Source organism: Dendropsophus ebraccatus, chromosome 3, assembly GCF_027789765.1.
Source record: "Dendropsophus ebraccatus isolate aDenEbr1 chromosome 3, aDenEbr1.pat, whole genome shotgun sequence".
NCBI lineage: Eukaryota > Metazoa > Chordata > Amphibia > Anura > Hylidae > Dendropsophus > Dendropsophus ebraccatus.
This window is the reverse complement of record NC_091456.1, coordinates 48,725,613-48,797,701: the sequence shown is the minus strand read 5'-3', so window position 1 is coordinate 48,797,701 and position 72,089 is coordinate 48,725,613. Positions and strand designations below refer to the sequence as shown.

At 43.1% G+C, this 72,089-nt stretch overlaps 1 protein-coding gene across 3 annotated transcripts; it reads right to left on the bottom strand.

Moving 5' to 3' along the window:
• Positions 1 to 14,667: 14,667 nt before the first annotated feature.
• SPIN1 (spindlin 1) lies at positions 14,668 to 53,717 on the bottom strand. Of its 3 annotated transcripts, none has more exons than XM_069961705.1 (7): positions 53,029 to 53,717; positions 26,848 to 27,060; positions 22,827 to 22,875; positions 20,395 to 20,648; positions 18,844 to 19,077; positions 17,473 to 17,505; positions 14,668 to 15,733 (listed from the first exon to the last, which is right to left on the bottom strand). In XM_069961705.1, exons 2-7 carry the CDS (start codon positions 26,897 to 26,899, stop codon positions 15,534 to 15,536), a joined length of 822 nt encoding a protein of 273 aa, XP_069817806.1. In that variant the 5' UTR covers positions 26,900 to 27,060; positions 53,029 to 53,717; the 3' UTR covers positions 14,668 to 15,533. The 3 variants fall into 3 exon arrangements, with proteins under 3 accessions (XP_069817806.1, XP_069817807.1, XP_069817808.1); XM_069961706.1 differs by lacking the exon at positions 53,029 to 53,717 and adding an exon at positions 52,631 to 52,869; XM_069961707.1 differs by lacking the exon at positions 17,473 to 17,505 and having other exon boundaries at positions 53,029 to 53,716.
• Between the last annotated feature and the right edge of the window lie 18,372 nt (positions 53,718 to 72,089).

The following is a 72,089-nucleotide window of genomic DNA, read 5'->3' as shown; positions in this document are numbered from 1 at the left end:
TTGCAGACTTATTTTTTGCCCAGCCAGTGATGTGAATTGCAGACATGTATATATTGCATATATTCTGTATATCCACTTTCAGTATTACGCCACTATCACAGACTATCAAATATAGACTGCAAACACAATATAACCGCTTTGTATAATGGAAAAAATACTCGGACAACTTATTTCCTCTACATTAGCGTGGACAGAAAGCCAAATATTGAGCAAAAGAAAATTTATCATGCAGCCATTTAAATCCCAAAAATCAAAGTTGGTGTGGGCATTACTTTAAACGCAACAGAGTTTCTCTCCCCATGCTGTTTAGTCAAACAGCAGTCCTTTTATGGAAAAGCCTGGAATACGTGGGAGCAGTCGTCCCACCCTTCCCTTTGACTGCTCCAGTAAAGCCAGATCCGGATCAGCTGTGGAAACAGCTGATGCATTTAATAAAAGTTAAAATAACAACCTAGTTACTGTCTAAAGCTACCGGTTCACTTCACCAAGGCCAGGCACCTTGGTGACACGTATCTGTCCTCTAAAACAGTGTTTCTCAACCTTTTCAAGCCAAGTACCCCCATGTGATGACATGCTGCAACCGAGTACCCCCAAGGATGCAATCGATTATAAACATTGCCTTAAAGGGGTTATCCAGCGCTACAAAAACATGGCCACTTTTCCCCCTACTGTTGTCTCCAGTTCAGGTGCAGTTTGCAATTTAATGGCCCTATTCCACGGAACGATTATCGTTCATTTTCGGACGATATCGACCGCTACGGACGATAATCGTTCCGTGGAATAGAGTGCAACGATCAGCCGACATCGTTCATGTCGGCTGATCGTTGCAGTCGCTTGTTTTTCAACATGTTGAAAAACAAGCGACTGATATAGCAGCGATCTGCTGCCGTCGCTCCGCTGAATAGGAGCATCGGCAGCAGATGCTGCTATATCCTATGGGCTACCCGGACGATCAGCGATCCTCCGAGCAGCCCCCCCGCAGCTCCCCGCCGCCCCTCCCGCACTCACCCGCTCGCTGCAGCCGCGTTGAATAGCGGCGGCAGCGAGCGGCGAACGAGGAGCAAACGAGCGCTAATAGCGCTCGTTTGCTCCTCTAAAACGGCCCGTGGAATAGGGCCATAACTCCATTTACTGCAATGGAACTGAGTTTCAGAACCCCACCGAAACTGGAGACAACAGTAGGGGGAAATTGGCCATGTTTTTGTAGCGCTGGATAACCCCTTTAATAAGGCTGAGATCATACTGCAGCCATAGGTTCTGTATAAAGTCTCTGTCAGCAGTCCCAGACTGACTGATCTGTAAGATGGTAAAGTTGGTTTAATCATAATTTACCCCTAAGTGAGGTGCCCTGAAGAGAAAGCAGTAGAAAATGGTCCAAACTACTGGTTGGCATAAAAATGGGCATTAAAGTGAAAATCAAAATTGTGGTTTTAAAAAAAATACTGACTTTGGGCAACTGATGTCACTTTGGCCCATTTTTAACTACATTTCTCTTAAGGGTAATACAAATTTTCTATCAGAAAAATGGCTAAAACATGAAAAAGAAAAACCTGTGAATAATAAGCTACTAAATAGAAAACCAACTTGAGCATCATCTGATCTGGGGGACCCAGTAATAATGCTTAAGTAGTGTCAAATATTGCCCCTTGTAGAAATAATAGTGCCCTCTTCCCCAATAATTACGCTCTCCTTGGCCAGTAATAATGCCCACCCTGTAGCTAGATGCACTGCCTCCTGTAGCCAGATATGCCAGTAGCTAAATATAAGTGAATAAAATAAAAAGGAATTGAGGTACTCACGGTCAGCGCTGTCCACATAGAGAAGTGGCCGAAAGCTTAAATAAATGCATTTAATATAGTGAAAAATATATTTAATATAGCACAAATATGACGCGTTTCGAAGACATACATCCTCTTCATCAGATAAAACAAAGTGCAACTAAGTAGCTAAATATGTCCCTTGCAACCAGATATGCCCCTGCAGCCAGGTATGACCCATACAACCTAGTATGCCCACTTCACCCACTTCAGATACCTGACCCATGTAGTCAGATACCTCCTCCCATGTAGTCAGATACCTCCCCATGTAGTCAGATACCTCCCCATGTAGTCAGATACCTCCCCATGTAGTCAGATACCTTCTCCCATGTAGCCAGTTACCTCCTCATGTAGCCAGTTACCTCCCCCATGTAGCCAGGTATGCCCTCATATAGCGAGCTATGGTCCTCCCATGCAGCTAGTTCCATGCTCTGCGTTCAGCCTCTGTGCACTGGGAACTGTGCCAGGACAAGGCTAGTGGGCAGAGTTGGGGGAAGGCGGGCTCAGAAGTCACTGAGGATTAATCAGTGATGCCCCCTCCTGCAGCACCCCTCCTGCATCACCAAGCCCTGCCCTAAGGAACGCTAGAGTCTGTTGGTGAGACAGAAGGTGATTGGTTGGGGTATTGCTGAATGATGGCAATGTCCTGGCGCCAAATTTTTGTTTATTTTTTTTTCTTGGTTAATTGCACTAAAGTTGCGATGGCTCCTCTTGTCACTGCATCCAGGGTACAGTCACCCCTCCTGTCATTACAACAAGGGTACAGTCACCCCTCCTGTCACTACGCCCAGGGTACAGTCACCCCTCCTGTCACTACGCCCAGGGTACAGTCACCCCTCCTGTCACTACAACAAGGGTACAGTCACCCCTCCTGTCACTACGCCCAGGGTACAGTCACCCCTCCTGTCACTACGCCCAGGGTACAGTCACCCCTCCTGTCACTACGCCCAGGGTACAGTCACCCCTCCTGTCACTACAACAAGGGTACAGTCACCCCTCCTGTCATTACGCCCAGGGTACAGTCACCCCTCCTGTCACTACACCCAGGGTACAGTCACCCCTCCTGTCACTACACCCAGGGTACAGTCACCCCTCCTGTCACTACGCCCAGGGTACAGTCACCCCTCCTGTCACTACGCCCAGGGTACAGTCACCCCTCCTGTCACTACGCCCAGGGTACAGTCACCCCTCCTGTCACTACAGCCAGGGTACAGTCACCCCTTCTGTCACTACGCCCAGGGTACAGTCACCCCTCCTGTCACTACGCCCAGGGTACAGTCACCCCTCCTGTCACTATGCCCAGGGTACAGTCACCCCTCCTGTCACTATAGCCAGGGTACAGTCATCCCTCCTGTCATTATGCCCAGGGTACAGTCACCCCTCCTGTCACTACACCCAGGGTACAGTCACCCCTCCTGTCACTACACCCAGGGTACAGTCACCCCTCCTGTCACTACAGCCAGGGTACAGTCACCCCTCCTGTCACTATGCCCAGGGTACAGTCACCCCTCCTGTCACTACAGCCAGGGTACAGTCACCCCTCCTGTCATTATGCCCAGGGTACAGTCACCCCTCCTGTCACTACAGCCAGGGTACAGTCACCCCTCCTGTCACTACAGCCAGGGTACTTCTACTGTTGTCTCCAGATTGGGTGGGGTTTTTAAACTCAGTTAAAGTGAATGGAGTTTATTTGCAAACCGCACCTGAACTGAAGACAAGAGAGGGGGGAAAGTGGCCATGTTTTTGTAGCGCTGGATAACCCCTTTAACGTTTTTTGGGGGGTTTTTTTGTCTTCCTTGGGGAACATCCATATCTCCCATTTAGAATCAAGACGAAAAGCACAAGTGTAAATGTGAGTGCATCACCTTTCCTGGGACTCTCCAGGTGGTGAAAAATTACAAATTCCATCTGTCTGGGAATGCTGGGAGTTGTTTCGATCCAGCTAGCATTACCAGGTCAGGACATTGGAAAGCTCGGTAACCCTCATCATACTGAGAACAGGACACTGGGAAAGCTGGGTGACCTCCATCATACTGAGAACAGGACACTGGGAAAGCTGGGTGACCTCCATCATATTGAGAACAGGACACTGGGAGAGCTGGGTGACCCCCATCATACTGAAAACAGGATACTGGGAAAGCTATGTGGCCACATCATACTGAGAACAGGATACTGGGAAAGCTGTGTGACCACATGATACTGACAACAGGATACTGGAAAAGCTGTGTGACCACATGATACTGAGAACAGGATACTGGAAAAGCTGTGTGACCACATGATACTGAGAACAGGATAGTGGGAAGCTGGGTTACCACATGATACTGAGAACAGGATACTGGGAAAGCTGGGTGACCACTTATACAATATATTGAATGGCTGGGTGACCTCTAAATTGCAGTGAGAGATAACATACCACCCGCGGGTGGCCTCGGGGGCGGGGCTTATCATCGGGGCGGAGCTTGTCGGGACATACCGGGGGACCGGCCGGGGGCAAGTAAATCCTCTATCAGTGAGCCCCCCCTTTTTGAGTAACCCAACAAATCACACTACCTACATCTGTAGTGGTGCTCCCAGGCCTCCAGCAGCTCTGCCAAGTCCAGATTCAGTCACCTCTATCCAGGAAGGCAGTTGTCGGCTGGATGCTTTTGCAGCCGCAGTGCCTCCTCGGCTCCTCCACTGACAGAGCCCGCAGTACATGTACTGCACGGTGACCGGAGCCCACAGGAAGCTACAGCAGCCCCGACACAGGACCACACAGCTTCCTCCTCCTCCTCCTTCCTGACAACCACCAGCCTCACACTGCTGCAGCAGACAGCTCAGGCACGGTGCAGACATGTGCGCCTTCAGCTCCTCACTGCCGCCTTCCTCACCAAGTCCAACACTTCTCCCAGCCCGGCTCCTGCGTACCCCCTCAACCTGTGCCGCGTACCCCAAGGGGTACGCGTACCGCAGGTTGAGAAACCCTGCTCTAAAATTACAAATAGTATCTTCTCACAAGGCCCATGAGGTGAGCCCTTGAAAAATTAGCTTGAGGCCCATGAGGTTAGCCCTCGAAAAATTAGCGTGAGGCCCATGAGGTGAGCCCTCAAAAAAAAATTGTAGAGAAGCCTATGAACTTTGGCCCATGAGGTGAGCCCTCAAAAACATTGTATAGAGGCCTATGAAGTAAGCCCTCAAAAAAATTGTATAGAGGTGTATGAAATTAGGCCTATGAAGTGAGCCCTCAAAAACATTGTATAGAGGCCTATGAAGTGAGCCCTCAAAAAAATTGTATAGAGGCGTATGAAATTAGGCCCATGAGGTGAGCCCTAAAAAAAATTGTGAACATGGCCCTTCAGGTGAGCCTTGTTAATTTTTTCTTTTTTAAAGGCCCATTTCTATGGTAGTGGAGGAGGAGGAAATGACCTAGAGCTGAAACATGCGATTTCACTTCTGAAGGCTTTCAACTGATGGAGAAGCAAAGTTTGGGTCTATCCACTGGGCTTTCATTTTGATGAGCGTCAGCCAGCCAGCACTGAGTTGACAGGCGGCTGCGCTTATCTGTGATGATGCCCCCAGCTGCGCTAAAGACTATTTCGGACAGAATGCTGGTGGCTGGGAGGCCAGCACCTCCAAGGCGTATAATGAGAGTTTCAGCCACGTGTCCAAGACCCAATACGTGTAGGGTGCCAAGGGATAGGGGAGGACAGGGTTGTGGTCGGCCAAGTACTCCCACAACATCCGCCGATACTTGTCCCTCCTGTTCGTACTAGGTACTGCAGTGATGTAGGGGGTGCCATGAACGTGTCCCATAATTTGGAGTGTTCCCCTAGCGGTCGTGGACCTGATGGATGTTGTCTGGCTTTGGGAGGAACTCTCTTCTCTGCCGCCAGCAATGGAAGATGGGAATATTTCCAACATATTCTGCAGCAGTTGCCTCTGGTACTCAAGTAGTCTAGTGGTCCTCTCCTCTACTAGAATGAACGAGGAGACAATATCTTTATACCCTGGATCCAGCATTGCGAAAACCCAGTATTTTTTGCTCCGCATTATGAGGACAACGTGTTTGTCCCTCGCAAAGCAGCCCAACATAAATTCAGCCGTGTGTGCCAGGCTGTGAATTGGCACTTTGCTACCCCCACCAGAAGGATCGCTCAATATTTCCTCCTCCTCTTCTCCCTATCCTCGCTGGACCAATGGGACGCACACAACTGGACCGCTAGTCTCACTGACAGTGTGGCCAATAGCCTCCTCCTTCTCCAGGAATCGACCCTGAGAAGCTGACAGGAGTGTAGTGTGACTGTCTAGCTCCATCGTCTCCTCCTATCCCGGCCTCTTGTGCGTGCAAGGCGTTGTCCCTGATGGCAATGATGGATTCTTTAACGACGCATAGGAGGGGGATGGTTACGCTCACTATGGCATCGTCGCAGCTGACCATCTTGGTGGACCCCTTGAATACCCTTAAAACTTCACATAAGTTTGCCATCCATGCACACTTATGGTTGGCAAACTGAGGGAGCTGGTATTTCATGAGAGCTCTCTGCTGCTCACACACCCTGGACAACATATGATATGTAGAATTCCAGCGAGTGGTGACATCACACAACAGCCGGTATTTGGGGCAAATGCAGATGTTTTTGTAGCTTTCGGTGGACTTCCGAAAGTGGGCGCACAGGCGACGCACTTTCACCAGTAGCTCTGGCCGGTCGGGGTAGGTCTTTAAAAAGCACTGCACCACCAAATTAAACACATGGGCCAGGCATGGAAAGTGTTGGAGTTTTCAAAGCTCCAGAGCTGCCACCAAGTTATGGCCATTGTCTCACACAACCATGCCTGGTCCCAGCTGCAGCGGTGACAGCCAAATTTCCGCCTGCTGCATCCTTGACCTCTGGGGCGCTATGCTTCTTATCACCCAGGCTGATAAGCTTGAGCATGGCCTGCTGACGTCTCCCCACGCCAGTGCTGCAGGAGGAAAGGGAGGGGCTATCAGAGCCCATGCAGGCAGTCTTAGGCAGGGGGAGGCTGTCCCTGAGATCCGATACCCGCCTCCACAACATTCACCCAGTGTGCAGTCAGTGATATGTAGCGTCCCTGGCCGCAAGCGCTTGTCCACGAGTCGGTGGTCAAGTGGACCTTCGCGCTAACAGCGTAACTCAGGGCCCGCCCAATGTAAGGCTTGGGCAGAGGGGTGAGTAGAGGCGTACTTACACCTGCAATCAAATGCCTTACTGATGGACAATTGCTGTGAAGAGGCGCTTGACGGTGACGACGGAGCAGGCACAGGCGAAGACGAAGGTACCAAAGTGGCTGAAGCACAGGCAGATGGCAAGGTGTCCTGGCTGGTGGTCTGGACTGTAGCGCTAGGAGAGAGAACATGGGAAGAGTCAGCACCAGGCGCAGGTTCTTCTGTGTTTTCTCTTTCCCACTGAGCCCAGTGCTTTGCTTCTAGGTGACAGCGCATGGCTGGGGTAGTCAAGTTGCTCTTCTCCAAGCCTCTACTTATTTTTGAGTGACATATCGTGCACACCACGCTCAGATTATCATCCGTGCAAACATTAAAAAACCTCCACACCAAAGAACTGCATGACCTCAAGGGGGGAGCTTGGCGTGACTGGCTGCTTCAGCCCGGCCTCCGCTGACTCATCTGTCCTCTACTTCTGTCTCTTTGCGCCTTTTTTGGTGCGACGTGGACTTCTACACCTACACTACTTTCCCCACTGAACATCACCCCTTGCCAGGTCAAGTTGTTTGCTTCCTCGTCCAGCCCCTCCTCTTCAATATCCTCACTCTGTTACTCCTCCTGCACACTGGGCATGTCCTGGGATTTATCAAGTATTTGAACACTGTCCAATTGGGGAAAAGGACCTGAAAAGAGCTTCTCAGAGTGGGCAAGGGTGGGATGACTATGATGGACTAATTGTGCAGGTTTGGAGACATGTCAGACTCTTGGCTAGCCTCAAGACTAGAGTGAGTGGATAAATGACTGGAAGCATTCTCCACCATCCATCATAATACTTGGTCACGCTGATAAGGCCTCAACAGTTATGTACCCCACCCCCTGCACAACTGTCCTATAAAGCCAGGGATGGTAGATGTATGCGATACTGAATGTCCCTCTGAAGCACGTGCTGTATCCCCAATCACTTAAGCGCGGCTTGAAACCCCAGCAGCATTTCCACAGCCCTGTCCTCTTCACTTTACCCTACGCATTCTAGCTGTTTAAAGGGGAAGTCCAGGCAAAATAATTTTAAGATGTTTTACACAACAAAAGGTTATGAAAATTACTAATAGACACTTATAGGAAACTCACCTATAGTGCATTTTCCCTGCATTTACTAGAGCATGGCATGTTCAGGTCTCTGTAAAGTTGGTGATGTCACGTCACATAAACTGCTGACACCTGCTGCAGCGGTGGGACAGACTGGAGCAGCAGGAGGCAGCAGTTTATGTAACGTGACATCACCAACTTTACAGAGACCTGAACACACCATGCTGTAGCAAATGCAGGGAAAATGCACTATAGGTGCATTTCCCATAATAAGTGTCTATTAGTAATTTTCATAACTTTTGTTGGGCAATAACATATCTTAAAATTATTTTGTCCAGACTTCCCCTTTAACTTCAATACAATTTAGCTGTACCAGATAGTTTTTAATTTATCCCACACGCAGCATACAGCCATTTACCGGATATAGAATTGTTTTTACAACAATAGAAATAAGGGATGGTCACCGCCTTTCCTGGACGCACGCTGCGCAAATCTGTAGTAGCAAGATAACAGATAGATTATCCCCCACACACTGTATACACTCAGTGGGAATACACACTGGGAGACATGTATGAAAGGCGTAAATGCCTTTTTTAGGCAAAAAATACTTTAGTCGTAAAAATATTCGCAAATGGTAACGAGGGTGCAGCCTCTGCAACATTTATTTTTTCTGTGAAAAAAATGATACTGAAACTTATGCCAGTTTTTTGCACGGAGCCAGTCCAGATCGGGATTTATGTAGAGGCAATGTGTCTCCACATAAATCCCCTGAGCTGCAAAGCCATTTGTAAGCCCGGCCTAAAAAAAAAAACAAAAAAAAAAAAAAACCCAGACTTCATAAATGTGCCCTACTGTGTATACACATTGCCTTTGTCACTACAGCTTGTAAATTATTATTTTTTTGTTTTAGCCCTAACAAGGGCTTTTGGGAGTCCCTTCCTACCTAACCACCTAAAAATGCTTTCACTGGAAGCAGACTGCACAAATCTGTAGTAGCAAGATAACAGCTAATATCCCACAGACACTGTATACACGATCAGTGGGTATACGCACTGTGTATACACACTGCCTGTGTCACAACAGCTTGTAAATCTGTTTTTCTTTAGTTTTAGCCCTAACAAGGGCTTTTGGGGGTCCCTTCCTACCTAACTTCACCTAAAACCTTCCTCTCCCTGCTTTACAGTCTGTCCCTCTCTAGCTCCAAACAGCAAGTAACACCAATCTCAAATCGCTATTCTTTTGTTCAGGAGGTCACATGGTTTAGCCAGCCAATCACAGTTTTGTTTTTTTTCATAAAGTTCTGCATATTCCTAGTGCCTGTCCCTCCCCCCTGCATGTTTATTGGCTGGAAAAAACAATGTCTGCTCGCAAATCTCTTTCCTACACCAGCGCTTTAACCACTTAGTTTTTTTCCCTAATCTCCTGCTGCCTCTCTGGCGTGGTACAGGTAGTATTTACAAAATTACTATTTTAGAGGTACTTGCCTTAATCTTACCACCCAAGTTACTGAAATAATTTTTAAGGCGCCTCCACCTACCTCTAACCTAGTCATTGGTGCCAAACTGCACCATGACCACTGGGTCTTTACCAGCCCCTCTGAAATCTGTAATCCCGATCCACAATGTGTCTAACGCACACACCAGGAAGACACACTAGTCAACAATCCCGGTCTTTGTGACCAATTGCTCTGTTCTCTAATTGTACTCCTATTCCCCTCTTTACTGGAGCAGAAACATCTCTGGATGTCAGAGGCAGTGTCTTGCTACAGTAATGCAATTCCTGAACTAACATCCACGTCATCTGCCAGTTTAGAAAACCAGATGGGGCATGCCAGATTATAACTAGCTTCCTTGGTGTTATTCCCACTAACCAGGCATTAATACATACTATATTCAGACTCCTTTAAGCCCGTTGGTATATATTGTAGTAATATGCTCCCAGCTTTGTAAGCTTGTTTTTTCTTCTTCCCAGGTTTCTATCAATATTAAACACATAAAACATATAAATGAGCTTTTTCTATATCCAACCTGTCACCACCTTAACGTAACACAAACAGCCCCCGACACCTGATAAAATCTGCATTTCTGATAAACTGTATTCTAATCAATAATATGTGAATATGCTTCTGCCATGCTCAAAAAAGCTATGTACCACCGAATCTATCTTTGTATATTGGTAGGAAGTTATAGAAGTTACATCTTCACCACTATCAAGCTTTGTACAGCAAGCTTAAAAATGCCCGGGTTCGGGTCAACCCGAACGCGAACGTTCGGTATTTGATTAGCTGGGGCTGCTGAACTTGGATAAAGCTCTAAGGTTGTCTGGAAAACATGGATACAGCCAATGACTATATCCATGTTTTCCACATAGCCTTAGGGCTTTATCCAAGTTCAGCAGCCACCACTAATAAGTTCGGTTTTGGATCGACTCGAGCATGCTAGAGGTTCGCTCATCTCTACTTGCTACATCTTGCTGGGCGGAGAAACAGTCCAGGACGGCCATCCACTGTCCACATGGTCCGCAAAATTTAATCAAAAAATACACTGTGGGAACGTGGCCCAACATAGCAAACCTAAAACATGAAAAGCTAACATCCAAAAGGAGAAAAGGAATAATACTAGAATATACTGAACAGTGTGTTAAAAGTTGCAAACAGCTGCCTTCCATTAACAAATATCCTTTAGAATAACAAAAACACAACACTAACACAACCCAGAACTGTATAAATAAAAATGAATGTCTCAGATGTTGAGGTCCACTAAAATACAAACACCTAACAAAAAGTGCTGTACAGGCAGGGTAAGTTTTTAATATATACCTGGGGAGGGGGCGATTTAAAGCAAAAAAAAAAACAAAAAACTACACTTTACCTCCCTGGCTCCTGCACCACCGCTGGTATTGCAACACTCTATCCCCACTGTGCAGACAGTTCCAGGTTGTGGCACTGTGACACTGCAGGCCAGTGTCTCATCAGTTAAGAGTGTTGACTAGGCAGGCCGCACAGTAGTTGAGCCTTTTTTTCTGTCTGAAAAGATCGCTAATGTGTATAATAAATTACAGATTTAGATTAACCCTTTAAGGACGGAGGACAAAATGGCCTCAACGACCGCGCCAATTTTCAGTTTTGCGTTTTTGTTTTTTCCCTCCCTAGTTTCTAAGTGCTATAACTCTTATTTTTCAATCTACAGGGCCATGTAAGGGCTTGCTTTTCTCAGGAACAGGTGTGCTTTGTAATGAGGTCTTTCAATCTACCATAACACGTATGATAAACCCCCAAAATATTTATAGAGTGAAATTGGGGGGGGGGGGGGGGGGGGACAAACAATTCTGCAAAAACATTATTTTTATTTATTTATTTTTTTTTTTGGGGGGGGGGGGGGGGGTGTTACATACTGCACTTTACGGTAAAACTGACATAACATTCTATAGGTCAGTCTAAATACAGCAATATGCAGTTTATTTAAATAAATTGTAATATATAAAAAATAAAAAAAAATCAACTTGACGTTTTACCGCTTTTGGTTTACGCTGTTCACCAAACAGGAATATTGTTTTAATTTTATAGATCGGACAATTACGCTTGCTACGGTATATAATGTTTTTTTGTTATCTTTTATTTATGAAATGGAAAAGTTGGGCAATTTAATTTATTGGGGAAGGGGCTATGGCATGTTTTTAAAAACTTATTTTTATTTTTTTATTTTACACTTATGTCCCCCTAGGGGACTATAACATACTTACATTATATACACTGATCATTGCTATGCCATAGCATGACTGCCAGGAGGACGGTAAGGGACCTCCAGCAGTCAGAAACCCCGCAGTCACAGTACCAATCGGGAAAGTAACAGGAGCCCAGATTCTGCCATTGATGTAGGTGCCGTACTACATCAGTGAGATGGAATTGCGGCACCGCAGGGGTTAATGGCACTTCCGGACTCACTGGTGTATCGGTACATCACGATCCTTGAGGGGTTAAAGGAATTTAAAAAGTAACAAACATTTATGAATAAGATACAGTGTGGTACCTATAAATTGTGACAAAACCTAAATAGACAGCTTAATGTGTTGACAGCAAATGCACAAGGTCAGTGCACTTTAAAATGACACTGTCGCCCCCTTTTTGCATTCTGACTTCTCTACACAGGTCTAATGGGAAAATTTTGCAGTTTTCATACATTACATCATACGTCATCGTCATGGTGCTTTTTCCAGTAAAAAGTGATCTTTTATTGTCTGCGGATTGGGATAAGTGGGCGGGGCTTCACTGTGAAGCACCACTTAGACCCGCCCCAGTGCCACTTAACCCTGCCCCCTCTGACATAATCATCACATAGGGTCGGCCTAAAGGTCTAGGCCCCACCCCCACTAGATTGGCCCACACCAAAGGCCACTGAGGGGGTGGGACCTATGTGGTGATGTCATGAAGGGGCGGGGCTAAGCGACACTTCACACATGAAGCCCCTCCCACTTATCCCAATCCGCAGATAATAAAAGATCACTTTTTACTGGAACAAGGACCATGACGTATGATGTAACATAAGGTATGAAAACTGCTAAATTTACCCTTTACATCTGTGTAGAGAAGTCAGAATGCAAAAAGGGGGTGACAGCGTTACTTTAAATTTACATTCACTCAAAGCAAGGCAAGCAAACTAGATACAGAACAAAAAAAAAAAAGGATATTTTGGGTGGCGGTGATAGTTAAAAAAAATATATATATTTATAAATAAAAACATTTCACACATGCACCTTTTATTTATAACCATAAGCATACTAACTAAGCATGCAAAAAAGAATGGACTGGTCAATCAAATTCTTCATATATATTTTATGTAGTATTACATGGCAGCCTGACATCACGCACACAAAATACAATTATACATCAGAAAAAAAGGCCGAAAATAGGATTACAAACAAAACACAGCTTGCAGTTCAGTCCTGTAAAATTTCTGGACAACTTCAAACCACTTTTATCCAGGTATCGAGATGTAAGGTAACAGTAAATGCAAGCACTGCATGCAGATCTAAATCGTGAGCCCTAACAAAAACCTGAAAAGAGATGAATGGTGAAACTTCTTTAATGTACATGCACCTGACTTAACAGGTGAAATCCAATGCAACAGAAGCATAAAAAAATGTACAGAAAAATGTATAAACAGTAAATATACATGTAACCTTAAGGACAAAAAGTTATATTGCATTAAAAAAAAAAAAAAAAAAAAAAAAAAAAAAAGGCCCAATTTGACAATACATACTGTGCGTTTCCAACTGCGCACACACGCACATTTACAATGTGTTACAAACTATAGTGGTGGGCTCACGGAGCCAGGCTCTGCTTTGAGATTTACATGCAGGACTCTTCAGAGTCAATAATAGTCACTTTAGAGATCTGCAGGATAGAAACACTGTTGCAAATCTATGTACTTTGCTGAATACACAAAAACATGATGATTCAAGACCTTTAGTGTGTAACACAAAAAGACAAAGCTGTTCACTCAATACCCTCTGTGTTTGCTTGCCCAAAAGAACATTCAATAAAGTACTGAAATAGCAATGGACAACTACACTGACATTAATTTTGAGCAGTAGGAAAAAAAAAAATAACATTACAAGGCATTCGCCATAAGGCTAAATATGAAACATGGCAGAAAGATTCTGTAAAAAGAACGCCACAAGGTTTTAAGTGAGTAACAGTTCAGCACTCTCGTGCAGTAACAGGAGGTAAGTGCTAAAACTTAGCAGCAAAAGGGGGACAAAATAAAAACCCTATAAAGTATCATGGTAACCTGCTCCCTTAAGAATTGTACAGAGAAAGTTATATTGGAGGACACATGCGGCTTTTCTGTATCCATTGAGCAAAAAACACACCTCGTCCAATACTGGCTTGAAATACATGGTACACAGGATTATTTGTCAAAGTATACCAAATGATATTCCAAATGAAAGAAATTTAAGTTTACAGAGAAAAAAAAAAGTTGGCACCAACACAGTAAGCTTAGTCAACATTATAAGATGGTTAGAATTAAGCACAACTGGGAAATAAACTCAGTTGCATGGCATTTTAGATGTTCAATACTTATTTGGGGAAGTGTAAGATCTTAAACATCTTCGGATTACTCTAGAAGTCAACATACAAAACTTTAAAAGAAAAAAATCTGTGCAAAACATAACGCTGAGGGGAGAAAACTGATGAAAAAGCCATCTGTAATATGAACACATTCTTACATACAAACTTATGTGGTAAGATCTTTACTTTTCTTCAGCAGACAACATTCTAAATGTCAGTGTGTAAGAACAATTTACCGCTTGTCATTTCCCCAAAGTGATGATGATTAGGATTTGTAAAATTATGTCACAACTTGGCATGGACAGATCTTTATTCAGCGTAGTCTGTATGTATTGTTTCTTTCCTGCTAGGTTTAAGAAACTTACATGCTTGTCTAAGGCTGTAGATTAAAATTCTGCTTCAGGAGTGGTAAAGGGCTGTCAAAACTTGAGAAGCGTAAATAGTTTCTCTTTATGGTAGTGGAATAATTAAAAAAAAATCAAACACAAATAAATAAAAGTTGACCAGCAGCAAATGACTGGGGGGGGGGGGGGGGGGGGGGGGGCAACCTAAAAAAACCTAGCTAAACACATAAAGGAGGAGAAATAATAGAAGAGGAACTTAAAAAGGAAAAATGCGGGAAGCATGGACACTCCTCACTAACAGGACAGACGTAACACTGGAAAGAAAGTTTTAATGCGGTTTAACTCGGTGCAGAATTGCCCCACAACCTAAGACATCATGTCCAGGGTAAAACCAAGAGTTAGGAAACGTTGTCTTTATTTTTTGTATCAATACATTGTCTTTCATTTACACAGCTGCACTAGTGTTACCATATATAATGTGGAGCATTAGGCCAATTCGAAGCCAATGAACATCAGACAGATATTCAACAGAATTTTGCCAAGGGTTTGGCAAACTATTGGTGTGAACCATAAGTCAATACTTCACAGTGCAATGTTTTTGCTGGAACTCACAGCGCAAGCATCATTTACCCCTACTGCCTTCAACAAAGACGTTGGAAGCAAAAATAATGGACACCTACTTTACGGAAGTTAGACATACCAAACAGTTCTCTGTAGAGTAAGGAATGAGTGCTTCAGAAATACAATTTCTATACCATTATTTCTCAATCTTGTCTTTGCGCTAAGACACCTCCTGCTTTAAAAACTCATGTTGAAAAACAGTGTCCCTAAATCCAAAACATGTCAATCTTTGAAAGTGGTTCTTTCCTTTATAAGAGAAAGACGGATAGGCATGTTGTTCAAACAAAATGACTTTTCCCTTTCTTTTGTACACAACACCAGGGATTGTGGGTTCGCAGGAATATCAGTTTCTGTAGTCAGAAAGCAATAAGTCTTTCTACAAATTTTACATATATTTAGATCCACAAGTTTGGCAAGGGTGTCCACAATCCCCCTTAGGATGTCTTCACCAAATCGTAGACATAAATATGGAAATCGTCATCAAACTTTATGAAGTAAACAGAGGGCTTGGCTTCCACTTGATGAATAACCATGCCAGTCCTTTTTGAGCCATCTTCTTTGGCATATTCCACTTGCTTCCCCACCAGGCTGTCAACAACTTCACCTGGTTCTCTTTCAGCTGGAGGAGAGTCATCTATTGGTAGTATAAAAAATAAAAAAAAAATAAAAAAAAAAATTAGAAGAATAAAAGTCTCACTTTTTTAATATAAATCCAAAATTAAAGCCTATAGAGGTCGTCACTAATGACATCTCTCCTTGAAAAATCAGCCAGGGCAATATAAAATGCTTTTTACATAAATACATTTTCTTTTCTATAGAATACATTCTATTTGACTAAAATTCTACAAAAAGGTGGATTTTTGTTAGTTTTTTTTTCTTCATGTAAACCCTGATTCTGTAGCACATGAAAAATCAACAAACTTGCATTAGTTGGGAAAAAAAAAATCAGTGACAGACGTGGAAGATCTTACGGTATTTGATATGAAAGGAAGATGTAAAAGGGGGTTATTTGAAAAGTACATGGAAACATGAAGACAATATAAAAGACTGCATTTTTAATGCATACCATCTGTGATAATATAAGGTATAATACCCCCTCAAAGAGTTATAGAAATATTAAAAAAATAAGATTACCGCCTGCTCTTTCATCCTAGTTGCAAAATCCTTAAAAGTGTCATGGTCATTTTTTTTTTTTTTTTGCAGAAAATCAATAGTACAGCCGATTTTATGAAACTGGGTTTATTAGGCAAATATGCCATTATCTACATTCAAAAAGACTTTCCCTCAGGTCCCCTTTTCCCTCTTCACTCTCATCCACTGCTCATTATGAGGAAATCTCGACTTTTTTACTCATTCGAACCCTGTCTGTTCTATGAAGAGGAGGGAGATTAGTCGCCAGCAGAGAACACAGGATTACACAGCGGGACCTGTGTGAAAGCCGGTATTCAGAGGTCAGTGCTGACTTCAGAGGAGATAGCCCGGTAATGTAGCTGTAAATTAACTCTTTGTTGTCCTGTGGTGCCTTATCTCCCTCAACTCCACCCCTCTCCATAAGAGAACCATGAAGACAGGGGGGAGAGCATTTTTCATGATAAAAATGCATTTTTCGACTAATAAACCCAAGTACAAAGTTTCTTAAAATTGCCTGTACTATTGATTTCTGCAAAAAAATTTTTTAAAAAGACAGTGACACTTTAAACTGCAACCATCATTAATGGAAAAAAAAAATAAATAAAGCTTGACATGTGAAAACTTTGATCAGTTGGGGGTCTGAGTGTTCAGACCCGACCCGGGAGAAGTCCGCATGCAGAGGGTTCTCTCCCAGCTTTGCGGCATGTGACCTGGTCAGCCACATAATGCAAGTCTATGGGGCCATCCCGGTCAGACAGCGCAATGAGAGGAATGAATGACAGTATGGATTTGTCCTGGCCGACTCTCCTGATCAGTCTCACTCAGAACATTTGGACCAACACCAACCAAAATTTTTGACATGTCTCTGACAGGTACTGCAAATGCAAAATTCCTTATAATACATGAGTAGTCGTTTTAGGACAAATAAATTAGTACTTAAATAGGGTCAATTGTGTTTTGTTTTAACTAATGTAGGATTTAATTTTATCACCCAGCTTTTCAGCAGAAGAAAGACTACTGAGTAAATTGGTGGATTTCTTAGTGTTATACAAATAGAGGAAATAGACCTTAAGGGTGCGTTCACACCTACAGGATCTGCAGCAGATTTGATGCTGTGTTCAGTTATTTAAATGAAATCTGCTGCAGAAAATCAGCTGCAGATCCTGTAGGTGTGAACGCACCATAAAAGAGTCCTTATACGGTATATGAAAAGATTATATGAACAAATGTAAAATGGATTACCTTTTTTATTCTTTGGCATGGATGAAGAATGTCCTAATAAGTATAATAATATGATTAATATAGATAATTTATAAATTAGAACAATAAAATAGAAGTGATAGTCACCATCTCTGGATGATAATCAATGAAGTTAAGAGGAGGAAGCAAGGGTACAGACCATAGAGGCTTATATTGTTTGCACCACTCATGTATTATACCAGGAATATAGTTATATACTAGTCATATCATTATATACCGCTGAAGCCATATGTTTACATACACTTAGGCTAAAGTCATTTTTTTTATCCCCTCCACAGACTGCATGTTTTTGAAAAACATTTAGGATCTGTTGGAAAAATAGCTTGTGTCACGTGCAAAGAGAATTTAAAAATTTTTCTAAAATATTATAACTCCATTGGGTCAGAAGTTCACATACACCGAAGTTAACTGCCCCTTTAAATAAATTAGTCTTTAGAAGCTTCTGTGATGCAAATTGCTATCACTGCACCTGCAGCAGTATGTCTAGCCCTAGTTGTAAGATTTCACAGAACAAAAAACTGGTCCACACGGCTGGTACATCCTTGGGAACAATTTCCAAATCCCTAGAGGTACCACATTAAAATGATATCCACTATGGGACCACATAGCATCCATACTGCTCGGGAAGGTCCCCAAGAGATGGTATTTTAGGTGCAAAATATATCAATCCAGGACTAGTAAATGTGAAATCAAATCAGAGTAAAAGGGTTTTCCAGTGTTAGAAAAACATGGCCACTTTCTTCCAGAGACAGCACAAATCTTGTCTCCAGTTTGGGTGTAGGTTTTGCAAGCTTATTTGCAAACCACACCTGAACTGGAGACCAGGAGCAATGTGGCCATGTTTTTCTAATGCTGGAAAACCCCTTTAAAGAGTCATCTATATCGACATTAAAATGTGTCCTGGGCTGTTCAACTAGAAAGCAGACACTGACTGAACCATAAAAAAAAAAAAAAGTTATAGGTAATACTCCAACCACTGGCCAGCTGAAGAGCCGACTATTGTGCCTCATAGAAAGTAATAAAGCAATTAGGTTGGATTTGATAGACAGCCAGGGAGAGACGTGCATTGTCATGAGCTATGAAAAACTCTGGGTTCTTTCGATTGTAAAAAAAAATTACTGATGTTCCCACAGGACAATCCATGCCACAATTACAGTCCATAGAGCTTAGAGTCAGTAATTTTTATGGAATGCAAACTGTAAATATACGCACAGTGTGAACAGCCCAAATGAATTCAACGGTCTGTAATTGTGGATTCGCAGTCACGGGCAAAACTACAGAACAGGTGAATACAGCCTAATACGGGAAGTATTTCCATTCATACGGTAAGCAAAAGATATTAGAATGTCCTACTTGAATCTGGCATAATGCGAAGATCTCCTTCTTTGTAGTCATCTAAAAGTTGATACATATATAAGACAGGGTCCTTTTCATAGGTTATATAAAACCAGGTGTTCATAATGGGTGCTCTTGCCAAAACCATCCCTCTCCATTCATCTTTGGAGCCATCTTCTGTTTCAAACATATGTTCTACAGCTTTACCAATCATTGTGTCCGCTAAATGGGCATCACTGATTCTGGAAGATGCTTCAAGAGAGAAATACAAAGATTTCACAAAAGTGTTTATTAATCAGATCACAAAAATTTTTACTGAGAAAACAAAAAAAAAAGTAAACTGAATTCATAAGTGAAGTTATTTTCTGTACAACAATTAGACCAGGCATTAGAGCCAAGACTCACATTCCCTGCACATTCTGGCTCAAAGGACTCCATGGTTTTTGGCAGAGAAAGAATCCGTGCTTCAGTGCACTTTATAGATTGAGAAACATCAGAGGTCAATGGAGAATCCCCAATTCATAACCGAGGTACATGCAGCCTCAACCTGCACAACATCTAGAACTGCTCACTTTAAAAGGTGATTAAAAGAGTAATGCTGCGTTTACACGGAATGATTATCGTTCGAATTTTCACAATAACGATCGCATTTGAGCGATAATTGGCTCGTGTAAACACAGCAAACGATCAAGTGACGAGAAAGAAATCGTTCATTGTGATCTTTCAAGTTCTCAAATTGTCGTTGGGAGTTCACCAAAAATTCGCAGATCGCTTCGTGTAAACAGTCTTTCAAAGATTCACCCTATTCGTGAGATGGGCTTAATCGATCTTAAAAAAAGATTGCAATAACGATTTTTTCGTCTAAACACTGATTGCTACAAAATCTTTAAACAATCGATTGGGTGAAATATCATTTTGTGTAAACGGACCATAACTCGAATTCTCAAATGATTGATCCTCTTGGCTCATAGATTTGGCACCATCTTTCCTTACGCCACTTCTTGGCTGGATTACTCTACTCCAATATTTTGCACCAGAATCATGGCACACACATCGTAAATAAATTTTATGACTCCTCTAAGCCACACCTCCTTTTTAGACACATTTTAAGACACATTTTAAGGCAGTCTGGTCTAGTGTGGCACAAACGTATAATAACCAACCGCTCTAATAACTTTTTGTTTACCACAAAGATGATTTCTGGCACACTTAACATGCTAAATTTCCCCCCATTATTACCGCAAAACAAAAAATGGATATGTGCACACTAAGGAATACGGGTGGATCACCCGCAACAGATTCCGCAGCTCGCACCCACGCGCATCTCCACCTGTGTCATAGACGCCATTCTATGCACAGGCAGATTCCGTCGTCCGCCTGATGAATGAACCATAGAATGGAGTCTACAGCATGAGCTGAGATGCACGTGGCCATGAGCTGTGGAGGCGGGTTATCTGTCTAGATTCCTTAGTGTGCACAGACCATAACACACACACACAAATAGTGCGAGTGTACATGGTCCCTTGTCCAGCAAATGCAATATACCACTGATAAATTTCATGCACTTACCAACTCTGTCTGGAAGAACTTCAAGAGCTGACACCCTTTCATCTTTGTGAAGCTCAAGTCCATATACACAATCAAATCCATCATATTTTATAAGATACAGTGAAGGGTTGACTGGTACTTGATCCAAAACAGTTCCTTTCCATTGAGTTATTGGCCCACTGCCCTCCTTCCAGCCATGCTGTATCCTACAACCTACAATGTTTCTTCTTGGTTGAGAGATTGGTTTACTTGGTCCCATATTGCTTCGATGTTTCCTGAAAAGGACAACCAAATAATCCTGAGGGACGGTATACAGCTTTACACACCACTTATTTAACCCACTTAATCTAATCAAGTTGATGCAGTAGTCAATAGCACTGAAAAACTGTCTTGTTGAAGTTACATAAATACTATATTTGACGATAGACGGACAACTATTACCTGGGGCCCACAATACCCACTTCTCATTGGTTGCTGCTGGATGTTTGACATTTGTGGCAGCACAGAATTTATGATTTTACACAATTTCTACTAGATTTTATTAGTATGAATAGACAACTGTGCATTTTAACAGCAGCTTCGCTTAACATACAATTTTAAGCTATGTTCACACAACATATTTTTTGACAAGAATGGCAATTTTCAATTAAAATGGCAGTTCTTGTCGTAAAGTGTCGCACTGAAGTCAATGCAAACAACGGCCGTTGTTCACACAATGTATTGAACGGATGTTCGCCATGGACGTGGAAATAGTTGACATGTCAATTATTTCTGGACATTCTATATGGATTTCAATGCAATTATCAGGACAACACCCGACACAATGCCTAATGTTTAACCCTTTCCCGACTGCGGCTATTAGCGGAGAGGAGATCCCTTCTATCGTGCCAGCCGGGGGCTCAGCATCGCACTGATGCTAATCCCGTCTCGGCAAATCGATTCATCTGGTCTGCTGCAGAGATCGATCAGAGTAATACAGCAATGATCTGATCGATCATTGCTCTATTAAGTATACTGCAGTGATCTCTTTGGGAGTCCTGCAGGGGGGACTAAAAGTTAAAGTACAGAGTGAAAAAAAAAAGAAAAAAATGTTTATTTATAAAAAAAATCCCCTCCCCTAATAAAAGTCTGAATCACCCCCCTTTTCCCATTTTATAAATCCAGAAAAATTGTAATAAAAAGTGATTGTAAAGTCGCATGTACGCAATCAAGGCACCGATAGAAAGTATTACGGCGCAAAAAAATGACACCTCACACAGCCCCATAGACCAAAGGATAAAAGCGCTATAAGCCTGGGAATAGAGCAATTTTAAACATTTAGTTTAAAAAAAATAAATAAAATAAAAAAAAATGATGAAATAAACTTTATATAAATTACATATCGTTGTAATTGTACCGACTTGGGGATGAGATAACATGTCAGTTTTACTATAAAATGAATGGCGTAAACACAAAACCTCCGAAAATGAAAAATTCTTTTAAATTTTTTTCTATTTCACTGCACAAATATTTTTTTGTTTTTGTTTCACAGCATACTCTATGGAAACATTAAGTCTGCCATTGTATAGTACAATTAGTGGGGCTCATGTGGGTCTGTAGGTTAAAAAAGGCAAGCGTTATGGCCATTAAAACACGAGAAGGAAGAAACGAAAACGCAAAAACGAAAACTAGACCAGTCCTGAATGGGTTAAGTGGCAAACAGCAGTTGTTGGTACGCTGTGTGCACATAGCCTTTGGTGCATTCACACAGAGGTCGCAGTGGAATACTCGGTAATATTAAAGTCTATGCCACCGCATTCTCGCAGTGGATTTTTATTCCACTGTGAGAATGTAGTGAAAGCCATATTTAATTAGATGCCGATAAAGATAATAAACAGCAAATGCTTACCAGGCCACCCTCCTGCTTCAGTCCCCGGGTACCTGCGCACCGACAGCCCACTCAGCTGTCTCACTCGAGTCAGTAATTGGCTCAGTGGGTTATCAGTGTGCAGGTACCCGGAGACTTAAGCAGGAGTGTGACGAGGGAGCGTGGGCAGGTAAGCATTTGTTGTTTATTATCTTTACCAGATAGTTAAATATGGCTTTCACTACATTCTCACAGCGGTATGAAAATACAGATTTGCTGTGAAACTTGCTATTTGTGAACGCACCCTGAAGGAACATTGTGCGACTGCATAAATAGCAACTGCTGAATATAATGCAATTTACAATCTATAGCATGGGATTAGTAGTAGTATAATATTGTGTCCATATGTCTCCATAGTCTATGCGAGTGTTTCTGAACTACCCTCCTCTAGTCCTGGAGATGGAAAACACTGGTATAAGCAACAGTAGTAACAAGCACAATAGAACATTCTAATAGTCACTCTGAACATCCTTGCAGAATTACCATCATGTGAAGACCCTAAAAAAACACCACATGAGCATTAAACCAGAGTTTTCTCTATACTCACTTGTGAGAGGTCCTTTTCTTCATCATATTTGCTGAAACACCTGCATGTGCTGGTAGATAAGAAAGACATAGTTGACATTTCAATCAACACAAATTAAATAAATAAGAACTGATCTGTGTGAATGTACCCAATAATAAAAGGAATAATAATAATAAATAAGAGTAATAGAAGGAATGTTGCGGGGAACCCAGTCAGTCAGTGACGGCAAAGGAAAGGCTAAAATTATAAAGTCAAGTATACAGAGAAAACTGCAGCATTTCCAATTATTCATAACAAGATCAGGGCTCACTGGGAGGAGTTACTGGGCTGAAACAAGCTGGCTGCTCTTCATCCTGCCAGTGATCCCTCTTTATTTGTGAAAAGGGAGGGATATCTCAATCAATAGTGATGTAGAGGGGAGAATCTTGTTAGGGACAGCTCCAGTGACTTGAAGCCTTGATCCCGGGCAGTATTATAACTTTGCAGCTTTTTAATGTGATTTATGCTGCCCGTGGTTTGGGTGGCACAAAACTGGATCACTGAGGGAGTCACTGAGTAAGCCCTTCCCCTGTCTTCCCATCCTACTGTTATTAGCAACAACATCTGAGAGATTAAAAACTGGATTAGAATGGTCTTCAATCCCAGTTGTTGCAGCATAATTAACTGTAAAACATGACAAACATGAGTAGCCTGATAATCTCGGGAGACAAATTCTATAGGAGATCACAGTCATTTCACTTGTCATCAACTTTTTATAAAGAAAAGTTATAAAAAAAATTAAACTATAGATATATTGGTGAATATTTTAAATATATATCATTAACAGCATAAATCTACATTATGCTAATAAATGTTAGTAATTTATTTCATTAAAGGGGTAGTGCAGCACTAAGAAATTATTCAAAAAATAACACACATTACAAAGTTATGTATGTGAATGGCCCCCTTCCCCGTGTTCCCGGAAGTGTAGTGCATTATACATACCTGATGCGTGTTGACCCCCGTCCACAGTCTTCTGACAGTGATGTAATCTTCGGGAGACCGGTCGACCCGCTCTTGCCGTCCTTCATGCCGGCCCCCCTCTGCCGCGTCATAACTATGTTATGCACACAGTTATGCTCAGCCAATCGCGGCTGAGCAGCTGAGGACGCGGCACACGTCATCAGCTGCTCAGCCGCGATTGGCTGAGCACAGTATGCTTAGCCAATCGCGGCTGAGCACAGTTATGACGCGGCAGAGTAGGCCGGCAGGAGGGACGGTAGGAGCGGGTCAGCCGGCCTCCTAAAGATTACATCACTGTCAGAAGACTGTGGACGGGGGTCGACACGTATCAGGTATGTATAATGCACTACACTTCCGGGTCCACGGGCGGGGGTTGGGGGAACAGGCAGAAGGGGGCCATTCACATACATAACATACATTACAAAGTTGTCTAACTTTGTAATGTGTGTTATTTTGTGAATAATTTCTTAGCGCCGCACTACCCCTTTAACTCTATCCTTAATGTAATGCAAATGATGCTACTATGAGTAGTACACTACACTAGTGTTGAAAAACTGCCTAGCAGGTCAACTTCATATAAGGTTTTCTTTGAGTGCATTGTAACATGAAAAGGATCAAGAGAAATGGTTATTTATTTTATACATGAACAATAAGATTTCAGCCTGTGTTCTTTACCCAAGCAACATTTTTTGCTGCAAAACCTTAACATTCTTGTCTTTTCTTTAATAAAAAAATGTTTTAAAAAATTGAGGGGTCTAAAATTTCTTTAAAATTTCTTTTTTGATTGGATTCAAGTGACTACAACAACTTGCACATGGGAAAACAAGTTATTACAGTGGGGAAAACCTCATTACTGAATGTGCAGACAAAATCTTAATGTGACTATGCACATTAGCCCAAAGTTGATAAAACTGGACAAGTTTGCAGTCTTTGAATTTTTTGCCCCAATGTTAGTAGTTGAGTATGATTATCCATGAAAAACCAAGGATGGGGAGTGGATGTGTGCATGTGTCATGTTTAACCCTTTGAGGACCAAGCCCAAAATGACCTAGTGGACCGCGCAAATTTTCATTTTTTTTGTTTTCGTCTTTTCCTCCTTTCCTTCAAAGAGCTCTAGCACTTTGTCTTCTATCTACAGGGCCATGTAAGTGCTTGTTTTTTACAGGAGTAGTTGTACTTTGTAATGGCGTCTTTCATTCTACCATAAAATGTATGATGGATATAAATTAGTGAAATAAAATAGAATGAAATATGGTAACTTTTGGGGGGTTCCTGTGTCTACGTAATGTACTATACGGTAAAAGCGACATGATACCATTATTCTATAGGTCAGCCTTTTTTCACCTACAGGGCTGTATGGGGTGTTTCTGCCATGATCTCTAGTTTTTATTAATACCATATTTGTGAAGATACATATAAACACACACACACATTATATATATATATATATATATATATATATATATATATATATATATATATATATATATATATATATATATATTTATATTGTAGGGATCTTCCCGGGGGATGGTGTGTTTGGACACAGTTCACGGCAGACTTGGACTTGTAAAATAACAACTTAGCGCTTATTTGCAGCATAAACAGTCCATCAAACAGAAATAAAGCAACACCGTGCTTTTAAGAACCAAACAAACAAAAAGGTCTTGCCCGTCTGGGCGCTTACTAACAGGTTTCTTCACCTATCTGACACTAGACAAACAGTGCGTCTTTCACCTGGATACCGCAGGGTATATATATGCTCCAGCAGCGTCTGTATTCACAGCTCCCACCAAACACACAGGCTGTTCACTCCTGGCTGAGAGCCACCATCTTCACACTGTGAGAGCTTTTACCTTCTCAGGCTGATTAGGGTCAGAGCTCACCTGATCCCAACACCTAAACTGGATCAAGGGGAGGGAATGGCAAGTCCCACTACCAAAACCTACCTGCCATTCCATGTAAATCCAGGCCCGGCAACAGTAAATAATAGCTCAGCAGCATATCACTGCTGAGCAACAGATCCCTCCTGGACTTACCATCTCACCATGCGTATCAACCTCGGTGAGATGTACACCCCCTCGAACATTTCTCCCGTGACATGTCTAATATAATATAATATAATATAATATTATAAATAAATATATATATATATATATATATATATATATATATATATATATATATATATTTATTACACACACATACATACATACACACATACATATACACACACACAAAAAAAATCTGTAATCCTGCCACTTTTTTCCCCCCTCTTTTCGGCTACGCTGTTTGCCGTTCGTGATCACGATTGTAATATTTTAGTAGATTGGACAATTACGCAAGCTACAGTATATTATGTTCATTTAATTATTTTTGTGTGTTTTATTTATATAATGGGAAAGTGAGATGATTTAAACTTTTATTGGGAAAGGTGTTTTTTTTTTTCCCCACACATTTTAAAGTCCCTTTGGAGGACTTTTACATACAATTACTAGATTTTACACACTGATCATTGCTATGCCATAGGCATAGCATTGATCAGTGTGATAGGGGTTCTGCTGATTAAGCCTACCTGTGGCAGACAAACATCAGAGCGCCGATCGGACCACACGGAGGAAGGTGAGAGACCTCCGGTGGTCCTTTAAAATGATCGGGACCCCCGCAGTCACAGATCGGTAAGTGACAGGGGACTGCCCGTCACTTACACTTAAATCCCTGCCACTAAGTGGTTAATGACACGCTGCAGTGCGATCGCTGCAGCCTTCCATTAACTGTGAGGGCCGGGCTGCTCATTGCACCGGTACACCCAGGGGCGTTTAGGGGTTAAAATCATCCTTTTATATTTCCGACAGTATTCCATCTGATAATATCACTTATGGCAAAATATTGGCTGCTGCTTACCAGATTTATATCGTACATGTATGGCAACTCTGAGCACAGACAGTTTGTTCAGCCATCAGCCAAAAATCTAATGTATATGGCAATCTTACTATAACCATCTTGGTAGCACTAACAATTTACAGCCAACAAAGTTTACCTGCATCAGCTCTTGATCGCTGAGCGGCTGCCTTTCCAAATGGAGTCTTCATTCATCTGTGTATGCACGGGCAGCAATGCTGCCAAACTAGGGTGAAAACAAGTCACTCCAAGTCTGATGTAGTAACTGCAGTCGACATGAAATAGACACCGTGTATCCACCTTGCAGACAAAGAGCGCTTCAATCGTGAAGTGCTCTCAGACGGTAAGTTATCTGCAAGACAAAAAAAAACTTTCATAAGTTGTCTGTGAATGTGTTTAATATATAAAACTACCAAAAGAAGAAGAAAAAAAGCCATAATTCTAAAATACAGTTGCATTTTTGCCTCCGAAACATTGTGTGAACATGGCCTAAAGCTGCAAATTCACACAGGGAAGCTCTGCTAAAAAGTGGTGGACAATACAGTGGTACCTCAGTTCTCAAACTGCTTGGAACTCACTGTATTTTCAAGAAATGTTTGCTTCGGTTCTCAAACTCTTGTTCAGTTCTCAAACACTTTTCGGACCCCCAGTCTTGATGTATACGGTATCTGAACGTTTTTGTGAGTGTGGATGGTGGGTTATACCTGTTGAGTTAAGCACTGGTGAGGCTTTACATACAGTACTGTATAAGACTGCTTGAGTACAGGAATAGTACAGTCAGTGCACCACCATCCCCTATACTTTATAGTGCTGATATGGGGGGGGGGGAAAGGGGGTACTCTATACAGTAAAGGATGAGTAAGGAGTTAGTGACTACTGTACTATAATTGTTGGCTTTGTTGAATGTTTGTGTATAATGTACTGTATAGTATAGTGCTGCTCTGTAATGTCCTGTACAGTATAGTGCTGCTCTGTACTGTAGAGATTAAACTGGACACTTTTCAAATGTAATAAATTAGTATTGTAGAAAATTATTGGTGGGTGCTGGAACCAATTAAACACATTTACATTATTTCCTATGGGAAGACACTGCTTGGTTCTCAAACTGCCTTACTGGAGGTACCACTGTATATGCCCAAGATCCTACAAATGGGGAACAGTGGTGCTGGTGTTTGGCTTAGGCAACAGACATCACCAGGTCACCCACTCATTGGCTGGCACGATAAATATATATCAGTTGCACAGTACCCATTATAGAATCAGTGAGGCCTCATGCATAGGAACAATGAAGCATATTGAGGCATTGTGGTGACTTTTGCCCATTTTTAGCTATTTAAATAGGCTTTCAGAATGCAAAACAAATAAGTGGTATGTGCCTACAAGTCATACATTTAAAAAGGGAAAGTGGGGAGCTGCAAAACAGATACACTGTACACAGAATAAAGTGATCAAGTTTCATTTTAATGAGCAACATGATACGGAGGAATATGGGATAATTCTCTTATCCATAGGGAAATAAGGATTATTCAAAAGACTACCATCTGTGACAACTGCTTGAAACGGCCACAAACCAGCAGCACAAAAGGTAATCTTCACACCTAGGCCATGTCACTGCATTACTCATACAATGCTTGTTAATAAAATAAATCCAATTTGCCTTTTAGGGTGCGTTCACATGTTGCAAAATTCACAGCGTGAAATCTGCTGTGAACGTGGGACATACCCTTACTATCCAGATTTCACCGAGGTTTACTGCTGCAAACAATTTGCAGTACAGTAAGGCTGTGTTTACACAGTTTTTTTTTTTTCATTTTTCCATTGACTTCCATTACAAAAAAATGGAACCCAGCCTAAGTGGGGGAAAAAAACTGCACAAACATCTTGGTCATAAGGTATCCCTTTTTGGGCATTACCACCATGAACACAAGAGTGTCATTTTTACAGGAAATCACCAATTTAAAAGCCATCGCTATCTAGTCAGAACTGTGAAGGGTTAAAGGGGTTTTGTTGGATTAAAGGGGTTGTGCCTTCCCTGGAAGAAAGTGGCCATATTTTTCAAATGCTGGATAACTCCTTTAATCCTCCATAGTGGTGGCAAGTTGATTTTAAAGCTAGGCTGTTTGCAATAGTACACAAGCAAGTATTTCTCCTACTCATCCAGGTGATCACATCACAGCACCCACATCTCAATGTCATAAACTAGTGTGGGTGAGTATACTTGAAGAAACAGGCTGGCACTGTGCTGTGAGATAGTTTACAGAACGACTATGTAGAGGGAGAAAGGGTTACTGAAGCACTGGCTTTGCTAGGTGTTGCGCAAGCAAAAAATATAGAAACAGCAGCACTGCAAGGAAGGTTACACTAGGTACTAAACCGCTGCTAATGATGACAAGCTGAACAGATGAGGAAGGATAGGCGATTCAGGAATCAGCACTTTGTACACAGTAACCGTGGTATTCTCACAACTGCCCAGAAACTTTTTATTCATTGTGGACTCTCCGAAGAAGACTGACAGGCTCCGTTTGCATGCACATACTCTCTCCTGTGCAAAGCACTAGCCAGATGTCCTAATACTTATTTGTATAGCGCCAACAGATTTAGCAGCACTTTATTTCTTTAAAGTGCCCTGGTGCAGCCCTTTCTGTCTTCCTCGTGACTAAGGGCTAAAGGGAAGAACAATAACAACCTTAACATTGTCCGTGTGTTTAAAAGGCCATAGTGCTTCCCTGGCAGCAGGAAACTCTTTGAATCGCCGCGGCTTTGTCACAGCGCCTCAGTGCCACACCAATTCAAAGAGTTTCCCCAATGCTGGCATGATATTGACACATCATGCTGGACGAGGAACCAATCGATTACTCCCCTTCCTAGTCCGTAATGTCCGCAAAATTGCGGAGCAGAGGAGATACTTGTGAGAGGCAGCCATGCAACTGTATGACCTTTATAATATTGTGCCAAGGTTACAGAAAAAACAAACCAAAAATAAAGTGCCCTAAAGGTAGGTAATCTGGATGGTTCAAATACCAAAACAAATTTATAAGGGCCAAAAGCCCAGATCACATCCAGTAAACCTACCACTAAGTAAAACGTAACTTTTAATAACTTTCAAATAGAAATAATAAGTATAAAGTTGTGCTCATTAAAATCACAGAGCTTCCATAACCTTCTACAGTGAATCAACCTATATCTGTATAGTCATAGTAGCTGCAGACTACTGACTACCTCGTAGTATATTACTATCTAACTGGGCTATGAAAGCAATGAATTTAAAATCAACCGCACAGCCCCTCAACTAGTTTCACCCACACATGGGCTTCATCAGGAGGAGGGCTTTCATAGCCCAGTTAGATAGTAATATACTACGAGGTAGTCAGTAGTCTGCAGCTACTATGACTATACAGATATAGGTTGATTCACTGTAGAAGGTTATGGAAGCTCTGTGATTTTAATGAGCACAACTTTATACTTATTATTTCTATTTGAAAGTTATTAAAAGTTACGTTTTACTTAGTGTAAGGTTACAGAACAAGCAGCTCTCCAATCTGTTTCATGATGGGCCACTCATCAGATCAGGCGTTAAAGCAAACTAGTGAGATGGGTCATTCATGTAATTACCTAGAGGTTGTCCAGGCAAAGCTAACTAGGTTAGTGGATAAGTAAGAGATCGCGGGGGTCCAACCTCTGTAACTCCGGCTTTTCTGTTATGAGTACAGCACGTGACCTGCGGCTCTATTCATTCCTACGGAGCCGCCAGAAAGAGCAGAGTGTTGTACATTGTGTTTTAGCAGTCGGTTTTTTTAACCCCTTGCCTCCTCAGCCTATTTTGGCCTTAATGACCAGGGCCTATTTTGCAAATCTGACCTGTCTCTCTTAACCCTTTAAGGACCGGGCTAACTTTCATTTTTGCGTTTTCGTTTTTTCCTCCTTGTGCTTAAAAGGCCATAGCACTTGCATTTTTACACCTACAGACCCACATGAGCCCTTTTTTTTGCGTCACTAATTGTACTTCGCAATGAAAGGCTGAATTTTTCCATAAAATATGCTGCGAAACCAGAAAAAAAATTATATACGCAGTGAAATTGAAAAAAAAAAAACGCAATTATTTTTCTTTGGGGGGGGGGCTTCATTTTTACGCCGTGTGTCCTATGGAAAAACTTACTTGTTATATATGTTCCTAAAGTCGGTACGATTAAAACGATATATAACATGTATAACTTATATTGTATCTGATGGCCTGTAAAAAATTAAAACCATTGTTAACAAATATATGTTCCTTAAAATTGCTCCATTCCCAGGCTTATAGCGCTTTTATCCTTTGGCCTATGGGGCTGAGTGAGGTGTCATTTTTTGCGCCATGGTGTGTTCTTTCTATCGGTACCTTGATTGCGCATATGCGACTTTTTGATCACTTTTTATTACAATTTTTCTGGATTTGATGCGACCGAAAATGCGCAATTTTGCACTTCGGGATTTTTTTGCGCTTACGCCATTTACCGTGCGAGATCAGTAATGTGATTAATAGTTTGTGCGATTACGCACGCGGCGATACCAAACATGTTTGTTTATTTATTTATTTTTATTTGTAAAATGGGAAAAGGGGGGTGATTCAGACTTATATTAGGGGAGGGAATTTTTTATTACTAAAAACACTTTTTTTTACTTTCACTTACAGTAATATGAAGGCCCCTGGGGGACTTCTATATACACAGAACTGATCTCCCATTGAGATCAATCCTCTGTATATAATAGAGCAATGATCCATCAGATCATGGCTCTATTATAATGGTCTGCTGCAGACCATCTAAATAGATTGCCGAGCCGGGAACAGCGTCGGAGCGACGCTGAGCCCCGGCCGGCTCAGTACAACGGATCTCCCTGCCGCGATCGCATCGCGGGGGGGGAGATCCCCCACTAGACACCAGGGAGAGGGGCCACATTCACTGTTCAAATGCAGCTGTCAGCTTTGACAGCGGCATTTGAATGGTTAATTAGCTAATACACGCGGTCCCTGGCTGCACATAGCAACCGGGGACTGCACGCTGCAGAGAGGGCTCACGCCGGGAGCCCTCTCTGTTTACCCTTAACGGCCGCATGACGGGTATACCAGTCGTCGTTAAGAGGTTAATGTAGTTATAACTCTGCGGTGCTTTTAACTATCGCATTTATTCTGAGTTTTTTCATGACATATTCCTCTTTATGTTTGTGGTATACTTTGGTTGATAACATGCAGTTTTTTGTAAAAATCACAATATTTGCGGAAAAATGTAAAAAATTTACAATCCTTTATATTCAAAATTCTATTTTTCTGAGAAAGATAGTCATGCCACATGAACTAATTATTACTGCACCATCTATGACATGTCTACTTTATAGTGACGTAATTTGGTGAACGTCTTTTTAATTGTTAGGATGTTAGAGGGCTTCAAAATTCCACAGCAATTTTTCAAATTTTTAGGAAAATTTCAAATTCAGACTTTTTTAGAGACCAGTCCAGTTCTGAAGTGGATTTGTGGGGCCTATATGTAAGTTATACCCATAAATCCCTCCACTGTAAAAACTGCACCCCTCGAAGTATTCAAAGTGACATTTCATAAGTTTATTAACCCTTTAGGTGTTTAGCAGAAATTTAAGCAAGTTGGAGGGGAAATTTAAAATGAATTTTTTGGGCAGATATTCTATTTGAATAAATTTTTTCCTCTAACACAGCAAATACTAACTGAGAAATATCACTCACTATTTATTCCCCTTATTCCAGTGTTTCAAGAAATCCCCCATATGTGGCCGCAGTGCGTCACCTGACTCAACCACAGGCCACAGACATGACAAAGACCTGGTGAATTTTGGGGCCTTTTTTTATTTCAGTTTTTTTTTTTAGCCATTATACCATGTCACAGAGGCCTTGCGGTGCCAAAATATTTGTGTAAGACAAGTTGACATTTCCATCGGTACCATTCTTAGGGACTTGTTACACCCTGATCATTATTTATCTTATTTTTTATGAGGTGGTATGAATAAAATACACAATTTAGCAGCTGTTTTTCACCTTTTTTTTTGTACGCCCTTTACTATACATTACTTATGACATGTTAACTTCATTCTTCAGGTCTGTACGATTACAGTGATATCCATTTTATACAGCTTTTGTTATACTTTATAACATTTTTATTATAAATACTGTTTGTGTCTTGCATAGTGTAAGAGCAGTAATATTTAAATTTTTTCGTCAATGAAGTTATGTGAGGGCTCTTTTTTGCGGCATAAGCTGACGTTCTTAGTGGTACACCTTTTCGGTACATGTGATGTTTTGATAGCTTTTTTCTATTTTTTTAGGGGGCAGGATTAACAAAAAAATCATCATTTTGGTTAGTTTTTTACTTATTTTTTGAATGGCGTTAATCAGGTGGTATAATTAATGTAACGGGTTAATTAACGGGGTCATTACGGACGCAACGATACCAAATATGAGTATCTTATTTATAGAGGATCATTTATAAAGGATAGGGAATGTGTATATTTATTTTAATTATTTATGTATTTATTGAATTTATTTGTTTTAATTATTTATTTATGTGTGTTTTTTTTACTTTTGCAGGTACATATATAATGCATTACAGCACATAAGCTGTGCTGTAATGCATTATAGAGTGAATGAGTGTCAGTGTTGCACAATGACACTCATTCAAACGATCAGGTCCCTGCAGCTGATTCAAATGATCAGTGCAGGGACCAGATCGTTCAGCAGTAGGGAGGGTGAGTGTGCTGAATCTGGGGGGAGGGAGAGGAAGCTGGATCGGGAGGAGAGGAGAACGAGGAACACTGGGGGAGCACGGAGGGAGCTAACACGGGGGAACACTGAGGGAGCTGACACGGGAGGAGCTGAAAGGGGGAACACGGGGGAGCACGGAAGGAGCTTGATCGGGGCGGAGGCAGCTGGATCTGGCGGGGGGAGCTTGGACACTACATCGGGAAGCAAGGGGGCTTGGGGGGAGCATTACAGCAGTGGCGGCAGGAAGAGGCAACGTGCTGCAGCCTCCTCCTGCCGCCCGATCATCAGGACACAACAAATCTTCCCATAGATGCTGCGGTCACAACGACCGCAGCGTTTATGGGTTTAACTGCCCGGAGGGCATATAGGGACAGCGGGGGGAGGCAGAGAAGGCATGACGTCCAGGGACGTCATGTTGCAGAATGGCACTGCTTTTCATGAAGTCCCTGGACGTCATATTGGGGGAAGGGGTTAAATCCATTTTATGAAGAAAAAAAAAAAAAAAAAAAAGATATGAAAAAAAAAAAGAATTTTGGTGCATCCATTTTGATCTGTTTTTCCATTGACTTCTATTACAAAAAAAAAAAAACAAAAACAGAACAGATCGAAATGAATGCACACAAATACATCTGTTTTTTCAAAATGGATGAACACGCTGCATGTGTGAACCCAGCCTCAGGGTGCCTTCACACATACTGGCACCGCAGCGGATCTCACGCTGTGAGTTTGCAGCGAGATCCGCTGTGGATCCAGTCCCATTCATTTCTATAGAGAACATACTCACAGCAAGATTGACATCCCGCTGTGAGTATGTGCTTTAACTCCCTGTAGCCCCGCCGCCGAGAGCATACATCACCTGCTCTGGCGACGCGGATGCATGTCAGGCTCTGGTCCCACTCAGCCAATCAATGCTGCTGTGCACTGATTGGCTGAGGTGGACCGGAGCCGGGAACCTGACATGCAGCCGCGTCGCCAGAGTAGGTGATGTATGCCCTCGGTGGCGGGGCTACAGGGGGTTAAAGCACATACAGCGGGATGTCAATCCCGCTGCGAGTATGTGCTCTATAAAAACTAATGGGACTGGATCCGTAGCGGATCTCGCTGCAAATACGCAGCGTGAAATAGTTCATTAACAATTTGCACACAAGTAATTCTTACATTAATAGTTCCCCACAAAAAGAGCTATTGCAAGACAGACAGTTTTGCTAGCAAAGTCTAGATTATAGATTATAGTCTGTCTGTTTTTCTTAACATACTTTGGAAAGAACGCCAAGGGAGATGCAGGGTGGGAATACCTGACTGCTCCTACGGTATTATATTTCACATAATAGTTATAAATCTAATTTTTTTCTGTCAGAAGACTTCATCTGTACCTTAGGGATATAAAAACAACAACCCACAAATGAATTGATTGGTATAATAGGTGTTACCCTAAATGACAAAGTATATGACTCATCTCATACAGTGGTGGAAACGTTGGATGTGTATAAGACATGAAGCCCAGGCCATGCTATAAAATATTCAGCTACCTAGCTGACAGCACGATGAAAAGATAAAGCCATTCAGGACATAGAACCTTTATTGCCTGCCTCTGTTTTTAAAAAATGAGAAAATGGAAAAAGATTATACACACACACACACACACACAGTACCTGGCTCTAATCAGAAGGGACAATTTCTTCACATATTTAATTTTTTTTACCAAATCTTATATCTTATGTCTAGTAAACAAACATTCAAATCTCAAAATGTTAGAAAAGGAAGTGTAGTGAGTCTTACTCTGGCTTTGGTAGAGGAAGGACGCAAGCCAGAACGGTCTCTACAGTAGCCAAGTAGGGCCCTGGCTCCAGCCAGGTCCCCTGTGGAGTGTTTTTGGGTTTTTCTCTGTAGAGGATGGCCGCACATGGGACACCTTAGCACACTCTTCTTATAGTAGCACTTCTATACACTATGCAGTGCTGAATGCACACTCAGAGGACAAGTCAGGGATCACTCCAACCCACACCGAGAACCAGTCTAAAATTGCAGGACAGTATCCTAAAGAAAGAGGAACTGATCCGGATAGAGCAAAGTTGCTAGAAGCCTACGTACTCTCTCTCGCAACGCGGGTGTCATCAGAGAACTCTGACCACTCTGCTCATCCCGGGTAACAAGGTCTGGAGCTTGTGTCACCCTCTAGGACAGTTCACCTGACACTGGTGGGCAATAGGTGGTGCAAAGACCAAAGAGTCAACATGGGCACAAGAATTCTCTCTACTCTTAAGTATTCTACTTATTCTCCTTCTAAAGTTCCAGCAGAGCACAGTACTACATTGCGTTGGGACTCTCACAACATTCTCCTCTCTACTTCTCTAAAGCTCTTTTACCTCTCAGCACACAACCTTAAGTTCTCAGCACAGGTCGTGTAACTAAAGATATATTTTACTAAAGTATATTTTCAAGTCAAGATCCTACTGTACATCACTGTATTAAGCCTTCCTGCAGTAAAGAGTTTGATTTAACTGGACTCAGTGATTATTTGCCAAGCACCTACACAGCCATAGCATCTTCCTTGGGTCGTCTCCCCTTTCTGTGGGTGGCGGTACCAATAGTTCAGGTTGGTCACTCCACTCCTGATCACCGTGATAAGCGCCCAAGAGACCCCCAAACAGCCAGGCAGGTCACCGACCACAGGCGAAAGGGCATAGCCAGCCTATCTAAAATAAAAGCAGGTGTGCCACCATACCTGTGTGCCCAAATGGCACTGGCATCACGACAACCTAACATCTGGTTGAGTTATATTCCGACCAACCACCAGAGAGGTGGCGTTACAAAGATGCACAACCCTCATGAACATTTCAATTCTGATTTTATTAGGGATCAGTTCAGTTGTGCAGTGGATTTGCGGGGCCTGTATGTTACCCCATAAATCTCTCCACTGTAAAAACTGCACCCCTCAAAGTATTCAAAGTAACATTTCATAAGTTTATTAACCCTTTAGGTGTTTCGCAGAAATTTAAGCAAGTTGGAAGGGAAATTTAGAAATCTTCATTTTTTTGGCAGATATTCTATTTGAATAAATTTTTTCCTCTAACACAGCAAATACTAACTGAGAAATACCACTATTTATTCCCCTTATTCCAATGTTTCTAGATATGTGGCCGCAGTGTGTCACCTGACCACAGGCCGCAGACATTACAGACCTGGTGAATTTTGGGGTCTTTTTTTAAATTTATTTATTTATTTTTTTTAGCCATTATACCATGTCAGAGGCCTTGAGGTGCCAAAATGTTGATGTTTCCATTCTGAGGAACATATGGCACCCTAATAATTTTTTATAAAACTTTTTGAGGTGGTATGAATAAAAAACCCAATTTAGCAGCTGTTTTTCACGATTTTTTGTACGCCGTTTACTATACGTCACACATGACATGTTATCGTTATTTGTCAGGTCGGTACGATTACAGCGTTTTCCATTTTATATAGCTTTTGTTATAGTTTATGGCATTTATACTATAAAAACTGTTCGTGCCTTGCATATTGTAAGAGCAGTAATATTTTTATTTTTTCACCAAAGGAGTTATGTGAGGGCTTTTTTAAGCGGCATAAGCTGACGTTTTTTAGTAGTTCACCTTTTGGGTACATGTGACGTTTTGATAGCTTTTATCTATATTTTTAAGGGGGTGTTTTTAACAAAAAAAAGGCCCCATAGACACTGCAGTCCCACGCCTGCGGACCGCGATGTCTATGACACAGCTTCCTCCCGCTGCCCAATTGTTGTTAGGGACAGCGGGGGGAGGCAGGGAGAGAATGACATTTGGAACTACCTACTTTACATGACGTTTCCCAAACGTCATTTTGCGGCAAGTGGGTAAATAGACATGAATAGTGCTACAGACTTATTTCTCAAAAAAAAAAAAAAAAAAAACCAGGTGCATTGAGTTTATCATCCATCAAATGCAATGGATAAGAGCACCTGGCCAAAGAATGCAAGGAGGGGAAAAAAAAAAAAAAAAAAAAAAAAAAAAAAACTATTCACCAGGACCGACTTTCTAATGTTTAGGCTGGATTTACATCTACGTTTGAGCTCTCTGCCTGATTTACATTTGTATAATTCAGGCACCAGAAAAATTACAGTTAATGCATCCTACTGATTTCAAATCGGTTACATTAACTCATAGCTTTTTCCCCCCCCCCCATTAAGAACAGAAAACAAAGGACAGCATGCGGAACCCACAGCTGCAGCAGAATGGGACAGATCTATTACACTGTTGTGTCCCACAAAGCAGAGTATTTTTGTTTGTTTTTTGTTGCTTCAATGTTCTAGTAGAGATTCAGTCATTTAACCGCGAACATCCAAATGGAAATGTTCATGTGTAACATCTTGCTGACAGGGCTGTCACTGCCTAGACAAAAATTGTCTCAGAAGTGGCTGTGTATTCTAACACAATCCTTATTTTTACAAACATGCATAAAAAAAAAAAAACAAGGTTCTTTCATCCAACACAGAAGTAAGCTACTTTGGTAACATACTGAAGCAGCCTAAGCAAAACTTCTTCAAGTGTATCTCAGCAGCTCATAAACTAGTGCATGGAATAAAATTACTATTTTATGTTCCAATGGAGTAAGCACTCATAGGAATTTTCTTGTTTACATAATGTTATTGCAACACACCGTTACCCAAGCATGGAAAACTAAAGCAAGGAAGGAGAGGGGAAAAAAAGAAAAAAAAAAAAAAAAAAAAAAAAAAAAGAAAAAAAAAGGTATTTCTAACATGGTTTTCATTTACATACGCTCATCATCATACCTTATACCTAGGAAAAGGGGGGTGATTCTGAATTTTATTAGGGGAGGGGGCTTTTTATTAATAATGACACTTTATTTTTAACTTTTACACTTATACTAGAAATCCCCCATGGGGGACTTCTAGTATAAGTGCACTGATCTCTCATTCAGATCTATGCTGCATAGATATGCAGCATAGATCGATGAGATCGGCACTCGTTTGCTTCCGGCTGCTGCAGCCGGAAGCAACTGAATGCCGAGCAGAAATCAGCACCCTTACGGCGCAAGACCCCGGCCGGCACCAGTCACGGAGAACACTCAACGTCACGGGGGAGCGATCTCCCCATTAGACACCAGGGAAGAGCTGTTCTTAAGTCTTCAGATGCAGCTGTCAACAGCTGCATCTGAAGACTTAATTAGCAGGCACGGCGATCGGACCGTGCCCACTAATAGCCGCGGCCTCGGGCTACATGCGGTACCCTGGACCGCGGCGGTTCAGAGCGGGGATGCCGTGCGGCCCCGATCCAAACGTCTCCACACGTACAGTTACGTCCTCGTGCGGGAAAGGGTTAAAAGGCCATGGTACTTGCATTTTTCACGTACAGACCCTCATAAGCACTTATTTTTTGTGGCACCTATTGTATTTTGCAATGATAGAACTTAATTTTTTCTATAAAATATGCTGCAGAACAAGAAAAAAAATATTGCAAGCTGAAGAAATGGGTCTGTGTCATTTTTGTGCCACGATCTGTACTGTATATCGGTACGTTTCTTGTGTAGATGATTTTTTTATTACAATTTTTTCCAGTTTTTAAGTGTCCAAAAGTCAGCAATTTAGCATTTTTATGCACTTGCGCTGTTTATCGTGCGGGATCAGAAATGTGATGTTTAATAGTTCGTGCAATTCCACACGCAGTTATAACAATTTTTTTTTTTTATTTATAAAATAGGAAAACTTTTATTATGGGATTGGATTTTTTTTATTGATATATATTTTTTTAAACATAACTCTCCGTGAGAGAATTCTATGCTAACTACACTGATCTCTCAGAGATAAATGCAGTACATATGTACTGCACTGATCAGTTAGATGAGTGATGGAGCCCATATTAGAGTTGGGGGGACATGATCCAACCTCTAGACCAAGGGGTCCTCCAAACTGCGGCCCTCCAGTTGTTGCGAAACCACAACTCCCATCATGCCTGGACAGCTAAAGCTTTGGATTTGGCTGTCCAGGCATGACGGGAATTGTAGTTTTGCAAAAGCTGGAGGGACGCAGTTTTGAGACCCATGCTCTAGACCACCAGGTGAGTGTTTCTTTGAGCATTTAAATTGTGAATTAGCCAGGCGCAGTGATCAGCTGCACTAACTAATGGCCACCGGGAGCCGTGCTGCTCAGGGCAGGGTCATGGCATGATCCCTCTCTGAACCTCCCTACCCACCACAGTACGTACTGGTACATTATGTGGTGGGAAGGGGTTAAAGTATAATAAAATCAAAATAAATAAATGCTCACATACCTTACAAGTACAAAAACAAAAAAGTCACGCTGTGGGAATGTCGGACACTTGACAGGTTCAGCACCCGTCAAGTATCCATTTTAAAGCGAATGGAACACTTGACAATTGTACATTGCTTGGTTTTTTAATGTTTTTTTTTAATATGAATAGACCGCCGCTTGATATGAGCAGCGGGTGTGTTTTCAGGTGTATACTTATGTTAAGCCAAGCTACTGCACAGCTTTAAGGGGCTATCCAGACCTACAAAAACCTGGGCACTTTATTACAGAGACAGCCCAACTCTTCTCCAGCTCACACCCAAACCGGAGACAAGAGTGATGCAGTCACATTTTCGTAGTGCTGGATTAAGTATCAAATACTAGGGTATCCTGGTATCAAACTGATTTCCACAACCCCTTCCAGTACATCAATAGGGTACTGCAGTCATTGCTTGTCAGAATGGCACATCACCAAAAGCAGTCCGAAATATGACTGTGGAGGACAGCGTGCGGTCCGGAAACCCGCGAGAGTGGGACTTAATTATACCGCACTGTACCGCACTGTTTTGTTCCACAGAGTTTTGCTGTTTAGGCTGGACAAACCCTTTTTAGCAGTCCACTAAACCAATAATGGATAAAGTCTAAAAATAAAGTCTATAAAAGGTAAATATATGTAAAGCAAAAACACACAAACTTAAAAATGGTGCATGAGAGACTATTGATATATCTGAGCGGCAAAAAAAAAAAAATGGACAACTGGTATTAAAAAAATAAAATAAAAACATGCCCACACCCAAGAACCCTTTGTAGTCATAACCAAGAGAACAGAAGACAATTTTATTAACGTGGAGTCACTCTCTATACCCAGCTGTATCTATACACATGCAAGCATATCTTATGTAGACTCTGCTGTTTCAGTCATGTGTTTTATGTTTTTCAGATCCAGATACAACATGAGAATCCTAGATATAGCCCCCACACAGAAAGTTGTTAAAGGGTGTTAAACCAATGTCATGCTGGTCTTCACAATTGCCTAACTGTTGATTCAATGTTCCAGTAGAGATACATTTATTTAATCAACAACATTCAAATGGAAATGTTCATGTGTAACATCCTTCTGATAGAGGAAGGTGCCAAACTACAAAATTTTCACATTTACAAAATTTAATTTTGAGGGTGCTGTACTGTTATAATAGATTGTGTACTTGCAACTTCCAACAAGAAAAAAATACAAAAGCTTATTTTTTGCTTAGAGTGACTGTCCCACCAGGCCCAGGCTGGAGCACTGGAGGCGGCCGACCCACCCTTAGTGGGAGGAAACCCTAGCCCCTCTATGATAGGGTTCCATTGATTCTAATGAAGTCACATCATGGAGGGGCAGGGGTTTCTTCCCACTGGGGGTGGGTCGGCCCACCTCCAGTGCTTCAGCCTGGGCCTGGTGGGACAGTCACTTTAAACATTGCCATCTTTCCCTCCCCATTTAAGAGCCTTTTAAATGTCTTTAAAAAATAAAAGCTGTGCTGTGATTAGTTGCTACAGGCATCTTTTTCAGCTAAAGCCAGGAAGACTATAAACAGAGAACACGAGTTAAAGGAAAGACTGAGGTCTCTCCTTTTCCTGGCTTTGGCTGAAAAAAATCTGTCAGATAATCTGTTGGTATAATAGGGCCCTAAGTAAGTTTTTCTTAGATATTTAGTCACTGGTTATTTACCACTTAAGTTACTTTAACAACAGGCCTGTCCTTTTGAATAGACAAAAAGCTCTCTGCTTGTGCAGTAAAGAACAAAGAAGTAGCGGTACAGGACCATGGGGGCTGGAATAAGCACATCAGAAGGAATGCGCCGCTGGAACCGGGGAGGTAAGTGGACGTTGTTTCCCTCAGCCTCCTCCTCCCCGGTCCCAGGGAAAAAATGCCAGCTGGAGTACCCTTTAACACCAACCAGCATTAGTGATAGCGCTTAAACTGTAATTTTCCAGTGAGTGAGACACCTAGTGGCTGAATGTATAGTATTGCATGTCATATTTCCTAGACCTTGCAGGCTTTAAAGTGTCACTGTCGTTATAACTTTTAAAATCTTAAAACAGTAGATGTGATATAAAGCAAGTTTGCAATTTATATTTATTTTTTTAGTTAATTAAGGTAAAAAGTCAGAAAGTCCTGTGTATTCCAGGCCATCTGAGCTCTCACACAGAGAGAAGGTAGTCATGTGACTGACAGAAACATTGAGCCGTGACTCGCTGTAGTGGCTGGAACTCCTGGGTTTAGTCTGTTTTTTTTCTCAACCAGCACAAGTCAGAAAATCTGCCTTCAGGAGACTAGACCTGGATTTCTGGTAAGTTCAGCTTTGTTTTACAGCATGATAAAAATAATGAATGTATATTGCAAACATGCTTTATTTTACATCTACTGTTTATTTAGGTTCTTAAAGTTCTCAAGACAGGTACACTTGAAATTCATCCTGGTGTAGTGTATTGGAATACAGGGATTTCACATCCATAGTAGTGAAGATAGTTTATAAGGCCAGTTTTACACGTACTACTTTCGCAGATTTAACACTGCGAGTTGTGCAGTGAAATCCGCTGCAACACTCTACACTGTTATTCTCTGTGGCTCTACATTCTTACAGTGGATATTCATTCAGCAGCAAGAATGTAGCCCCTGCCCACTTAACCCACCAGCTGCCAGGTTAATACATTACATCTAAATACATCTGCAACCCCCCCCACTTCTCTTGCATTCCACTTACCCACCACAGACATTGATTGGCTAAACGGGACACCATGAAGCTGGAAAAGCAGACAGGACCGTGGGCAGGTAAAGTATTAGCCGGGAGCTTGTGGGTTAGGTGAGCAGGGGCTACACTCTTGCAGCAGAATGAAAATCCGCTGGGAGAATATAGAGTCATAGGGGAATTCCCATCATGATATCCGCTGCCATGTGGCCTAAGTCTGTTGTGTCTTGAAGGCGTCTTCCACTTTTTAATCAGTAAAAGGTTCCCACGCATGAGATGATCAGTTTCTCTGGAGTTTCAGGTTTATGCGTTTTGCAAAGCATTTTTTGGAGCCCTGGAAACATCGTAGTTGTGAAGATACTGGTACTAAAAGGTAGTTTCAGATCTGAGAGATACAGGAGGATCTGTGAGAACAAGCTCATGACAATCACACTGAGAACAGAAAGGAATGTGGCACAGATTAATATAATCCTCTAGCACTTGATGTTTTCCACAGAGCTCCTGGGATCACACAACCAAGGACCAGATCACACAGGACAGTTGCGGAAATTTTTGGGAATAGCATTTTTGATTTATCAACCTTCTATAAGCCCTCAACTTTCATGTTAAAGTTATACTCAGCATAAGTGCAATCACAGCAACCCCAGTCATGCAAGACCTTCAGGGAACTGCAGCACTTTGAAAGCAAAACTACTTTTTCCCAACCACCACTGCTTGAGATTCATAGATTGGTCCTGTAGGTTCATACATCTGTAAAAATATTATGAACTTAAAGATGAAGTCCAAGTGTGGAAAAATATATGTCTGGCTTACTAGCACTGGAATGAAGTTTTCTTACCCAAATTTACATGCACGGGTTTCCAAAATAACAATTACAAGCCCTAATTCTGGGCATAGAATTAAAGGAGTACTTAGGCGCCGAATTTCACGAAGAGATAAGTTTACATGCAGTCTTTACAAGTGGAGGAACAGTTTACTTCAAGTTAAAACAGAAGCAGAGATGCACACAGATGTTGCTGAAAGACCTGCTTTAAGTGTTATATCTCACCACAGCGTTTGATTCACAACTTAGGGCCCTATTCCACCGGACGATTATCGTTCATATTATCGTTAAATCGTTCGAATCTAAAAGATAATAGTTCGGTTGAAATGCAGTTAACTATTAACGACCGAACGAGGAATCGTTGATCGTTTTATAAGACCTGGACCTATTTTTATCGTTGCTCGTTTGCAAATCATTCGCATTGAATAAGACATGGGTCGTTCGCAATAGCGAAGAAAAAACTATCGCAATTACGATCATAAATAACGATTATCGTTCCATGGAAGTGAGTGAACGTTTTCAGGTCTTTCGCAATAGCGGTCGTTTGAGATCGTTAATCGTTAACGATTATGCAAACGATAATCGTCCGGTGGAATAGGGCCCTTAGACTGCTCAGTATAGTTCCATAATGTCTTCCATGCTGCTACCTCTTATCGTGTACTATAGAGATACAGGAAAGCAGGATTGCCTCTTTTTGGTTTATACCCTATGCAGGGCTCCAGATGGCGACCAAAATGGTCGCCAATGCGACTAATATTTTGCAAATGGCGCCCAGATTTATTAATCTGGGCGCCATTTGCGACTGGCCCCGGCGGCGGCGCGCTGTCTCTAAGTCCGGTCCCCGGCTGATGCGCGGCTGATGCGCGGCTGCCGGGGGTGTCCCATCCTATCCCCGGCAGCGCGGCGCATCAGTGAGCTGCCTGGGGCCCTGACTTCCGGCACAGGAAGCGCGCGTCAGAGACGCTTCCTGTGTCAGAAGTCACAGCCCCGGCGTACACTGACGCGCCGCGCTGCCGGGGATAGGACGGGACACCCCCGGCAGCCGCGCATCAGCCGGGGACAGCGTCCGAAGAAGAAGAGGATCGCCGGGGGAGCGGGTTGTCAGGTGAGTTTGTGTGTTTGTTTTTTTTAAAATACTGCTTAGCATAGAGGAAAGGGGGGGGGGCATCTTCAAGGGGGGGGGGGCATCTATAATGGGGGGAAGAGAAGGGGGGCATCTATAATGGGGGGAGAAGAGGGGCCATGTTCAAGGGGGGGAGAGGGGGCTATCTATAAGGGGAGGGGGTATCTATAAAGGGGGGAGAAGAGGGGGCATCTATAATGGGGGGGGAGAGGGGGCATCTATAATGGGGGGGAGGAGGGGGCATCTATAATGGGGGTAGAGGGGGTCATCTATAAGGGGGGGAGAAGAGGGGGCATCTATAATGGGGGGGGAGAGGGGGCATCTATAATGGGGGGGAGAGGGGGCATCTATAATGGGGGGGAGAAGGGGGCATCTATAATGGGGGGGGGGGAGAGGGGGCCATCTATAATGGGGGTAGAGGGGGCCATCTATAAGGGGAGGGGGCCATCTATAAGTGTAGGGCAGACTGGCTGCAGACACTGGGAGATAGATATATGCACAATTATTATTATCAGGGCCCCTCAGGTGTCTGTATTGTAGGGGGTCACTTGCATTAGTCACTAGGTGAGAGATATATCTATCTATATACACATCTTGTGGGGGGTCACTATGGCTGCAGTCATAAGTCCAGCTCAGTATGTATAGACTGTTGCAAGCTTTTAAAGGGAACCTGTCACCCCCGGTGCCGGGGGTGACAGGCTCCCAACCCCCCGTTAGAACCCCCTATACTCACCTCATCGCACCGGGTCCCGCTTCTGGAGGTGGTCAGGTCACGGAGATCTCAGCCGCTGCAGCCCGGCGCGCACACTGAGAGATGAGTCCAACGCTCATAGAGAATGACGGAGCGCTGGACTCTCCTGTCATTCTCTGAGCGTTGGACTCATCTCTCAGCGCACGCCGGGCTGCAGCGGCTGAGATCTCAGTCACCCGACCATCTTCAGAAGCGGGACCCGGCGCGATGAGGTGAGTATAGGGGGCTCTAACGGGGGGTTGGGAGCCTGTCACCCTGGCACGGGGGTCAACAGGTTCCCTTTAAGTTCAAGTTCAGAAGAGTAAGCCTCATTAAAAGGCTAGCCAAGTGAAGCTGAAGTACTGAGTCAGACTGTATATGGTTGTCAGACTGTATATGGTTGTCAGGTTGCAAGTTTCCATGTTGAACATTTTCAAACTAAGAAAAGAGAGAATCTAAAGGAGGAGGAGGAGGAGGAGGAGGATGCTGCCGTGGCCTCTGCACACAGTAAGTCCCATGTAACATAACATTAATTTTACATGGTTTAAAATGTTGGCGACCAAATATTCTATTTGGCGCCTAAATTTTTCAGGTTAGGAGCCAATGGCTCCTAGGTAAATTTTTTAGTCTGGAGCCCTGCTATGTATTGTAGCTCAATTCAGTTTTTATTCTCCAGAACTGCTATGATGTTGTGTGTGTGAACAGTGTATGTGACCCATTACAGGCTAATTTTCACTAACTAGCTTAGGGAAAACAAGAAACTGAGCCTGCAGAATGGGGAAAACTAGTGAAAATGCTAAATATGAGCTATATAATGTCCAGAAAAATTTCTACTCCTCGTGTATCCATACAACAGCTTATCCAAAAAAAAAAAGACACATTTCTGGCACAACTTACAGGTTAAAGCGAATGTACCATCAGGTACATTTGCTTTAAGTATTACCCAAGTATAGAATGGCTGTCCAGTTCCTGTGTACGGTGACGTTCTATTCATGGGTACCGGACTGGCCCGCCCCAGTGGGAGGAAACCCCCCTCCCTTCTATGACGTGGCTCCATTAGAATCAATGGAGCTGCATACCCATGAATAGAATGGCGCCGCACACAGGAACCGGGCCACTGTTCAAAAAAAAAAAAGAAAAAAAAAGGGCTGTGGAATTGGCTTCCCCTCGCTGGTGCCATTCTATACATGGGTAATACTTAAATCAAATGTACCTGATGGTGCATTAGCCTTAACTGCCCACAGAAGGGAAGAGGGAGTGGTTGAAAAAAGAAAAAAAAAAAAAAAAAAAAGACTCTAAAAGTTTGTTGTATTAGATTTCACATCAGTGCTTGATCCACTACTACTCTACAATGCCCTCTGTGCTGCAGACATAATAGAGCAGGATCCCCTAGTTAATGTTTGTGTAGGGTATGGGAGAATCGGGCTCTACCCATTACCTCAGGGACAAAAGAAAATTAGAGTGGGAGAACGTGTGAAAAAAAAAAAGCGCTAAACAAGTTATCCGATGGCCTGAACTTACACCAGCTTATTTTGAAAAATCTCATGAAAATAAGGAGGTCCAAGTCATCCATTAAGTTTAGTCCAGTACAAACTGCAGCTACATACGGCTACATTTTGGTCTCCATACACAAAAACAGTGTTGGGCAGGACAATTTAATTCCAGCTTTTCAGGCACAAAGTTGGTGTTATCATACCTTGCGATAGTAAAAATAAAAATCCTAAAAGGGTGTCTACTGTAAAAAAAATAAACACAAAATGCATTTCATTCATACAAATATGTTTTTAAAAGGACTCAATAGGTCTGCCATAAACTATAATCTGACATTATATACAGAGTACTACTACTTAGTGAATGAACCCAAAGGTCTAAAGAGCCTATTTATCGGCCATTTTTACTTGAAAATAAGCCATTGCATTGGTCACATATCCCCGACCCCTCTCCCTGCTCAACTGCCTTACAATAGGCTGTTTAAAGCGACTCTGTACCCACAGTTTGACCCCCCCAAACCACTTGTACCTTCAGATAGCTGCTTTTAATCCAAGACCTGTCCTGGGGTCCGTTCGGCAGGTGATGCAGTTATTGTCCTAAAAACAACTTTTAATCCTACAGTGCTGTGTCTAACGGCCGGGGCTTACATTTGTATATGTATTAGGCTGGCACAACCTCTCCTTCCCTCCTCCCCGCCCTCCTCAGCATTAGGAATCATCCAGGAACATTTACTGCTGTTTGAGCTTTGCACAGGTGTATTAACGATCCAGCCCATGTTCATTATGCACACAGAAGGGGAATAGAAAGCAATCTGCCTGGAGCATTCCTAATGATGAGGAGGGTGGGGAGGAGGGAAGGAGAGGTTGTGGCAGCCTAATGCATATACAATGTAAGCCCCGGCCGTTAGACACAGCGCTGCCAAATTAAAAGTTGTTTTTTAAAACAATAACTGCATCACCTGCCGAACGGACCCCAGGACAGATCTTGGATTAAAAGCAGCTATCTGAAGGTACAAGTGGTTTGGGGGGGGGGGGGGGGGGGGGGGGGGGACAGATTGTGGGTACAGAGTAATTTTAAACAAGCGCTGAGATGAGATCAGCTCACAGTGTCCAAAAGGGACCTAGGGGTATGTTCACAAGTAGCAGATAACAGCTCAAGAAGCTGAGTATGCTTTAAGGATGAGAGGACACCGGGTTTGTTTGTCGTCTGTAACCACAGAAACACAAAGGCCAGCACTGTAGCTGTAGTTCACAAAATAGGTTATTTTTAATTAAGATAATTTACAAGGTTATGTTTTTATCTGAAATGACTTGGCACAAAAGGAAAATAATTAGTTGCATTCTCTAAGCCTTTTTTGATTAAACAGAGGATCAAATCTTGGCACATGGGAGAGGGCGGGATTGTGTAAGGAAAGGTTAGCTGCCTTAAAACATGTAACAGTGCAGACACTTTCACACAATCCACCTTCCTTTCGTGTGAAAGAAAAACAACTGCCAGTACTAATGGGACGGAACTTGTGACTGCGATTGAACCAAGCACGAGTGACCCAACTTAGTGGGTGCCTGGCAGGAAAAGGCCATCAGAAAGTGACAATTTGGTTAACCAATGATTTTATGTTGAACATATTTTAAGAGGATTTTTGGTGATTTTGTTTTCTAATTTTCCTTTTTTTAAATCTACAGTATATTATAAAATAATCCTGAGGTCTTGTAGTTTTTATTTTCACCACTGGGGCTAAAACTAAACTGCCACTTCCTGTTGTGTCTGTGGTGACGAGAGGAGGCTGCTGTAAATTATAGACCATTGCAGCGACAAGACAACAGTAGATAGAGGATACAATAGCCGCTCCCTGTGGAAGGACCTCTTCAAAAGGTCACAGAGCACACTGTGTAATGTTTCACATTCATCTTAAGGTACAGTCTGTCTATTGCTGTCTATGTCCATGAGTCTTGCTGTTAAGCATGCCACTAAATGCTGTTAACAGCACCCCAGGCAAGATGGCAGCCCCCATAACAATGTACACAAAGTGACATAAAAAAAAATTGTCAGGAAACAGATTAATGTTAAAAAAAATCTCAAATATCTGAATCTAATGCTGCGTTTACACGAAACGATAATTGGCCCGATCGTACGATTAACGATGTCTGAGTAACGATTTATTTTTCATAACGATCAGCGTTTAGACAGTACGATATATCGTACGGAAAAATCGTTTTGCGAACGCGCGCTCGCAGCTCGGCCCCAGGGTCAACCGCAGCCCCCTGCGCCGCCCGGATCGCCACCCCCACCCCCCACTCCGATTGCGGGGGGGGGGGGGGGGGGGGGCATCAGAGCGGCAGGGGGGTTGGTTGATCAAGCCGGCGCAGGGGGCTGCGGATGAGCGGGGGGTTTACATGGAACGATCGCCAAATTTTTTGCGAACTACAATTTGATAACATGTTGGAAGATCAAAATGAACGATTTTTCGTTCATCGTTTGATCGTTCACTGTGTTAACATGCAAATTCGCACGATAATCGTTACGTGTAAACGCAGCATAAGTCATTAAGTATCTTTCTGCCATATTTACACAGCAGTATTGGGGTCAGTGTTTTCTATCCATGTTTTTCAAAACTAGAAGTTAAAGTGGTATTCCACTCAAACTTGACTTTTCATATGTTCCTGCCCATGGTGAGACTAACAATTTATTCCATACTTATCTATTCAGTCTCCTTCCCCCAGTTCTCAGCTGCTGCTTTCTGCTGAAAACACTAAAATCTGTGTGTGAGCTTTTGTCTCTGAGACAGCTGTTGCAAACAATTACCTGACTGGATCCATCTGTAACACTAGTTTCTTTGTAATGCTGGGAGGCTTAATCACAGTGGGTTAATTAGCAACTTGGCCTCAAAGTAACCCTCCCAGCATTACAAAGAAGCTACAATGTTGCTGATGGAGCCAGTCAGGACTTAATTACACCAGCCGTCTCAAAAGGTTGGGGGGGGGAGACAGAAAGAAAAGCTTACACACAGATGTGTGTCTGCAGCAGAAAACAGTAGCTCAGAACTGGAGGTGGGAGACTGAATAGACAACAAGTAAGAATACTTCACCAGTCCTGCTCCAGCCTGCATCTGGGGCTCCCGGCATCCTGGCACCCCCGCACAGCCAATCAGTGTGCTGTCCTGCCACAGCCACTCACTGGCTGAGCGGGATGTCAGGATGCCAGAAGCAACAGATGCAGGTCGGAACGCTGACCGGTAAAGTACTCACTGGGCCACTGCGAGTATGTAATCCTATTCAAACTGACTGTGCGGAAATCACATCGGATTTCACTGCAAACTCCACTGTGTGAAATCCACTGCCATTCCGTTGTGCGAGAACCAACCCTTAAACAGAAAAAAATAGAAGACAGAATTGGACCCACTACCAGTTTTGATTTACAAATACTGACCAAAACCTGATCGTGTGCAAGTGGTCTTATATGTAATCATTACCCACCATTCTGTAATGTATATCAAGATGTGACTTAAGTTGGAAAAACATTTGTTACTCAGAGGAGAAAGACTTCTCAAACACGGGATTAACCTTTAACTGTCCAAAGGAAGTGTGTGACAAGTAAATAATTTCATTCAGAGACTAGCAAACACCCAAAGCTGAACGCTGCCATACCGTGAGACAGACATCTGTCTAAAGTTGTCAGTTTCTTTCCCCCAGGGTCATCAATACACACAGGAAACCCAGGGACAATTACTACACGAGACAAACGAATGGGCCTCAGGGTGATAAATCTATAGGTGAACACCGCTGCACAGCTTCCCAACTTAGAGGACTCTACTGAATAAGCATCTGATCAATAACCAATGGAGGAAGATCACCACACATGAGCACCGCTACCGTTCACTTAGCAAAGATGATTCATCATAATCTGTAAAAAGAAAAAAAATAGAAGCAGCTGCATTCAGCACAACAACTGTCTGCATCCTGATCCAGAGACAAGGTCACAATCACAAGGAGCCGTCCCTATCACCATTCCCTCACATGGAGGCAGACACAGCAATGACAACGGCTGCATGTGTCTATAGGAAGTGGCCCACTACCCTGGTTTATCTGCCTCCCATTCAAGATGTAAGCACATGAGCTGGTCTGATTCATTGTACACAATTCATAAAAAAGGGTTCAAGTCCAATTCAACAGCAGCACAAAACATAACAGCCATGTCTCCCCACAGCAGCGCCAGGAGAGGCCATGTCTCCCCACAGCAGCGCCAGGAGAGGCCATGTCTCCCCACAGCAGCGCCAGGAGAGGCCATGTCTCCCCACAGCAGCGCCAGGAGAGGCCATGTCTCCCCACAGCAGCGCCAGGAGAGGCCATGTCTCCCCACAGCAGCGCCAGGAGAGGCCATGTCTCCCCACAGTAGCGCCAGTACAGCCCATGTCTCCCCATAGTAGCACCAGTACAGACCATGTCTCCCCATAGTAGCGCCAGTACAGACCATGTCTCCCCATAGTAGCGCCAGTACAGCCCATGTCTCCCCATAGTAGCGCCAGTACAGCCCATGTCTCCCCATAGTAGCGCCAGTACAGCCCGTGTCTCCCCATAGTAGCGCCAGTACAGCCCGTGTCTCCCCATAGCAGTACCAGTGCAGCCCGTGTCTCCCCATAGCAGTACCAGTACAGCCCGTGTCTCCCCATAGCAGCACCAGTAGAGGCCATGTCTCCCCATAGTAGTACCAGTAGAGGCCATGTCTCCCCATAGTAGCGCCAGTACAGCCCATGTCTCCCCATAGTAGCACCAGTACAGACCATGTCTCCCCATAGTAGCACCAGTACAGACCATGTCTCCCCATAGTAGCACCAGTACAGCCCATGTCTCCCCATAGTAGCACCAGTACAGACCATGTCTCCCCATAGTAGCACCAGTACAGACCATGTCTCCCCATAGTAGCACCAGTACAGCCCATGTCTCCCCATAGTAGCACCAGTACAGCCCATGTCTCCCCATAGTAGCACCAGTACAGCCCATGTCTCCCCATAGCAGTACCAGTAGAGGCCATGTCTCCCCATAGCAGTACCAGTACAGACCATGTCTCCCCATAGTAGCACCAGTACAGACCATGTCTCCCCATAGTAGCACCAGTACAGACCATGTCTCCCCATAGTAGCACCAGTACAGACCATGTCTCCCCATAGTAGCACCAGTACAGACCATGTCTCCCCATAGTAGCACCAGTACAGCCCATGTCTCCCCATAGTAGCACCAGTACAGCCCATGTCTCCCCATAGCAGTACCAGTAGAGGCCATGTCTCCCCATAGCAGTACCAGTACAGACCATGTCTCCCCATAGTAGCACCAGTACAGACCATGTCTCCCCATAGCAGTACCAGTAGAGGCCATGTCTCCCCATAGTAGCACCAGTACAGACCATGTCTCCCCATAGTAGCACCAGTACAGACCATGTCTCCCCATAGCAGTACCAGTAGAGGCCATGTCTCCCCATAGCAGTACCAGTACAGACCATGTCTCCCCATAGTAGCACCAGTACAGACCATGTCTCCCCATAGCAGTACCAGTAGAGGCCATGTCTCCCCATAGTAGCACCAGTACAGACCATGTCTCCCCATAGTAGCACCAGTACAGACCATGTCTCCCCATAGTAGCACCAGTACAGCCCATGTCTCCCCATAGTAGCACCAGTACAGACCATGTCTCCCCATAGTAGCGCCAGTACAGACCATGTCTCCCCATAGCAGCACCAGTACAGCCCATGTCTCCCCATAGTAGCACCAGTACAGACCATGTCTCCCCATAGTAGCACCAGTACAGACCATGTCTCCCCATAGCAGCAGCGCATTGTGATGCATCCCTCCCTCCGTCCGCTCCGGGTACCGGGCCTGCTCCTGGTCACCCCGGGCACTGCTGTGCCTGCAGCCGGCTTACCCTGTGGGCATGCAGGGGGCAGCAGCCATTGCTAGCAGCCCGGAGCCGTGTCAGCCATGTTGCGCGCCGCTCCACTATTTACAAACCTGCAGCAGCCTCCGATCCAGAGAAAGAGACGAGGGGGGAGGGGGGCGGAAGGCTGCAGACAAAGGAAGCCCGAGCCTGAGCCACACACAGCTGCCCGGGCCGGCGCTCTCCCCGCCTCACCAGCCTGCCGCCACTGCCCGACTACCGCAGAAAGGACAATGACATCACAAAGCGAGGATTCCTCAGCCCAGGTGGAACAATAGCAGCCGCTCTATTACGTCATACATTCTCCAGCCGCTGTGACGTCACTGGCTAACGGGGAACACAAGGGGGCGTCGCTGCGCGCCAGGGGAGAGCTGGAAGTTGTGTGCTGCTGGCATCCACAGGAGGCGCTGCGCCCGGGCAGGGAGGTGATGGAGAGCGGCAGACAAAGGGCTGCAGGCCGGCCGCCGCTTACCTTGCCGGGGGGTTCCCTCCACTTTCTCACAGGAAGCTTCCAGGTGAAGGCTGCGCCACTGCTCCCCGGCGGCCAAGTAGCCCCAGTGCCGCCCCCCTCCCTACTTTGTCAGATTCCGTCAGCGGTATTTTGTGGCACAGCAGCTCCCGCCCGCCTCACTCCCGTCTCCCCCCGTAACTTCCAAGCCCTCTCCTCCTCAGACACTCCACTTCTCGTTTTCTTACTCTTCCCTCACCCCCTCCCCTTTTCACACACTGCCAGATTTGGAGCTGGCTGCTTGTATACACTGTGCTCTGTCTCTCCTGCCAGGAGAAGGCCTCGCCTTCCTGCCAAATAATGATCCCTTCAGAGCCGGACCCCTCCTCCCTGTGTTGGTGCAGGACCGAGATGCGCGCATGCGCACTAACAGCCCGCTCTTCGCCGCGGTAGGACTCAAATGCGCATGTTCGCGGCTTTTTTTTTCCCCCAGCGTGGCTGGCGTATGATGGACAGGCTAATAACATTAGCGCTTGTTGTGCCGCCTGACGTGCCGGTGTGGCGTCACTCTGGGTCGTGGGTTGTGGGAGTATGTCTGTGAGCTTAGCGCTCTTAGTTATGCCCTATACGCTGATACAGTGTGGAAAAGGGCTTCAGGGAGATGTAAACAGTGGTGTGTAAGGCATTGGGTTACGCCCCGCTGCTGGCCACGCCCCTTACTGCTCCTTCCCGCCCCACTAGTCTTCAGTCATAGACAGCGCACCTGAACATGACTGAAATTAGTCGCCTCGTTGGTTGTCATGGCAACTAGTAGAGGTTTCTTTTACACCTGTCCTCCTGCATCCTCATTCTTGTATAATGCTGCGTTTACACGGAGCGATAATTCGCCCAATCGATCGTTTTAACGATTTTGAAGCAACGATTTGGTTTTTATAACGATCAGCATTTATAACGATTATCGTTCAAATTTTCGCTATAACGATCGCATTTGAGCGATAGTCGATCTGTGTAAACACAGCAAACGATCAAGCAATGAGCGAAAAATCGTTTATTTTGATCTTCAACGTTCACAAATCGTCGTTCATCGTTCGCTAAAAATTCGCAGATCACTTTGTGTAAACAGTCTTTCAAAGATTAACCCTATGTAAAAGATGGACTTAAGCAATCGTAAAAATGATCGCAATAACACAAATTTTCTTACGATTTTTTTATTTATTCGTCTAAACGCTGATCGTTATAAAAACCAAATCGTTGCTTCAAAATCGTTAAACGAGCGATTGGGCGAATTATCGCTCCGTGTAAGCATTAGATGAATAAATCGTTAGAAAAATCGTTATTGCGTTCGTTTTTAAGATTGCTTAAGCCCATTTTTTACATAGGGTAAATCGGTGAAAGACTGTACACGAAGCAATCTGCGAATTTTCAGCGAACGAGGATTTAAGAACATGTTGAAAGATCAAAATGAACGATTTCTCGCTCGTCATTTGGTCGCTTGCTGTGTTTATACGATACAATTATCGCTGAAATGCGATCGTTTATGCGAAAATTCGAACGATAATAATTCCATGTAAACGCAGCATAAGGGTCCTTTTATACACACAGATATATGACAGATTTTTGCAGCCAAAGCCAGGAACAGACTGTAAAAAGTCTTTGAACTTACAGCCCCGTGCCCTACGGCATGGCTTAGAATATTTGTGCCCTAACTTTGCACCACCCCTCCGTCTCTCCTCTCCACCCTCTTCAGCATTAGGAATGCCACTGAAACATTTTCTCCATGCTGAACATTTGCACAGGTGTCTTAACGATCCAACCCACGTGCCATGCTGACACAGGTGATGAATAGGAGACAATCTGCCTGGAGCATTCCCAATGATGAAGAGGGCAGGGAGGAGGGACAGAGAGGTTGTGCCAGTCTAATGCATACACAATCCAGGCCACTCCCGTAGGGCACAGGGCTGCCAGTTTGTTTGAAGCCAAAGCCAGAAACAGACTATAAACAGAGATCAGGTCATAAAGGAAAGCCTGAGATTTCTCTTTTTAAATCCATTCCTGGCTTTGGCTTCAAATCTTTGGCAGGTAATCTGTCAGATAATCTTTCTGTGTAAATGGACCATTAAAAGCAGCTATCCGAAGGTACAAGTGGTTTGGGGGGGGGGTCAGATTGTGGGTACAGAGTCGCTTTAAATGTCCTTTACAGCCCTTCTCCATGGTGTCTAGTGGCTGGATCGAGGGGAATCCCTTCCGATCACCGGCCCGGGACTCAGCGTTGGAGTGTTGCTTTTCCCGGCTTTGTATTCTATTGATCTGGTCTGCTGCAGACCAGACCAAAAGAGCACTGATCTGATCAGTACTGTATAATGTATACTACACCTATCCCTATGAGAGATCAGTTTAGTTACGTTAGGGGGACTTCTAATTAATGTACAAGTTAAAAAAAAAAAGTTTTTTTTTATTAAAACAAATCTTCTCCCCTAATAAAAGTTTCAATCACCCCTTTTCCCATTTTATAAATAAAAAAAATACACATTTGGTATCGCCGCGTGTGTAATCGCCCAAACTATTAAATTATCACATTCCTGATTTTGCACGGTAAATGGTGAAAGCTCAAAAAAATTCCAAAGTGCAAAATTGCGCATTTTTGGTCGCATCAAATCCAGAAAAATTGTTTCAAAAAGTCGCTTATACGCAAGTAAGATACCGATAGAAAGTACGGACCATGGCGCAAAAAATTACACCTCACACAGCCCCATAGACCAAACGATAAAAGCGCTGTAAGGATGGGAATAGAGCAATTTTAGGGAGCATTTAGGTTTTTGTTTTTTTTTTTAAAGATTTTAATTTAATTGTAAAATAAAATCAAAGTTATGCAAGTTGCTTATCATTGCAATCTTAACAACTTGACAAACATAGATAAACAAGTCAGTTTTACCATACGGCAAACAGCGTAAACATAACCCCCCCCCCCCCCCCAAATAAATAATATTGGTTTTATTTTCAATTTCACCATGTATATAATTTTTTTTCTGGTTTCACAGCATATTTTATGCAAAATGTCATTGCAAAGTACAATGTGGCTTAAAAAATTTATGCTGTGCGCAAAACCAACATATTAGCCAAATTAATGGCATGAAGAGAATATTAAATGGATTAGAGCCCATTCACACGTACAGGATCTGCAGTAAATTTGACGTTGCTGCAGAAATCAATATAGATAAATGACTGAACACAGCAGAAAATGTGGACCCTGAGGCTGGTGTCATAGTCAGATGTTAGCTTTGAGTCAATGGAATTTTATGAAATGCCATTCATACTTGGAATATTTTTTTCTGTGACATTTTTCTCTCTATGTATTTTTTGACTCTAAGTTTTCCCAAAACGCAGCATTCTGAGGGTTTGGGGTTTTTTTGTTTGTTTTTTTCTGTAAACTGGGGCACTTCTCTTCCATAGAGTTCAATGGAATTTCTTTTGTTTGTCTGAAAAGCACCAAAAGCAAAAAAAAAATAAAAAATACACACCTAAATGAAAAAACGTCAAGATAATCTTTGTCAGTTTTCCTGGCTTTTTTTTACAGGCCAGAAAAACGGCACTCTGGCAGGTGTTAGCTGGAGGTCAATGGAAGTTTATGATCTGCCGAAAACACATGGCATTTTTATTTTTTATTTTTTTTGGGGGGGGCATATTTCACTCCTTTCTTGTGTTTTTGAGCCTCTTTGGCAGTTTTTTCAAAAAGCAACATGCTGAGGTTAGGGCATTTTTTTTACCGTACACTTCAATGGGATTGTTCTCATTGTCTCGGAAACGAAACTGCTGTGCGTATGGCGTTCTTTTTTTTATTATTATTATTATTTGTTTGTTTTCTGGCTTTTTTTGTCACCTTTAGTGGTCCAGCAACTAGGTCATGTGATAGCAGAGAAAAAAAAGTTCAGTACTAGAGATGAGCGAACCTCGAGCATGCTCGAGTCCATCCGAACCCGAACGTTCGGCATTTGATTAGCGGTGGCTGCTGAAGTTGGATAAAGCCCTAAGGCTATGTGGAAAACATGGATATAGTCATTGGCTGTATCCATGTTTTCCAGACAACCTTAGAGCTTTATCCAAGTTCAGCAGCCCCAGCTAATCAAATACCGAACGTTCGGATCGACTCGAACCCGAACCCGGTTTGCTCATCTCTACTCATCTCTATTCAGTACACAAAAACAAAAAAAAGATCATTCACACACAAAAGTCAAAAATGCCAAAAAACGCAAAGGCATGGAAGAGAATGCCATGTGCGGCATTGCCAATTTTTTTTTGGGGGGGGGAGGGGGGGTTGAAAACAACAGATAAAAGGTGTGTGAGCTCACCCTTAGACCCTTAGTTTTTATTTATTCTATGATTGGGGTTTTGTTTTTTGTTTTTTGTTTTTTTTTCCCCACTGAATATGCTGTTCAATGCCTGTGGTTTAAGTGACTCTGTACCCACAATCTGACCCCCCAAATCGCTTGTACTGTCAGATAGATGCTTTTAATCCAAGATCTGTAATGGGGTCTATTCGGCAGGTAATGCAGTTATTGTCCTAAAAAGCAACTTTTAAACTTGCAGCCCTGTGTCAAATTGGCGTGGCCTAGCATGTCTGTGCCCTATGATGCACTGCCTCTCCGTCCCTCCTCCCCACCCTCCTCATCATTAGGAATGCCCCCGGGCAGGATTTTTTCTATTTATCACCTGTCCTAACACTGCACAGGTGCCTTAATGATCAAGTACATGTGCAGTGTTTTACACAGGTGATGAATAGGAGAAATTGTTCTAGGGGCGTTCCTAATGATGAGAAGGGTGGGGAGGAGGGACAGAGAGGCGTTGCAATCTTAGGGCACAAACACTCTAGGCCATGCCAGTTTGACACAGGGCTGCAAGTTTAAAAGTTGTTTTTTAGGACAATAACTGCATCACCTGCCGAACGGACCCCAGGACAGATCTTGGATTAAAAGCAGCTATCTGGCGGTACAAGCGGTTTGGGGGGGGGGTCAGATTGTGGGTACAGAGTCGCTTTAAGCTCAGTTCATCTCTAGTAACAAACACACTTCAAGGCAAACTATCAGCAGGTTAGAAGCATCTTAGCAGGAGGGGCAGGCCAGGGCAGATCAGTGCACTAAGGGTGGTAGCCCCCGACTCCTGTGCACTGAAAAGCCTCATTGGCAAATTAAATAAACTTCTAATATCCCAAAAAGGCGCCAAGGATAAGGTAAGAAAATTATGGTTAGATGCTTCTTTCCCTTTAAACAGAAACGCTTAAAGGTAGGTTCACACCATGATTTTGCTATCCATTTAATGTATCCGTTGTATGAAAAAAAAAAGGCTACTGAGGAATGCCATATATTTTGATCCATTTTCCATTTAATTAAAAGGATCAAAATGCATTTTTTTTTACATTTTGTAGCGTACACAAAAACGTGCTTCACCACATATTTCTGTATGGTAGTCTGTAGGGACTTACCACTCTAGATGATGTTCTTTTTCAATTATTTATTTTTTAACACATATGAATGAATAATCTCTTCACCTGTAGAAGATTTTGCCAAATTGTAAATCCTCTCATTACAAGATTTTTCCATATACTGAGCCATAGGAGGGCTATTTTTTTTTTCTTTTTGCGGGATCAATAGTTCTACTGTATTCACATACGAAAATCCTATAGCATAAAAGGAGAATATGTCAGCTCACCCTTGATAGCCACAATTAGCGCAGGTGTGTGTGGACCTCCTGGAAGTAAAGCACGTTCTGGCTGTATTGCGAGCCACAACCCGGAAATCCATGAAACGAAAAATTCCATCCACGGCTTCAATAAAATTATGGTAGCTTTATTGGGACATCACAAAACAGAAAACCAAAAAAAAAAAAAAAAGATAAAAACAAGCCGGGCGTATACTACTACGGGAGTATGTTCGCGGTTCGTACGCATCCGGCCACATGTCGATTTTTCGCACGCCCGTAGTTTTAGCCGCACATGTACGGCAGCGTAAGACCTGCGTACGGATTCGTACGCAGTGTGAACATAGCCTTAGGCTGCGTTCACACTACGTATATTTCAGTCAGTATTGTGGTCCTCATATTGCAACCAAAACCAGGAGTGGATTGAAAACACAGAAAGGCTCTGTTCACACAATGTTGAAATTGAGTGGATGGCTGCCATTTAATGGCAAATATTTGCTGTTATTTTAAAACAACGGCTGTTATATTGAAATAATGGCAATTATTTACTGTTATATGGCGGCCATCCACTCAATTTCAACATTGTGTGAACAGATCCTTTCTGTGTTTTTAATCCACTCCTGGTTTTGGTTGCAATACTGACTGAAATATACTGACTGAAATATACGTAGTGTGAAAGCAGCCTTATAAGGCTGCGTTCACACTTTGTATATTTCAGTCAGTATATGTATATTTCAGTCAGTATATTTCAGTCCGTATTGCAACCAAAACCAGGAGTGGATTAAAAACACAGAAAGGCTCTGTTCACACAATGTCGAAATTGAGTGGATGGCCGCCATTTAATGGCAAATATTTGCTGTTATTTTAGAACAATGGCTGTTATATTGAAATAATGGCAGTTATTAACTGTTATATGGCGGCCATCCACTCAATTTCAACATGGTGTGAACAGATCCTTTCTGTGTTTTTAATCCACTCCTGGTTTTGGTTGCAATACTGACTGAAATATACTGACTGAAATATACGTAGTGTGAACCCAGCTCAGGCTGTATGTGTATGGGATGTGATGTCCCGCCTCAGGATAGACACGCCCCAGACAAAGAAGAACGGGAGCACCTGTTCCGAGTAAGGTCACATGACCATTAACATCCATTAGTATAACATCATAGAATACAAATGAAAACAAGTACAAAATATATACATCAGATACAAATATATACACAAATTGCTGAAAAGAAAAAACAATAAATGATAATATAAATAAACGTGAATTTTTAATTTTTTTTTCCATTAGTATATGTAGTACAAATCTGACTTGTAGTTTAACCCTTTCGGGTATCTAGTGTTGAGGTTGAGAATCCACAGTGCCTCCCTCTTGCGTAACAGATGGGTCCAATCTCCCCCCCCCCCCCCCCCCCCCCCGTTTGGGTCTATTAACCCTTTTTTACAGCTGAAATTTTCAGACCATTCAAGTCCCCTCCATGACACTCAACAAAGTGTCTGGAGAAACCAGAGAGTGAGCGCGGGTGGGTAGAGACCAAAGCTGTGCGTATGTCACTCAAATGCTCCCTGATACGAGTCTTGAGCTTCCGGACACTGGATCCCACATACTGCAGATTGCACACAGTACAGTGGGCAATATACACTGTGTGCGTGGAGCTGCAGTTGATGACCTGACCCTAGCATTCAGGACCTGTTCACACTTGGTGTCTGCATATAACAACGGAATATATTTATTGATCATATTACAAATTTCACTAAATTGCGGACTATAGCTGGTAGAAAATGTTAGGGGTTTAACTGAAGGGTTAGTGTCTGCTTGTGCATCTGCTGCCCTATCACACAGATGGTACTATCTATCCTTTTGTTCAGCTATACGTCTTGCTCTATGTATGATATGAATTTTATAGCTCCTAGCCAGGAGTCGCTTCTCCAAATTGTCTGCTTCCTGTATGTAGCTATCTTGGCTAGAACAGTTGCGGATGAGACGGATATATTTCCCAATGGGGAGATTTCTCGTGACATGAGGTGGGTGGCTACTCCTGGCGTGTAGTACACCATTACCCGAAGTGGGTTTTCGATACAAACTATATATTTATATGTATGTATATATTTTGTATTTGTTTTCATTTGTATTCTATGATGTTATACTAATGGATGTTAATGGTCTAGTGACCTTACTCGGAACAGGTGCTCCCGTTCTCCTTTGTCTGGGGCGTGTTTATCCCGAGGCGGGACATCACATCCCATACACATATAAACCTGTAATGGTGCGTTTACACAGAGAGATTTATCTGACAGATTTTTGAAGCCAAAGCCAGGAACAGACTATAAACGGGGTGCAGGTTGTAAAGGAAAGACTGAGATTCCCTGTCTTTTTAAGTCCATTCCTGACTTTGGCTTCCAAAATTGGTCAGATAAATCTGCCTGTGTAAACGCACCATTAGTTACCCACATACATTTGCCAAGAAAATCCTATAACACAGGGTTGTCAAACTTAAAGGGAATCTGTCTGCACTTTATCTGCTTCAGAGGTGCTGACATTGTGAGAAAGGTGTGTCTGTCATTGTGTGTGTTACCTTTTCTTTTTTCTCTAGCTGCTGTACTTTTTCCACAATCTTTTCTGTAACTTGCGGCACAAGTGCCAAAGAGGAGTACTGGTGCCGCACTTCGTCCCGCCTGACAACTACTTCCTCCTCCCAGCCTCACATGAATATTCATTGCGGGCTGGCTCCGGCTTCCTGGCAACATCATCTCTCACTGCAGCGTAGACGGCAAAGGCCGCTCGCAGCCGTGTCATTTCGCATTTGCGTCCTGGCTGTGTGCGGCGCGCACGCTCCTGACGACAACTTTGCGCATGCGCCCTGTGCGCAGCAACTGAGGGCATCGGCTCCGACCCTCAGCGTGCCTGCGTCGTTTCGACCCACTACGGCGCATGCGCAAAGTTGTTGTCAGGGGCACGCCGCACACAGCCAGGACGCATACGCAACATGACGCGGCCTTTGCTGTCTACGGCGCAGGCGCAGCGAGGGATTACAGCGACAGGAAGCCGGAACCAGGCCGCAATTAATATTCATGTGAAGCTGGAAGGAGGAAGGGACAAAGTGCGCATTACTCCTCTTTGGCACTTGTGCCGCAAGTTACAGAAAAGATGGAAAAAGTACAGCAGCTACAGAAAAAAGAAAGGTAACACACACAATGACAGACAAACACCTTCCTCACAATGTCAGCACCTCTGAAGCAGATAAAGTGCTGACAGATTCCCTTTAACACTTTAGTGACCGCCCATACATGTTTTAACTGTGGTCACTAAGGGGCTTTATTCCGATACATGCGCCTTTTTACGGCGTATGTATTGGATTGCTCTGCCGCCCCCCTGCGGTGGCAGAGCAGGGGTTCAGCTGTCAGGGTTACAGCTGATCTCCCCCTGTAGTCATGACAGCAGCATCTAATGGGTTCCGTTGGCCGCGGGGCATACTCACGTGATCACGATGTCTCCGGTTCCCCACATGGTCTCCATAGTAATTCCATAGTAATTAACAGTATAACGGTGGCCAGCGCAGCTGAACGCTTTTATCTCTTCTCACCGTGGATCCACGATGAGAGGAGATGAAAACATGCTGCCCCCCGGATTAACCCTAGTGACCCGGTCACTGACCCTCCCCTGGTGGCCATCTGATCCAAGATGGCCACCGCCATCCCTGTGAACACACTCTGTTCACAGTGATGGATTCCCATAAATGATCAAAGCCCCATTCCCTCCACCACCGGAGGGGGCAGAGAGCATGGGGCAATGATCGGGGACCACCCAGTATACTATATACCACTGATCGCTTGTTCAAGTGCCCGGGATTACCTGTAACCACCCTGGATTACCTATAACCACCCCAGAATACTCATAACCACTCCACTTTACCGGTAACCGTCTCAGATTACCCGTCACCACCCCAGATTGCCTGTTACCACCCCAGATAGCTAGTGAACACCCCCGATTGCCCGTCACCACCCCACATAGCTAGTAACCATCACAGATTGCCTGTCACCACCCCAGATAGCTGGTAAATGCCCCCAGATTGCCCGTCACCACCCCAGATAACCAGTAAACAACCGCAGATTGCCTGTAACACCCCAGATAGCCAGTAAACACCCTCAGACTGCCCATAACCATAATAACGCTCCTTCCCTTCTGAGTCCTGCTGTGTGCCCATACAGTGGTTTATGCCCACATATCAGGTACCGTTGTACTCAGAAGAACCTGCGTTACAAATTTTGGGGTGCGTTCCTCTCCTGTTTCTCGTGAAATTGAGAAATTTTAAACTAAACAAACATATTACTGGAAAAATTAAATGTTTTTATTTTTATGGTCAAATTTTGAATACTTTCCTCTCATACCTGTAGGGTTAAAATGCTCAACACATTCCAAGATGTATTCTTTAAAGGGTGTACTTTCCAAAATAGGATACCTTTTGGGGGGTTTCTATTTTGCTGACACTACAGGGGCTCTGCAAACGCATTTGGCGTTCATAAACTTCAGAAAAATCTGCCCTGAAAATGCTAATTGGCGCTCCTTCCCTTCTGAGCCCTGCTGTGTGCCCATACAGTGGTTTATGCCCACATATGGGGTACTGTTGTACTCAGGAGAACCTTGGTTACAAATTTTGGGGTGCATTTTTCTCATGTTGCTTGTGAAAACTAGATACTTTAAACTAAACAAATATATTATTGAAAAAATTCTATTTTCCATTTTTTTATGGCTTCATGGTAAATACTTTTCCTCAAGCACCTGTAGGGTCAAAATGCTCAGTATACCCCTAGATTAATTCTTTAAAGCGACTCTGTACTCACAATCTGACCCCCCAAACCACTTGTACCTTCAGATAACTGCTTTTAATCCAAGATTTGTCCTGCGGTCCTGTAGCCCGTGCCAAACGGGAGTATCTGTGCCCTAACTTTGCACCATCCCTCCATCCCTCCTCCCCACCCTCTTCATCATTAGGAATGCCACTAAAACATTCTCTCCATGCTGAACATTGCACAGGTCCTTAAAGGGGTTGTCCGGCGATAAAAAATTATTCACAGAATAACACACATTACAAAGTTATACAACTTTGTAATGTATGTTATGTCTGTGAATGGCCCCCTTCCCCGTGTTTCCCCCCACCCACGCTAGACCCGGAAGTGTGGTGCATTATACTCACCGCATCTCGTGTCGTCCACGGTCTCCGATCCTCAGCAGTGACGTCTTCTTCGGGAGACCGGCGGATCTTCCCGAGTGCCGGCCGCCCTCTGCAGCGTCATCCGAAGCTCAGCCGCGATTGGCTGAGCATAACTGTGCTCAGCCAATCGCGGCTGAGCAGCTGATGACGTGGCCGCGTCATCAGCCGCTCTGCCGCGATTGGCTGAGCACAGTTATGCTCAGCCAATCGCGGCTGAGCTTCGGATGACGCTGCAGAGGGCGGCCGGCACTCGGGAAGATCCGCTGGCCGCCCGAAGAAGACGTCACTGCTGAGGATCGGAGACCGTGGTCGGCACGTGACAGGTATGTATAGCGCACCACACTTCCGGGTACACGGGTGGGGGGTGGGGGGACACGGGAAGGGGGCCATTCACAGACATAACATACATTACAAAGTTGTATAACTTTGTAATGTGTGTTATTCTGTGAATAATTTTTTATCGCCGGACAACCCCTTTAACGATCCAGGCCATGTGCCGGGCTGATACAGGTGGGGAATAAGAGGCAATCTGCCTGGAGCATTCCTAATGATGAAGAGGATGGGGAGGAGGGACAGAGAGGTTGTGCAAAGTTAGGGCACAGATACTCCCGTTTGGCACGGGCTACAAGTTTAAAAGTTGTTTTTATAGGACAATAACTGCATCACCTGCCGAACGGACCCCAGGACAGATCTTGGATTAAAAGCAGCTATCCGAAGGTACAAGTGGTTTGGGGGGGGGGGGACAGATTGTGGGTACAGAGTCGCTTTAAGGTGTGTAGTTTCCAAAATGGGGCCACTTATGGGGGGTTTCCAGTATACAAGCCTCCAAAATCTACTAAAAAAAAAGGACTGGTCCCTAAAAAAAATCAGTTTTGGGAATTTCATGAGAATTTTATAATTTACTGATACATTTCTAAGCCCTGTAACACCCTAAAAAAGTAAAATATGTTTACGAAATGAAGCCAGAATAAAGAGGACATTGATAATATGACTTAGTAACTAATTTATATATGACTTTTTTTTTTTTTTTTTATAATCAGAGAATTTCAAAGTTCGTAAAGTGCAAATGTTTTACATTTTTCATGATATTTTTATGTTTTCACAAAAAACACACAAGACAGTGACCAAATTTTGCCACTAACATAAAGTACCATATGGAGGATGTGCAGATGTTACAGGATGACTTAGACACACTGAGTGTTTGGGCGTCCACTTGGCAAATGAGGTTCAATGTGGATAAATGTAAAGTTATGCACCTGGGTACTAATAACCCGCATGCATCATATGTCCTGGGGGGAGTTACTCTGAGAGAGTCACTGATGGAGAAGGATCTGGGTGTACTTGTAGATAATAGACTACAGAACAGCACACAATGTCAGTCAGTGGCTTCTAAGGCCAGCAGGATATTGTCATGTATATAACAGGCATGGACTCTCGGGACAGGGATATAATATTACCGCTTTATAAAGCTTTGGTGCGGCCCCATCTGGAGTATGCCGTCCAGTTTTGGAACCCGATTCATAAAAAGGATGTCCTAGAGCTGGAGAGGGTACAAAGACGGGCAACTAAACTAATAAGGGGAATGGAGCATCTTAGTTATGAGGAGAGATTAAAAGAATTACATTTGTTTAGTCTGGAGAAGAGACGTTTAAGGGGAGATATGATTAACTTATTTAAATATATAAATGGCCCCTACAAGAGATATGGGGAAAAGATGTTCCAGGTAAAACCCCCTCAAAGGACAAGAGGGCACTGCCTCCGCCTGGAGAAAAAAAGGTTCAATCTCCGGAGGCGACAAGTCTTCTTTACCATGAGAACTGTGAATCTGTGGAACAGTCTACCACAGGATCTGGTCACAGCAAAAACAGTAGAGGGCTTCAAAACAGGGCTAGACAAGTTCTTAGAGCAAAATAATATAAATGCATATGTATAGAACCTATCACCCCTTCCCTGTATCCATCCCCTCCTTGGTTGAACTTGATGGACATGTGTCTTTTTTCAACCGTATTAACTATGTAACTATGTTACGAAAAAAACAATCTCAGAATCGCTAGCATACGTTAAAGCATCACTGAGCTAAAAGCGCATAAAGTGAGACAGGTCAGATTTTGAAAAAGGGGTACTCCGGCGGGGGGGGGGGCTATTTTGGGATCTGGCCGGGGAGAAGGTGGCTGAGGGAAACGACATCCATTCACCTCCCCCTTTCCAACGGCGGGTCCCGTATCGTGGCGGTCCCCGGCCGCTCCCTGGTGTCTGACGTGGGCTTGAGACGTGACGTCTCAAGCCCGCTCAGCCAGTCAGTGACAGAGGCGGGATCCGTTTCAAGTCCACTCAGATGACGCCTCTGTCACTGACTGGCTGAGCAGGCTTGAGACTTCACGGCTCGAGCCCGCGTCAGACACCAGGAAGGGGCCGGACATCGGGGACCAGAGTGCCGTGATACGGGACCCACCGCTGGAACCGGGGAGGTGAGTGGACGTTGTTTCCCTCAGCCACCTCCTCCCCGGCCAGATCCCAAAATAGCCCCCCACTCCGGAGTACCCCTTAGTGACCAAATAGGCTTGGTCACTAAGGGGTTAAAGTGTCACTGTTTATATTACTTTTTTTTTCTTCAAATCTATATTTTTATAAAATTTTTATCAAACATACAATTTCCACTTTAACAAGCGATATTTCAAACTGAAAGTATCACAGTATCACTATGTTGTTATAACTTTTAAATTCTAAATCAACAGTACATGTGAAATAAAGCAAGTTTGCAGTTTACATTCATTATGGAAAACACACTTCCTGTTTTCTGACAGTTTTTCTCTCAAAGGGTCAGAAAACAGGAAGTCCAATGTTTCCCAGCCCATCTGAGTGCTCACAGAGAAGCAGTCATGTGACTGATGGACACTTTGATCCGTGACTCTCAGTACTGGCCAGAACTCCTGTGTTCAGTCTGTTTTTTTACAACCAGCACAAGTTTAAAAATCTGCCTTCAGGAGACGGCACCTGGATTTCTGGTAAGTTTAGCTTTGTTTTACAGCATTATAACAAAAAAATAATAATAATAATGTATATTGCAAACTTTCTTTATATCACATCTACTGTTGATTTAGATTTTGAAGTTTATAATGACAGTGACACTTTAAATACACTGTAGGCCAAAATAAAATAAAAATTCTGTTAAAGCATGCATGCGGTGTTCCTAGTCAGAGTGGTGTGTGTCTCTTGCTGCTGTGCACTAAGATAAATTACATCATAAATTGAAAGTATAGGATAGGATGATACAGGACAAGTATTTTTTTTAATTCTTTATTTCTTTTTCCCAAAAAAAGATTTTTACATTAAAATATCATACACAATGACATAACATATGGACAGAGGAAAATATTCTAATTACAGTGAACATCTCCTATACCTACATATCCACATGACATACATTAATACTACATAAACAACCCTTTTTCCCTTTTAACCCCCCTCCCTCCCCCCTACCACACACCCCAGACCGCTCGGAGAAGAACATAATGGAACAAAACCATAAAAAAAAAAGGAAAAAACAATATTTAAATCCAACATATTAACAGATCACCTCTACCAAACAATCAATTTTTTTCAAAAGAGTGGCTGCTCTCCCTCTTTCTCCACCTGGCAGCGCTCCCTCCAGTTTTTTGATCCTATCAACCTGGTTTATCCATTCCTGTTTTGTTGGTCCAGCGACACTCAGCCAGTTCCTTAACACCACTAACCTTGCCTGAAATAAAAGGTTATTAATAAGACCCCTTTGTTCCCTTTTCTCCCTGTCTTCCCCTAATATTGCCTTTTCAAACGTCAAAGTTTCGGAGAATATCCCCCTGCCTTGTAGTTCATCCGCTACCTGGTGCCAATAACACTGCATTGCAGGACCAAAAGGTGTGGATCAGCCCCGCCTCTTCCGAACCGCATCTAGGACAACTGGAATCATTTCGCAACCCTATACGTTTCATTAGGACAGGGGTATAATAAGATCTATGTAGTATTTTAAACTGGATAAGTCTGTGCTCTGGATTCGAGGAGGCCCTCGCTACCCCCCCAACTATACTATCCCAGCACTCAACCCTTTCCCATTCTTTCCTAAACCCATTTAGTGCATCCTCATATTTCTGTTCTAACAAAATTTTGTATATTTTAGAAATTAAGTGTCGACCCCTATCTAGATTTTTTAACTTGTCTATACCCACTGAGTGCTTAACCGTGAATAATTCCTTATTTTGTGTTTTTGCAGCTGCATTTTTTAGTGAGTGGTATCTAAAAGTGTGCGCCCAATTCCGGCTATCTCCTAGCATCTCACTCTCTTTAAGTGCCCCCTCCCAGAAAAAATCAGTTACCTTAAAAAGAGACTTTTGCTTCCAATATAACTGAGAAGGAAGCTTCAGAAATTCTACAAAGTTACAGTTATCCCAGATTTCCGTGAACTCCAAACTGTGCTTAGCCCTACAGATTCTCTTGATCTCTCTCCAAACCTTATATAAGTGTTCGCAAAACCAATCTTTCCCTGCTCCTTTCACTAATAGTGCCCCTGATTTAAATAACGCTACAATATCCTTATCCAGGCTAACACCCCCTCTTTGTCCCAAAAGACTAACATTCTTATTATTCTTATTATCCAGTATAAATGCAAGTTGTAACGCCATATAATATAATTTAAAGTCAGGGAGGCTGACCCCTCCGTCCCTAATACATGGGCAGAAGTGTGCATATTTTAATCTAATTCTTTTTCTTCCCCAGATCAGTCTATTCAAGACCCGTTTCAGACCCTTAAACACCTATCTTTGATCCATATTGGGGATGCAGATCGGTAGAACCCGATCTGGGGAAGAATCACCATTTTAATCAAAGCTATCCTTGATGTCATGGAAAGAGGAAGCTTCTCCCAAACCTTAACCTTATCCTCGGTTTTCTTTATTATTTTTTTAAGATTAACCTCCTTAAATCTCTGTGAGTCTACTGTTATCACTACGCCCAGATATTCTAACCCCTCATCTACAGGGAGAATCCTGATATCCTTTATGGGATTACTTATAGGTCTATCTAAAGGAAGTACCGATGACTTGGTCCAGTTTATCTCCAGGCCCATAGGACCACCCATTTTCCAAAAAACCTTCCATGATGCTCCCTAAACAATTATCGGGCCTAGAGACAAAGAGGAGCAGGTCGTCGCCATACAGCAGTGTCTTCTCGCTGCTACCTCTAACCCCAAACCCCTGAAATTGACAGCACTCCCTTATCCACTGTGCCAAGGGTTCAACATATAAACAAAACAACATGAGAGAGAGGAGGCATCCTTGCCTGGTACCTCTATTCACCCTAAATGGGGAGGAAGGGATCCCATGCACGCTAACCCGGGCTTGGGGGTTTCTATAAAACAATTGAACCATCCCCAAAAATAAATCCCAAAAAAACTAATTTCCCCAAAGCTTTCCAAAGATATGGCTATTCTACCCGATCAAAATCCTTGGTGGCATCTAATGCCACCAAGGCTCTATCTTCCCTTTCCTTTATTTGCATGTTAATATATGTGCGTTAAATGTTAGAGAAAACAGTGCGACCAGGCATAAATCCGCTTTGGTCCTCAATTAAATCCTCAATCAACGTCCCCAATCTTCTGACCAGTAACTTAGAGAAAATTTTATAATCGGTGTTTAGTAACGATATAAGGCGATATGCCTCTATATCTGATGCTTCCTTACCTTTTTTTCTTAAATTAAAATAATAGTTGCCTCCTCCATAGAGCTAGGCATCACCTCCTCTTGACCGGATTCATTTAAAACCCTTGTCAGAACTGGAAAAATTATCTTAGCAAATCTACGATAAAATTCGTAGGGAAGGCCGTCAGGGCCCGGTGCCGAGTTCCCTTTGATGAAGGCTAAGGTCTCTTCTAGTTCGGAGATGGAAACGGGCTCCTCAAGCTGTAATTTCTGCTGCTCCTTTAATGAGGAGAGGTTAATCTGGGCGAACAGTTCATTATCTAGACATTCCAAACTGTGGTTGGAAGAGGTATACAACTGTAAAGAATATTTTCTAAACCTTTCTAGTATCTGTTTTGGATCCCTAATTAATTCCCCTCCTTTCCCCTGAACCACTTTAATCTCATTTACCTCTCTCTGATTTCTTACTAAGTCGGCTAGAAGCTTCCCTGGTCTATTTCCTTCTGAGGAAACGTTCCTATCCCAAAAGAGCTTTTTTTTTTTTTTTTTTAAATAAATAAATAAATAAATAATTAAAAAAAAACACATAGGATTCCCCTTATTTTCATAACCAGCCGGGTTAAAAACCAAGCAACAGCAGCCTAGTAACACCAGGGTGGGAAGGGCCATTGTTTTTGGCCCTCCCCAGCCTTAATATTACCAGCCTGCCGCCGCCCAGTCCAGAAGTGCCAATTTTGACTCTCCAGGACCACTGGCACCTGGCTCTTCCCAGTACCCCTGGTGGCATTGGGTACTGGGGTAATAATGGGGGGGTTAGTGTTAGCCATTTTATACCAGCTAACACTAAGCCCTGACTTAGTAATGGATTCTGTCTATTAGACGGCTTCCACTACTAAGTCTATATAGTAAAGAAATAAAGACACGACACAAGTGAAAAATATTTTTTATTCAAATAAAAACACCCCCAGACCCCTTGTTGTCCATTTTATTTAAAAAAAATCCCAACAACCGCTGGTCATCGACCTACTCCATCAAGTCCGCCGTAATCCACAGGATACCGATATCTGAAAAACAAAAAGGGGGAAACACACAAAAAAACACCCAAACAGGAGCACAAAACCCATCATTGTGAGCAGTGTTGTGCACCTTACAGTATGCAGCATCTTTACAGATCGCTGCTTACAGTGTGGCACCCAAGGGGTTAAAGGAGGATGCATTGTATCCCCCCTAACCCTTTGGGTGCCATACTGAACAAACTGGCTCCCAGGGGGTTAAATAAGGGTCCCCACTTAACCCCTTGGGGGCCACACTGATGTCAGACTTCACCCATACTAGCAAGGAAGGGGTTAAGTGACCCCCCTTCCTTGCTGGGATGGGTGTAGTGCGAGGGGGAGAGAGCTTCTACTCACCCTCCGATGTCTTCTATCTTCTCTCTTTCTTCTATCTTCTCTCTTCTCCGATCCCCAACACAGTGAGCTGAGTGTGACGGGACCGGCTCTTTATATGTCAGCTCAGCTGAGCGGACATATAAATCTAAATATTTCTTCTAATGTTGCTATTGTGATAAAAAAAATTGCATCATTAGAAGAAAGATTTACTGTCTTAATTAAAGTATTAATTATTACATTCAGCTGTATTACCGGCAATAGGTTTTGCCGGCAATAGAGCTTCCTGTAGTAGTTAATAATTAATTAATAAAACACATTTTCGTTCTGATAATGTTATTTCCGTTGTTCAATAGCTTAATTAAAACTAACACATACTTTTGTAATTAAATATACTGTAAATAAATAAATATACACTACCGTTCAAAAGTTTGGGGTCACCCAAACAATTTTGTGTTTTCCATGAAAAGTCACACTTATTCAACACCATACGTTGTAAAATGAATGGAAAATAGAGTCCAGACATTGACAAGGTTAGAAATAATGATTTGTATTTGAAATAACATTGTTTTTACATCAAACTTTGCTTTCGTCAAAGAATCCTCCTTTTGCAGCAATTACAGCATTGCACACCTTTGGCATTCTAGCTATTAATCTGTTGAGGTAAGCTGGAGAAATTGCACCCCACACTTCTAGAAGCAGCTCCCACAAGTTGGATTGGTTGGATGGGCACTTCTGGCGTACCATACGGTCAAGCTGCTCCCACAACAGCTCAATGGGGTTCAGATCTGGTGACTGCGCTGGCCACTCCATTACCTATGATAGAATACCAGCTGCCTGCTTCTGCTGTAAATAGTTCTTGCACAATTTGGAGGTGTGTTTAGGGTCATTGTCCTGTTGTAGGATGAAATTGGCTCCAATCAAGCGCTGTCCCCTGGGTATGGCATGGCGTTGCAAATTGAGTGATAGCCTTTCTTATTCAGAATCCCTTTTACCCTGTACAAATCTTCCACCTTACCAGCACCAAAGCAACCCCAGACCATCACATTACCTCCACCATGCTTAACAGATGGAGTCAGGCATTCTTCCAGCATCTTTTCATTTGTTCTGCGTCTCACAAA

Excerpts from the sequence above, each read along its gene's own strand:
- SPIN1 (XM_069961705.1), bottom strand. The coding sequence starts at position 26,899 with ATGAAGACTCCATTTGGAAAGGCAGCCGCTCAGCGATCAAGAGCTGAT. Across the intron at positions 22,876-26,847 it reads GCGATCAAGAGCTGATGCAG|CACATGCAGGTGTTTCAGCA; the intron begins GTAAACTTTGTT and ends CTTATCTACCAG. Across the intron at positions 15,734-17,472 it reads CATGCCAAAGAATAAAAAAG|ATGACTCTCCTCCAGCTGAA; the intron begins GTAATCCATTTT and ends TACTACCAATAG.